Here is a 72089-nt window from a genome sequence, read left to right as displayed (position 1 = left end):
CTCACCAGTATGACTGGCATTTTGAAAACTGGCTCTGGAGGATGCATAGAGAGTCTTTGCTGACCGGATGTGGCTCATGGATGTTACTTTGGACAAACTGATAAAGAGGAAGATGCACTTTTGCCAAGTTTGTGGATGATACAAAAATAGGCGGGAACATAAGTAATGAAGATAATGGAAAGAGTCTACAGAGGGATATCGTCAGGTTAGGTGAGTGGGTAAAACTTACCTGATGGAATCTAATGTAGGAAAATGTGAAGTTATGCACTTTGGTAGGAAAATACTTAAATGGAGAAAGACTTCAAAATCCTGCAGCACAGAGGGTTTTTGGGGTCCTCATGCATAAATTACAAAAAGCTAGCGTGCAAGTTCAGCAGGTAATTTGGAAGGCAAATGGAATATTGGCCTTTATTTCAAAGGGAATGAGTGTCAAAATAGCGAAGTCCTGCAAAAACTATACATGGCACAAGCTAGACCACACCTGGAATACTGTGAATAGTTTTTATCTCCTTCTCCATGCAAAGAAATACAAGCATTGGAGGCAGACCAAAGAAGGGTCACCAGGTTTATCCTGGGTATGAAGGGGTTTTCTTATGAGGAGATGTTGACTAGATTGAACCTGGACTCATTTCAGTTTAGAAGAATGAGAGTGACCTTATTGAGGCATGTAGGATTCTCAGGGGGCTTGACAGGGTAGATGCTGAGAGGTTGTTTCCTCTTGTGGGATAGTCTGGGACGAGAGGGCTAATCTCAGAGTAAGTGGTGACCTATTTAAGACAGAGATGAGGAGGAATTTCTTCTCTCAGAGGGTAGTGAATCTGTGGAATTCTTTGCCACCGAGAGCTGTAGAGGCTGGGTCGTTAAGAATGTTAAAGGCTGAGATAGACAGATTTTAAATCAGTGAGGGAATTACGAGTTATGGGGATAAGGCGGGAAAGTGGAGTGATGATTATATCAGATCAGCCATGATCTCATTGAATGGCAGAGCAGACTCAATGGGCCGAGTTACCTACTTCTGCTCCTACATCTTATGGTCTTAAGAAGCGATCCCCAAAATCGATTGCAACAGTGTCACTGTCTGCCTGATGTGTGCTGTGTATCCAAGTTGTCCCTTAACTTTCTTATCGACTGATCAAAGAACTTTGAGAGGTTCTGAAGGGAAGTTTATGGAAGAGAGCCAAGATTGTGATCGAGTCATGAAATGAATCCCACATCTTTCATTATTGAAGGTAATGCTAAGTTGCCAATGTTAACAGATCGAGAAGCTACCAAAATTGAGTCATTGGAATTCAATTCAAAAGATATAAATGATAGGATTCAGGCTCATAAGGCAGATTGGGTTGCCGAAGCTGATGATATATTTCAGTATGTCTCAAGACCTGGGACGTGTTCCCGAGGCTAGTGAGAGGTCCATATGGTGCCAGTATTAAAGAAGGGAAATATGTCATGTCCTCGGAATTATAATCCAGTTAGTTTTACTTCAGTTAATAGATAAGTTGTTGCAAGACATTATTAAAGATGTACTATATGACCAATTGGAAGGAGCAATAGTTAGAGAATTCAGAAGTGTTTTTTAGAAAAAGAGTTGTCTCATTAACTTACCTTTTTTGAAGAGGTGACAAAAATGGCCCATTGCCCATAATTTTGCATTTTGATTTCCAGAAGGCTTTGATAACTGACCATGTGGAGAGCTATTAAGTAAACTTTCATTTTGTGAGTTTAGTGAATAGTGAATGCTTTTATGTTTGGAATCGGAGGCTAGTAATTAATAGAAGCAGCTCTGCATGGGTTTGAATAGTGCATGGAGTCCCATAGGGGATTCCTGTTGGATTTAATGCTCCACGTCATCTTTAACCGTGATTTAGATTAAATCATCAAGGGAATAGTAGTAGCTAGACTCTTTGAGGACATGTGCACCCGGAGGGTCGTGTGACCCGATCGTCCAATGGGAAATGAACAAGGTGATCTCGATACAGAGAGCAGGCTTTTGCAGCCTGTCTTTTGGAAGTAATCCCAATGCTGAGAAAGAAGGCATTAATTATAGTGCTCTGTATATAGTTGGTATTGATAATAAACCTGGCATTATTAGTCAGCTAACTGATGGTCGGCAATTAACGCATTTACTATATTGGCGATGAGGAAAAAAAACAGCGACTCAAGATTCAAATGAAGAAAGAATTTTTAAAGAAAGTTCAGTTGCAAAAGTTGCAGAAAAAGTCCAATTGAGTTTTTTTTTGTTTGTTTGCACTGAGTGCTGAATTTGGTGCATTTGAGTGCTATAGTGAGGGTTTGGTGACTGAGGGAGTATAAGGGTTCATTTTTATCTAAAGTCTAGCCTTTTTTTTATTTAGTTAATTAACTTAAAAGTTGCTGTTTGGTTTAGAAGAAGGTGAATTTTCAATCAGCTTTAAACAAAGGTTCTACTTGTAGATACTTGCAGCTGGAGCTTGTTAATTAGTGAATTGGATTAGGCCAGTTTTCAGAGGCTAGTTTCATAGTATAAAAGTGATCCACCGACAGTGCAGACTTTGTTTGCACTGAGTGCTGAATTTGGTGCATTTGAGTGCTGTAGTGAGAGTTTGGTGACTGAGGGAGTGCTGAATTTGGTGCATTTGAGTGCTGTAGTGAGAGTTTGGTGACTGAGGGAGTTAGGTGAGGAGGGAGTAAGGTGCTCCTTTCATTTTGTTTCCTACATTTCCGCAAAGAGCGAGAAGGGAGCCAGGAGTTTACAGAGAGTGCAACTGACTGGGAGCAGAGTCGGAGGGCGGAGGTCCAGTTGGTCCACAGGGCAGCTATATTCTGTAAGGTAAGAGGGGATGGAGGCTAGGCCAGTTGCATGCTCCTCCTGTAGGATGTGGTTGGTGAGGGATACCACCAGTGTCCCTGCTGACTATACCTGCGGGAAGTTGTTGCTAATTTTTGGTTGGTTCAATTGGCTCTGTTTTATAACCTTTGCTCTAGAGTCGCCAGGAATCTTTATGATACCGCCACGAAGTTCAAGTTCAAGTAATGATCAATAACTCAATACACCAATTAGTAAGATTCAAATCAAAGCACATTTCTTATACACAGTAAATCACTACTCATGCATAAACTCTACATTCTAAGCTATTTCTATCACTAACAGGCCAATACTTAGCTTCGGACTGGCCCACCAGGTCAGGGGAACAAATGGCCTTTTGTTCGGGTTCTGAGTCTGCGGGATTCAAAAGCTGGTATGGACTGGTATCTAGGAGCACCTATCTCGTAGCGAGCATTGACTTGAAACTTACATTCTTTGGAGGCAGCTGGACAGGTCACTCTCAAGGGTTGCTTCGCATTGCTGAGTGACCCTGTCAAGAAGGACGATTTGAACGTGAGGGCTTTACTTTATAGTCCCCAGGGGCTTCCCGCCCTTCGGGGCGGACCCCGTACCTGGTTTCACATGATTGGACTTCGCTCCAATCGCTTGGTTCGATTTCTCCACTGCTGGAGCGGTTCCCTGATCGTTGGGCGGTCTTTAGGTGTCCGTTAACCTCTTTTGTGTTGGCTCCTGCTGGCGCCGAGGAGTCTGGCTTGGCCTTGTTTACCTTAAATGTTTCGATTGTTCCCGGGGATCGTTCATTAGTATGTAGATGGCTGCTACATTATTATGCCGATGGTTGCTGGTATCGATGCTGGTTGGGCTTTTGCAGAGTCTAATACACAGTAAACTTGCACCTGCTAGTTTCTGCCTGTGTTGGCTGAATTTCCCTTCAGACTTTGCTGTTCTCCATATTACGTCGGGAATTGGCCAACCCAGGTGGCTACAAAGTGCACCCAACTCCTGCTCCTCGGAGACCGTATTAGGGAACTGGAGCTGGAGCTGGATGAACTTCGGATCATCCGGGAGGCAGAGGGGGTTATAGAGAAGAGTTACAGGGAGGTAACCACACCCAAGGTACAGGGCAAGAGTAGCTGGGTTACAGTCAGGGGAAAGAAAACAAACAGGCAGACAGTGCAGGGATCCCTCGTGGCCATTCCCCTTCAAAACAAGTATACCGTTTTGGATGTTGTTGGGGGGGAATGACCTACCGGGGAAGGCACTAGCGGCCAGGTCTCTGGCACTGAGTCTGGCTCTGGGGCTCAGAAGGGAAGGGAGGAGAATGGAAAAGCAATAGTAATAGGAGATTCAATGGTTAGGGGAATAGATAGGAGATTCTGTGGTCGCAAGCGAGACTCCCGGAAAGTATGTTGCCTCCCGGGTGCCAGGGCCAAGGATGTCTCGGATCGTGTCTTCAGGATCCTTAAGGAGGAGGGGGAGCAGCCAGAAGTCGTGGTGCACATTGGTACCAACGACGTAGGTAGGAAAAGGGGTGTGGAGGTAATAAACAAGTTTAGGGAGTTAGGCTGGAAGTTAAAAGCCAGGGCAGAGAGAGTTGTCATCTCTGGTTTGTTGCCGGTGCCACGTGACAGCGAGGTAAGGGATAGGGAGAGAGTGCAGTTGAACACGTGGCTGCAGGAATGGTGTAAGAGGGAGGGCTTCAGGTATTCGGATAATTGGGGCGCATTCTGGGGAAGGTGGGACCTGTACAAGCAGGACGGGTTGCATCTGAACCAGAGGGGCACCGATATCCTGGGAGGGAGGTTTTCTAGTACTCTTCGGGAGGGTTTAAACTAATTTGGCAGGGAATGAGAACCAGATTTGTAGTCCAGCAACTAAGTTAGCCGGTATTCAGGACGCCAAAGCGTGTAGTGAGGCAGTGGGGAAGGGGACACTGACAAAGGAGAGTACTTGCAGGCACGGCGATGAGTTGAAGTGTGTATACTTCAACGCAAGAAGCATCAGGATTAACGTGGGTGAACTTCAGGCATGGATCGGTACTTGGGACTACGATGTGGTGGCCATCACGGAAACTTGGATAGAATAGTGGCAGAAATGGTAGTTGGAGGTCCCTGGTTATAGATGTTTCAATAAGATTCGGGAGGGTGGTAAAATAGGTGGGGGGGGTGGCATTGTTAATTAGAGATAGTATAACAGCTGCAGAAAGGCAGTTCGAGGAGTATCTACCTACTGAGGTAGTATGGGTTGAAGTCAGAAATAGGAAAGGAGCAGTCACCTTGTTGGAACTTTTCTATAGGCCCCCCAATAGTAGCAGAGATGTGGAGGAACAGATTGGGAAACCGATTTTGGAAAGGTGCAGAAGTCACAGGGTAGTAGTCATGGGTGACTTCAACTTCCCAAACATTGAGTGGAAACTCTTCAGATCAAATAGTTTGGATGGGGTGGCGTTTGTGCAGTGTGTCCAGGAAGCTTTTCTAACACAGTATGTAGATTGTCCGACCAGAGGGGAGGCCATATTGGATTTGGTACTTGGTAATGAACCAGGGCAAGTGATAGATTTGTTAGTGGGGGAGCATTTTGGAGATAGTGACCACAGTTCTGTGACTTTCACTTTAGTAATGGAGAGGGATAGGTGCGTGCAACAGGGCAAGGTTTACAATAGGGGAAGGGTAAATACGATGTTGTCAGACAAGAATTGAAGTGCATAAGTTGGGAACATAGGCTGTCAGGGAAGGACACAAGTGAAATGTAGAACTTGTTCAAGGAACAGGTACTACGTGTCCTTGATATGTATGTCCCTGTCAGGCAGGGAAGAGATGGTCGAGTGAGGGAACCATGGTTGACAAGAGAGGTTGAATGTCTTGTTAAGAGGAAGAACGAGACTTATGTAAGGCTGAGGAAACAAGGTTCAGACAGGGCGCTGGAGGGATACAAGATAGCCAGGAGGGAACTGCAGAAAGGGATTAGGAGAGCTAAGAGAGGGCATGAAAAATCTTTGGCGGGTAGGATCAAGGAAACTCCCAAGGCCTTTTACACATATGTGAGAAATATGAGAATGACTAGAGCGAGGGTAGGTCCAATCAAGGATAGTAGCGGGAGATTGTGTATTGAGTCTGAAGAGATAGGAGAGGTCTTGAACGAGTACTTTTCTTCAGTATTTACAAATGAGAGGGGCCATATTGTTGGAGAGGACAGTGTGAAACAGACTGGTAAGCTTGAGGAAATACTTGTTAGGAAGGAAGATGTGTTGGGAATTTTGAAAAACTTGAGGATAGACAAGTCCCCCGGGCCTGACGGGATATATCCAAGGATTCTATGGGAAGCAAGAGATGAAATTGCAGAGCTGTTGGCAATGATCATTTCGTCCTCACTGTCAACAGGGGTGGTACCAGGGGATTGGAGAGTGGCGAATGTCGTGCCCCTGTTCAAAAAAGGGAATAGGGATAACCCTGGGAATTAAGGCCAGTTAGTCTTACTTCGGTGGTAGGCAAAGTAATGGAAAGGGTACTGAGGGATAGGATTTCTGAGCACCTGGAAAGACACTGCTTGATTAGGGATAGTCAGCACGGATTTGTGAGGGGTAGGTCTTTCCTACAAGTCTTATTGAATTCTTTGAGGAGGTGACCAAGCATGTGGATGAAGGTAAAGCAGTGGATGTAGTGTACATGGGTTTTAGTAAGGCATTTGATAAGGTTCCCCATGGTAGGCTTATGCAGAAAGTAAGGAGGCATGGGATAGTGGGAAATTTGGCCAGTTGGATAACGAACTGGCTAACCGGTAGAAGTCAGAGAGTGGTGGTGGATGCCAACTATTCAGCCTGGATCCCAGCTACCAGTGGCCAACCGCAGGGATCAGTTCTGGGTCCTCTGCTGTTTGTGATTTTCATTAATGACTTGGATGAAGGAGTTGAAGGGTGGGTCAGTAAATTTGCAGACGATACGAAGATTGGTGGAGTTGTGGATAGTGAGGAGGGCTGTTGTCAGCTGCAAAGAGACATAGATAGGATGCAGAGCTGGGCTGAGAAATGGCAGATGGAGCTTAACCCTGAAAAGTGTGAGGTTGTCCATTTTGGAAGGACAAATATGAATGCGGAATACAGGGTTAACGGTAGGGTTCTTGGCAATGTGGAGGAGCAGAGAGATCTTGGGGTCTATGTTCATACATCTTTGAAAGTTGCCACTCAAGTGGATAGAGCTGTGAAGAAGGCCTATGGTGTGCTAGCGTTCATCAACAGAGGGATTGAATTTAAGAGCCGTGAGGTGATGATGCAGCTGTACAAAACCTTGGTAAGGCCACATTTGGAGTACTGTGTACAGTTCTGGTCACCTCATTTTAGGAAGGATGTGGAAGCTTTGGAAAAGGTGCAAAGGAGATTTACCAGGATGTTGCCTGGAATGGAGAGTAGATCCTACAAGGAAAGGTTGAGGGTGCTAGGCCTAGAGTCCAAAGATGTGCAGGTTAGGTGGATTGGCCATGATAAATTGCCCTTAGTGTCCAAAATTGCCCTTAGTGTTGGGTGGGGTTACTGGGTTATGGGGATTGGGTGGAGGTGTTGACCTTGGGTAGGGTGCTCTTTCCAAGAGCCGGTGCAGACTCGATGGGCCGAGTGGCCTCCTTCTGCTCTGTAAATTCTATGATAATCTATGATTAATCTAGGACAAAGGTTCGGCACAACATCATGGACCGAAGGGCCTGTTCTGTGCTATATTATTCTATGTTCTATGTTCTATGAGTCCAACCCACAAAAGTGCAAAGTTATGCCTCTCTTCGAAAAATTGAAAGATTTTGAAGACTAGATACAGAATGAATAACGGTTGGAATACTTTTTCTGTGTGAGCTAGAGGGGGAGGATAAGAAGAAAGTTATATTGCTGACTGCATGTGGGGCCCAGACATATAACTTGATCCAAAGTTTAATGTCCCTGGATGCTCCTGACACAAAAAAAACATTAGCAGAGCTCTTTGAGCAGTGGAGAGGAGAGCAGCTGATCAGTAAAGAATCAATGAGCAGTTCGGGAAGGTAAGACAGTTTAAATTCTGACCAGACATCTGAGGCTTTCAAATTCAGCAACGGAGAGGAGAGCAGCTGGTCAGTAATCAAACAGAGAGCAGCTCGGGAAGGTAAGGCAGTTCTCTTTCTCTCTCTTTCTCTCTCACACTCTCTCACTCACTCTCACTCTCACTCTCACTGTCTCTCACTCTCACTGTCACTGTCACTCTCACTCTTACTCTCTCTCACTCTCTCTCACTCTCACTCACTCTCACTCTCTCACTCTTTCTCACTCATCTGATACTTTCTCACTCTCTCTCTCACTCTCACACTCTCTCTCACTCTTTTTCACTCTCTCACTCTCTCTCTTTCTCACTCTCACACTCTCACTCTCACTCTCTCACTATTTTTCTCTCTCATCTCACTCTTTTTCACTCTTCTTTCTCACTCTCTTTCACACTCACTCACTCACTCTCTCTCACTCTCTCTCACTCTATCTCTTTCTCTCACTCTCTCACTTGTCATGACTTAGGCCAGGCCTTTGAGATTCACCAATTAGAATACGAGTTCCCTGATCCGTGGCCCAATCAGGAAACCCCTTTCTGTGTATATAACAGGGAGTGTCAGATCCTCTGCACTCCCAGTGTAGACAGCAAGGTGCATGCACCTGGTTGTTCGGCTGTTGGGTTTGTAAATAAAAGGAATTCTGGTGACGGGACTTCTGCCTCCGTGGACGTATTACAGTGGCGACGGGGAGAACGGGGGTGGGGGGGGGGGGGGGGGTGGGGGCGGTGGGGTGGGGGGGGTGTGGGGGGTGGGGTGGGGGGTGGGGTGGGGGGGTGGGGGGGTGGTGGGGGGGGGTGGGGTGGGGGGTGGGGTGGGGTGGGGGGGTGGGGTGGGGGTGGGGGGGTGGTGGTGGGGGTGGGGTGGGGGGTGTGTGGGGGGTGGGGGGGTGGGGGTGTGTGTGGGGGGTGGGGGTGGGCGGGGTGGGGGGTGGGGGGGGTGGGGGGGGGGTAGGGGGGGGTTACAGAGGTTGTTGTAGGGGAAACTAGAAAACCAAATTTAAGGAGGAGGTAAGAATGCAGGTTAGCAATGTGGTGGATGGTTACTAAAAAAAGTGAGGGACAGAACAGGTGAATGTTTTTATGCACCAAGGAATTACGGAAGAGGAGGGAAATCCAACATTAAAATAAATATAAAAGCTTTGTATCTAAAAGCAAGAAGCATTTGTAACAAACTTAATGAGCTAACGACGCAAATAGAAACAAAAGTTTATGACTTGGTGGGGATTACTGAAATGTGGTTACAGGAAGGCCAGGTCTGGGAATTGAATATCCAAGGGTACAAAGTATTTCGGAAAGATAGGGTGAAACGAAAAGGAGGTGGCTTAGCCCTGTTGGTGAGGAAAGGGATCAGTGCTGTAATGGGAAATGACATAAGCACCGGAGATCAAGATGTCAAATCAGCCTGGACAGAAATAAGGAATAACGAAGGGAAGATAGAAGTCCTTGGTAGGAGTAATCTACATGTCTCCAAACATTAGTTGTACAGTGGGGCACAGTATAAACCAGGAAAAACTGGGGGCTTGCAAGAAAGGTACGGCAATAGTAATGGGTGATTTTAATATGCACATAGACTGTAGGAATTAAATTGGCAAAGGTAGCCTGGAGGTAGAGTTCATTGAATGTATTAGAGATTATTTCCTGGAACAGTATGCTGGGAACCAACCAGGGAGGAGGCTACTCTTGATTTGGTATTCTATAATGAGGAGGGATTAATTAATGACTTCATCGTTAAGGATCCAGATGACCATAGTATGGTAGAATTCAAGATTCAGTTTGGGGCGAGAAAGTAGAGTCCCACACTAGCGTTCTAGAATTAAACAAAGGAAATTACATTGGCACGAGGACAGATGTGGCCATCAATTATCAAGGACGTAATATCAGGACATTTGGAAAGCCAAAGCGTTATCCATCAGAGGCAGCATGGTGTTATGAAAAATAAATCATGTTTGACTAATTTGCTAGAGTTCTTCGAAGATGTAACAAGCACAGTGGATAATGGGGATCCTGTAGATGTAGTATATCTGGACTTCTGGAAGGCGTTGGCTAAGAGAGGGTAATTCAGAAGGTGAGATCTCATGGGATTTGGCGTAACTTATTAGCTTGGATAGAAGACTGGCTGACAGATAGGAGACTGAGAGTCGGGATAAATGGATCTTTTTCTCGATGGCCAGATGTAACTAGTGGGGTGCCACAGGATTCGGTCCTTGGGCCCCAGCTATTTACAATCTATATTAATGACTTGGATACATGGTGTCCTCGTGCATGAGTCACAAAAAAATAGCATACAGGTGCAGCAGTTAATAAGGAAAGCAAATGGAATGTTGGCATTTATAGCAAATGGAATTGAGTATAAAGGTAAGGAAGTGTTGTTTCAATTGTAAAGTCATTGGTAAGACTGCACCCGGAGTATTGTGTACAGATTTGTCCCCTTATTTGAGGAAAGATGTAGCGGCATTGAAGGCAGTTCAGAGGCGGTTCACTAGATTAATTCCAGAGACGAGGGGTTTGTCGTAAGAAGAGGAATTGAACAGTTTAGGCTTATACTCTCTAGAGTTTAGACGAATGAGGGGAGATCAAATCGAGGTGTACAAGATGCTAAAATGTGTGGATAAAGTAAACGTGGAGCAGATGCTTCCTCTTGTGGGGCATTCTAAAACGAGAGGTCATAATCTTAGAATAAGAGGTAGCAAATTTAAAACAGGTTTGAGGTGAAACTACTTCTCCCAAAGAGTTGTGAATCTGTGGAATTTGCTACCCCAGAGTGTGGTGGATGCAGGGACAGTGAATAAATTTAAGGAGGAGTTTGATAGATTTTTAATTGAGAATGGGTTGAAGAATTATGGAGAATGGGCAGGACAGTGGAGTTGAGGCCAGGATGGGACCAGCCATGATCACATTGAGGGTGTTAGGCTCGGGAGGCTAAATTGCCTACTCCCACTCCTAGGTCATGTGTTCTAGGGAGGAGAAGGCCTGGCTGATTTTGCAATCCATCTCTTGCTCTGTAGCATTGTAGGTAAAAGATGAGGAACAGACTTGATTGGCCGAATGGCCTAATTCTGCTCCTATATCTTATGAACTTATGCACTTTTGAGCTGGTAAAGGGACATAACCATGTTAAGCCACGGTAATATTATAAAATACAAATTTCACTGCACAGGAGAGCCCCACAGGAGACCATTGCAGCATTCATAGCAATGCTAAGACCAATCGCGGAGCATTGCAATTTTGGGTCAGTGTTGAATGACATGTTAAGGGGACCTATTGGTATGTGATGTAAACAGTGCAGCTATGCAGAGAAAATTGTTAGCTGAATTTGAGTTAACTTTTAAAAAAGTGCTGGAAAGAGCATCAGCAATAGAGAGTGCAGTGAAGAGCGCGCAGGAGTTGCAAAGTGCAGACAGTGATAGGTCCACTAGTTAGGATGGGATCTGCAAGCAACAGTGGTGCAGGAGTGAAAGCAATGGTTTAAGTAGAGAGAAGACAGAAGAGCCGCAGGGTATAGAAGATTTAATTAACAGCCTAGGAACAATACAGAATATTACAAAGTGCTACTGGTGCTGGGGAAATCACTCCCTATAAAAGTATAGACTTAGTGAAGAAGAATGCCTCATGTGAGGAATAAAAGGACATTTGAGGCACAAGACATAAAGCAGGGCCGGCCCAGGACCAGCAGAGTAAATAATCCTTCCCCAGTGCATAGTATGGAGTATGGCTGAGAAAGGAGATATTGGTTATAGTGCTCTGTATATATTTAATATTGATAATAAACCTGTCATTATTAGCTTGCTAACTGGTGGTCACCAATTACTGCATTCACTGCAGGGACACTTGTCAAATTTTCTCATCTCACTAGGATGTCTGTCGTGGTTAGGAATGTAGATTAAATAAAGAGGGTTCTGACTGATTGGAATTCTTTAGGAAGCTGGGCATCTGTGTGACAGATGCCCCTCAGTGTAAAATTAATACATTATGAAACATTTTGGTCAGGGTAATTCCAAACATGTCGACAATATGCTGCGTTATTTGTTGATAATTGTTGAATAAGTTGAGGACCTGAGAGCCATAGCTGACTAAACATTGAAGGTCAAAGTCAATGTTGTGAGACCATAAGCAAGCAGAAGAGGATGATTGGATGTTTCAGTATAAAACTAGGAATACAATACTTACCTGATATAATAAGAGAATTTGCATTTATCTAATGCCTTTCATGACTCAGGACATCCAACAGTTTTTTTTTACAGTCAATGAGTTACCGCTTTGAAGTTTTCTTTCTGTGGCAACCATTTGCACTTGGCAAAGTCCCAGTAACAGCAAGGAGATAACTAAGCAGATCATTTAGTTTTGTTGATGTTGACTGAGGGACAATGATGGCCAGAGTACTGTGAAAATTCCTTTCCTCTTCATCAAGTTTGCATTCCATGCAGTGAATGATAAAGTTAAGCATTTTCTCTGCTTAAGGTACAGACCTGCCTAATTTTTATCTCTTTTGCTCCCTCGAATCATAGAATCATAGAATTTACAGTGCAGAAGGAGGCCATTCGGCCCATCGAGTCTGCACCGGCTCTTGGAAAGAGCACCCTACTTAAGGCCACACCTCCACCCTATCCCTGTAACCCAGCAACCCCATCTAACCTAAGAGCAATTTAGCATGGCCAATCCACTTAACCTGCACATCTTTGGACTGTGGGAGGAAACCGGAGCACCCGGAGGAAACCCACGCAGACACAGGGCGAACGTGCAGACTCCGCACAGAAGTGACCCAAGCGGGAATCGAACCTGGGACCCTGGCGCTATGAAGCCATAGTGCTAACCACTATGCTACCATGCTGCCCATGATTCAGTGAGCTACAACTTTCTTCAACTGTGCCCACTTGAACGGTTAACATCCTGCTCTGCGACGAAATGCACAGAACCTTCCTAACCCTCGCAGCCCCCTCCATGGCAATATTGATGTACTTGGGGTGTTACCAACAGAAATGCAAATTCATTATTTTTATCTTCAAAACACTTTGATTCTAGGAGCTGCATGAATAACTAATGTGCACGATTTTCCCAAAAGATTTCTAAGTTCATTTGTGGCAGGTTTTTCAGGGAGTTTCCAGTCGTCTCTGCCGGTGAGCTCCCCACCGTGATTCAATGACACAAAGTCACTCTTTTGGACCCCGGGGAGTTTCTCACCTGTTTAGCCCACACTCACAATTGTTTTTTATACTGGGGAGCTGAACTCTCCATTTTGAAAGGGTGCCCTGATCTCTAAGTGAGCTTAGACCCCCCACCCATGGGCAGTGTCACCATTCCACACACACATGAGCACTGCCTCACACACCCCTAGTGAGGACACCCCGCTATGGAATACCTGGGGGCCCCCCTTTAAGTCCCCCAAGCCCTCTGCAGCACCCCCTCCCTTCCAGGACCCCCACCCGTTACTCCCCAACCTCTTGGAGGCCCCTACTTAACTGCCCTGCACACCCCCACACTTCAAACCCCTCCTCCATCCTTCTTTCATGGGCAAGCCCCCCCAGGCCCTGACTCTTGACAGTGCCACCCTGGCACCTGGACATACTTCCACTGCCACCCTGGCACCTGGGCAGTACTCCATCCATCTTGACAGTGCTCCATCCAGCTTGGCAGTGCCAGAATGGCAATGCCAAGGTTCCCACATTCCAGGCACTATCCCTGACTACCCTGGTGTCTCCAATAGCTTATGAGACCCTCCGGGTGCCGTCCTACCTGGTCCATGATCTTGTGGACCAACACTTATCGGTGCCTGGCTGCTGCCTCGCTGAGGAGGCCGGAGAAGCGAGAGAGTCAGGTGTAACCCGGGTGAGTAGGTCTTATGTAGGTTTTACTTCTGGGAGCGCCATTTGGGCACGACCCTTTTGGGCAGAATTCCGAATCCAACACATGAATCCCATGAGGTGTGGGGCTGCCGGGGAGCCTGCAAGAGGACTCTCCTGGGATTCTCTGGCCGCATTGTGCTCTCACTCGAGTGCAATGCGACCAGCAAATTGCACTCTATGTGCGTGATCTTCCGGAAAAATGTCCAAGTGTTGTAGTGAGTGGGAATTGCCATGAGTTTTCCGGCGCTCGCCCCAATGAAATCGGCAGTGCAATTCAACTTTAATTGGTCCATATGAGAAGGCCTGGCGGGCTTCTCACTGGAAATGAAGGCTTGCCAGCCAATTCGCCAGGACCGTGCTCGCCAGCCCCCCACTAACAAGGTTGAGCAGCACGTAAACTGCACTTGCTCAACCAACCCCAGCCAGTTCGCAATAATAGCATCGAGGAGACCGGCCCCAAGATTCGGGATGCCGACCTGGGGAGACTCCTGTATGCAGTCGAGACCAGGAGGGATGACCTGTTCATAGAATCATAGAAGTTTACAGCATGGAAACAGGCCCTTCGGCCCAACCAGTCCATGCCGCCCAGTTTTTAAGCTAGTCCCAGTTGCCCGCACTTGGCCCATAACCCTCTATACCCATCTTACCCATGTAACTATCTAAGTGCTTTTTAAAAGACACAATTGTACCCGCCTCTACTACTACCTCTGGATAGTTCCTACGTGGGTCCCGGAGGGTGAGCCACAAGGCAGCCAGCGCTGCCTGGGACGAGGTGGCGGCAGCCATTAGTTCCAACAGTGTGACCAGGAGGACTGGCCAGCAGTGCAGGAAGACGGTCAACGACCTACACCAGGCAGCATGAGTGAGTAGACACCAATGCCCCACCCACCTTCAAGGGAGCACCCCCCCCACAACTCTTCAAGTGACCCCAGCCCTCCCTCCCCCTTCTCCCCCCAACCCCGTCTTCACAGCTCTTCTTCCACCACTGAACCACGCGTGTGGCTGACGATAAGTCTTCAGGAAAAGCTCTCCCAAAATCGGCGGGAGAGTGCCCAGACTGGTGAAGGGGTGCCGGACTTGACAACCCTCACCTACTTTGAGGAGCGGGCCCTGGAGGTGACCGCTGTGGCCGAGGACATGGCAGTCACCAACCCGGAGGCTGGCGTTTGCCGCAGAGGTGAGGAACCACCGGGCTCCACCCTATAACGTAAGTACTGATCACCTTACTGACTGACTGACCCATTCCTCCCACTGACCACATGTCCATTCTCCTGCAGGTCTTCCAGCTGACAGCACCGGCTCATCCCGGGTGGCCCCGTCTCCTGCCTCCGCGGAGAACAGCTCGGAGGAGAGCTCCGAGCATGCCACTATCGTAGTCGCGGCACAGCTGTCATTCCCACCCTCCACCAGCGCAGATGCACACACCTCGGTCGGACATGTTAGTGGTCAGGCTCCTGGGGCACATTCTGGTGAGCACCACACTGCTGCTGATATACATCTGGTGGAGGCAGGAACCCCCAGGCAAGACAGCAGTCGGAGGTCTGCTGGATCCCTGGACCCAGCTGGGTCCCAGCCTGATGCTGAGCCTCTGGAACAGGGTTATCCGGAGCTGATTGAGATGATAGGGAGCAACCGGGATGTTCAGAGGAGATGTCAGCATCACTCCAGCAGATCCATAGCCGCTTGGAGGAGTCCCAGAGACTACGGGCGCAGGAGATGGCGCCGCCAATGAGTGGCACCGAGGCCAATACTGCTAGACCGCCATGGGGAGCCCGGTGAACGACGTCGGCACCATGAGTGAACGTGTCCAAGGCGTTGTGCCGTCGGTGACAAGCATGGCTGAGGGTCTCAGCAGAAAGTCTGACTCAATGGGGCATGTCGCCCAGTACCAGGCTGACCTTGATGAGGTTCTGCGGGACATGTCCCGCTCGCAGATGGGCATGGCTGAGGCGCTGTGGAACTTGTCTCAGTTACTGAGGAGCATCGACGAGGGTGTCGACACAATGGTTCGGACCATGGGGAGCCGCAAGGGCTGGCAACGCCAGACGATGCAGGGGCAGCCGGGGCTCAAACCAGCAGCCCCTCCGTCCCAAGGTGAAACCTGGGACTCTGTGGGCACTAATCTGGAGGAGGGGGCGCTATGTGACAAGCCGGACCCATTCCATGGAGTGGCGACCGTGGCCACCAACTCCCCTGAGTTCCAACCCTCCGATGAGGCTGGGTCTCGCAGCCAACACATGGGACAGAGTGACACGGCTGTGCATGTGCCGCCGACAAGTGAGCCGGGGCCCTCCTGTCCCAGAGCCCACAGAGGACGCCCGCCAGGGGCATCGAGGGCCATGGGACGAAGTAAGCAGCTGGCTGCCTCCACCTCAGAGGTGCATCTTGAGGAAACACTAAGACGTGGTGGTAGAGATAGGAGGGCTAGGCACAGTGAGGATTACTGAGAGCACTGGAGTAGGGGTGGGGGTGTTAGGTAGGGATGGGGTTGGGGGCTGGGGGTTTGGGGGCAGCACTATCGGGAATGTGGTATTGTACAGCACATTAAAGAACTTTTTGCACAACCATTATGATGCCTCTGTCACTTTCCTCTGCAATGTGGGCTGACCCCCGGACCCTTTGTCCATCTCACCACACTCATATCTCACCACGCTCATCTGTCCCATCCCCTGGGTGTTTGGATGTTGACTGCTGCGTATGTGATGTTGCCTCCCGCAGTGTCCAGGCAACAACGACTCCCACATGCTACCTGGCCCGCCCACCCACTGGAATCTCCTTGGCATCTGTCAAGTGCTCACTTAACCACGATTTCCAATTCCCTATTAGCAATAGCCTTCAGTCGTGCAGCCAGAGTCCTCAGCAGTCAGTGGGGGTGATGGGTGATCGGTGGGGTAGATGGGACGGGACAAGGGTTGCCCTCGGAATGGGGTTGGGATCCAGGGATTGGCATGGTGGTGCTGTGAGCGATTTCTCCCCAGTTGCCCCTCCAGCTCCTCCTCCCTCCACCCTCCCATGGTGGCCCATCCTTGCGGAGGTTCCCCACCCCTGCGGACGGTCCCCCATCACCTGCTGAGCACAGGGGCAGCAAGCCCAGCACACCCAGGCTCTTTGCCTGTGAGCAAAGATGGCTACTCACCCCCTCGACTCCCTACGGAAGCCCTTCTGCCAGGTTCACGTGTTTCAAAAGGAGTACTAATCTACGCCAGCTTGACCACTTGCTAGGGAGTGAATGACGAGAGGCTGTTGGATATGGGGCCCCTCTCGTTGGTTGTATGGAAATGTGGCTTAGGCGGTGATTATTGGTTTCTCGCCTCGCCTATGGCGTGATCCTGATTTTGTCTACCGGAGCGGGCCGGCTGTATCACAAACTGGCACCCGGCATGGATCTCGTATTTGGCGCCTCCTACCAAGCGATCTTCCGGCCTCTTTAAACTTGCGCTCAGGCGTAACGAGGCCGGAAGATCATGCCCTATATCTCTAATGGTGTTCACAACCCTCTCTCCCAGCTCCCTGATTCCACCAAGGAACTCTCTTGTTTACAAAGGTGTTGAGGCATGATCAATTGAACAAAGACTAGAGTTGGATACAACTGAGGTTTTATTACTCTAAGATGTGTGGCCTCCCATAGCAGCTGGCGAAATGGTTGCTGAAGGGAGGACATGCATATTTATACTCCGCCTACTGGGCGGAGCCAGAAAGCAGGGACTACCGGCGAACCTGTAGTACAGGTCCTACTTTACATCACCTAACACAGGTGCAACAGTGGTTTACCACAGGTGTTTTTATCTTCTTGGCTCTGGAAACTACATGGATACCTCAAAATTCCTTATTGACATAACTGTAGACCTCCTGTCCCTAACTAAAGCTCGAAGATGTTCAGTGTTTAAGTTTTCCTCCTGCTAAAACTAACTTTAGCAAATGAACGTAGGCTACTCTGTAATTACCTCTGTACTCTGTGAATTGCACTTAACTCCGAATTGCTTGTCAGTTTCTTGGATCGGGGCAGGATTCTCTGCCCCGACCTGCCGGCGGGATTCTCCGTTACGCCGGCCGGTCAATGGGGTTTCCCATTGTGGGGCAGCCCCACGCCATCGGGAAACCCCCGGGCGCCGGCAGAACGGAGACTCCCGCCGGCGGAGAATGACGCCCCAGATGTTTCCATTTATCTTACATTTAAAACTTTAATTACTAAAATTAAAACTTATCCCTCTAAAATACATGAATCATCAAATTGGATAGCTACAGCACTTACATTTTCTGAGGGGTAGGTTTGGGGCGTATAACCTTCTGACTTCGAGTTTTGAGCATTTTCTTTTTGCATCCAGTCATTGACCTTTGCAATATATTACTAAAAGCAGGTGATAAGAATGGAAGCAAAAAACAAATCCCTTGCAGGATATGTGTATGTCACTGACAAGACCAGCATCCGTTGCCCGTGCCTAGCTAATCTTGAGAAGGTGATGGTGAGCCCCATTCTGGGAGGTCGATTCATTCAGTTGGCTGATTTGTGATTCAGTGATGCCAACAGCATGGGTTCAATTCCCACACCGCCCTTCTCAAACTTGTCCCTCATCTGAGTTGTGGTGACCCTCAGGTCAAATTACCAGCAGTCTGCTCACAGGCAGAGCAGCCTACAGTACTCTAGGGCTATGGTGACTTATCATTTTCTGGAACTACAGAAATCCCCATGGTGAAGATACACTTGCAGTGCTGTGTGATGGGAAGTTACAGGATTCTTACCTCGAGATGTGACTACACAATCCTGAATTCAAGTGCTGACATCTAAACCACATAGTTGTTTTTGACCACATCTAAACCACATAGTGTCTCTTTGACCTAGCATTGCACAGGTCAAAGAGACACAGCCTGAATGAGTGAGACACATCCAGAGTGGGGAATTTGAAACTTGGTAATTTGGTGCAGTGAGATAATTCGGTGCAGAGTGGGAGAAGGTTCTTTTTCCCCACTGTTTTGTTCTCTCTCTTTCTTCGGGCATAGTTTCGGGAGCCGTTTGGATGAGGAGGAGCATACTCTGTGTGAGTATAAAAACCTAACGGTAACTTCCTGTTTTCCACTTTTTTTTTCAAAAGTAACGTCAGAGGGAAGCTGTGATCTGATTGGTTGATAGCAAATCTGCCCCAAATTTAAAAAAAAACACAGCTAAACTCGTAAACTTAAATTAAACTAATTAATTAATTAGAGATGGCTGGTCAGGTGATGTGCTTGAGCTGCTTGATGTGGGAGCTGGCAGATCCCATTGCGAGCTGCAGTGACCACACCTGCAGAAAGTGTTGGCTGCTCGAAGAGCTCCGGCTCAGAGTTGATGAGCTGGAGTCTGAGCTTCAAACACTGAGGCACATCCGGGCGGGGGAGACTTACCTGGACACTATGTTTCAGGAGGCAGTCACACCGGTCAGAGTAAGTAGTTTAAATCCTGCCAGTGGCCAGGGACAGCACGGTGTGACTGCAAGTCAGGCAGGTAAAGGGAACCAACAGTCAGGAACTCAGGAGCCTCAGCCCTTGACCCTGTCCAACAGGTACGAGGCACTTGCTCCCTGTGTGGATGGCGAACAGGGCTGCAGGAAGGATGAGTCAGCTGACCAAGGCACCATGGTTCAGCAGGCCATTCAAGGGGAGGAAGTAAATAGGCAAGTTGTAGTTGTAGGGGATTCTATTATCAGGGGGATATATAGTATCCTTTGTGAGCAGGATAAAGAGTCCCGCATGGTATGTTGCCTGCCCGGTGCTAGGGTGCGGGACATCTCTGACCGGCTTGAAAGGATACTGGAGAGGGAGGGGGAGGATCCAGTTGTTGTGGTCCATGTCGGTACCAACAACATAGGCAAGTCTAGGAAAGAGGACCTGTTTAGAGATTATAAAGAGCTAGGATTCAAATTAAAAAACAGGTCCTCAAGGGTCATAATCTCTGGATTACTGCCCGAGCCACGTGCAAATTGGCATAGGGAGGCAAGAATAAGGGAAGTTAACACATGGCTGAAAGAGTGGTGTGGGAAAGAGGGGTTCCTTTTCATGGGACACTGGCATCAATTTTGGGACAGTGGGGACCTACACCGTTGGGATGGTCTCCACCTGAACCAAGCTGGGACCAGTGTTCTGGCGAAAAGAGTAAATAGGGTGGTCAATAGGACTTTAAACGAGAGATTGGGGGGAAGGGAAAGTCAGGGAACCAAGAGGTGAAGTAATCAGTGGGAAGCGTAGCTGCTTAGGAATACAAAAAAGCACGAAAAGACAGAACTCAGGAGAGGTTACGATAGTCCCCATCTCACAAAATATGACACAGTGTATGGAAAGGCTCAGTAAACCAAGGTCCACCACACTAAGAAAACAAAAAGGGATGGTCAATAGAGAATTAAAGGTGCTATATTTAAATGCACGCAGTGTACGGAACAAGGTAGATGAGCTTGTGGCCCAGATTGTGACTGGCAGTTATGATGTGGTAGGCATCACAGAGACGTGGTTGCAGGGGGTTCAGGACTGGCATTTAAACATCCAGGGATTCACAACCTATCAAAAAGACAGAGAGATGGGCAGAGGGGACGGAGTTGCCTTGTTAATTAGGAATGAAATTAAATCAATAGCACTAAACGACATAGGGTCAGATGATGTGGAGTCTGTGTGGGTAGAGCTGAGGAACCACAAAGGCAAAAAAAACGTAATGAGAGTTATGTACAGACCTCTTCACAGTGGTCAGGACCAGGGGCACAAAATGCACCACGAAATAGAAAGGGCATGTCAGAAAGGCAAGGTCACAGTGATCATGGGGGACTTCAATATGCAGGTGGACTGGGTAAATAATGTTGCCAGTGGACCCAAAGAAAGGGAATTCATTGAATGTTTACAGGAGGGCTTTTTGGAACAGCTTGTGATGGAGCCCACGAGGGAACAGGCCATTCTGGACTTAGTGTTATGTAATGAGCCACACTTGATAAAAGATCTTAAAGTAAGGGAACACTTAGGAGGCAGTGATCATAATATGGTAGAATTCAATCTCCAATTTGAAAGAAAGAAGGTAGAATCAGATGTAAAAGTGTTACAGTTAAATAAAGGTAACTACAGGGGCATGAGGGAGGAACTGACGAAAATTGACTGGGAGCAGAGCCTAGTGGGAAAGACAGTAGAACAGCAATGGCAGGAGTTTCTGGGAGTAATTGAGGACACAGTACAGAGGTTCATCCCAAAGAAAAGAAAGGTTATCAGAGGGGGGATTAGGCAGCCATGGCTGACAAAGGAAGTCAGGGAATGCATCAAAGCAAAAGAGAAAGCCTATAATGTGGCAAAGAGTAGTGGGAAGTCAAAAGATTGGGAAGGCTACAAAAACAAACAGAGGATAACAAAGAGAGAAATAAGGAAAGAGAGGATCAAATATGAAGGTAGGCTAGCCAGTAACATTAGGAATGATAGTAAAAGTTTCTTTAAATACATTAAAAACAAACGGGAGGCAAAAGTAGACATTGGGCCGCTCAAAAATGACGCTGGTAATCTAGTGATGGGAGACAAGGAAATAGCTGAGGAATTAAATAAGTACTTTGCATCAGTCTTCGCAGTAGAAACATGAGTAATATCCCAACAAGTCAGGAGAGTCAGGGGGCAGAGTTGAATATGGTAGCCATCACAAAGGAGAAAATACTAGAGAAACTAAGAGGTCTAAAAACTGATAAACCTCCGGGCCCAGATGGGCTACATCCTAGAGGTCTAAAGGAGATAGCTGAAGAAATAGTAGAGGCGTTAGTTATGATCTTTCAAAAGTCACTGGAGTCAGAGAAAGTCCAAGAGGATTGGAAAATCGCTGTTGTAACCCCCCTGTTCAAGAAGGGAACAAGAAAAAAGATGGAAAATTATAGGCCAATTAGCCTAACCACGGTTGTTGGCAAGATTCTAGAATCCATCGTTAAGGATGAGATTTCTAAATTCTTGGAAGTGCAGGGTCGGATTAGGACAAGTCAGCATGGATTTAGTAAGGGGAGGTCGTGCCTGAAAAACCTGTTAGAGTTCTTTGAAGAGATAACAAATAGGTTAGACCAAGGAGAGCCAATGGATGTTATCTACCTTGACTTCCAAAAGGCCTTTGATAAGGTGCCTCACGGGAGACTGCTGAGTAAAATAAGGGCCCATGGTATTCGAAGCAAGGTACTAACATGGATTGGCAGAAGGCAGAGAGTTGGGATAAAAGGTTATTTTTCAGAATGGCAACCGGTACGAGTGGTGTCCCGTAGGGTTCAGTGTTGGGGCCACAGCTGTTCTCTTTATATATTAATGATCTAGATGACGGGACTGGGGGCATTCTGGCTAAGTTTGCTGATGATACAAAGATAGGTGGAGGGGCAGCTAGTATTGAGGAGGTGGGGAGGCTGCAGAAAGATTTAGACAGTTTAGGAGAGTGGTCCAAGAAATGGCTGATGAAATTCAACGTGGGCAAGTGCGAGGTCTTGCACTGTGGAAAAAAGAATAGAGGCATGGACTATTTTCTAAACGGTGACAAAATTCACAATGCTGAAGTGCAAACGGACTTGGGAGTCCTAGTCCAGGATTCTCTAAAGGTTAACTTGCAGGTTGAGTCCGTAATTAAGAAAGCAAATGCAATGTTGTCATTTATCTCAAGAGGCTTGGAATATATAAGCAGGAATGTACCTTTGAAGCTTTATAAAGCACTAGTTAGGCCCCATTTAGAATACTGTGAGCAATTTTGGGCCCCACACCTCAGGAAGGACATACTGGCACTGGAGCGGGTCCAGCGGAGATTCACACGGATGACCCCAGGAATGGTAGGCCTAACATACGATGAACGTCTGAGGATCCTGGGATTATATTCATTGGAGTTTAGGAGGTTGAGGGGAGATCTAATAGAAACTTACAAGATAATGAATGGCTTAGATAGGGTGGACGTAAGGGAGTTGTTTCCATTAGCAGGGGAGACTAGGACCCGGGGGCATAGCCTTAGAATAAAAGGGAGTCACTTTAGAACAGAGATGAGGAGAAATTTCTTCAGCCAGAGAGTGGTGGGTCTGTGGAATTCATTGCCACAGAGGGCGGTGGAGGCCAGGACGTTGAGTGTCTTTAAGGCAGAAGTTGATAACTTCTTGATTTCTTGAGGAATTAAGGGCTATGGAGAGAGAGCGGGTAAATGGAGTTGAAATCAGCCATGATTGAATGGTGGAGTGGACTCGATGGGCCAAATGGCCTTACTTCCGCTCCTATGTCTTATGGTCTTATGGTCTTATAGTTCAGGGATTGACGGGATATGGGGAGTGGGCGGGAAATAGTACTGAAGCCCAAGATCAGCCATGATCTTACTGAATAGCAGCGGAACAGACTTGATTAGCCATATGGTCCACACGTGCTCCTGTTCTTTGTGTTCTTGTGCTACCAGGTGAGGTCAGGGGAGCAAGCCTGTGAACGTATTTGGTCTCTATAATTCAGTATCACACATTGTCCTCAGGTCAGCGATAACTCATCCTGTGACATTTTAGGAGACTTCAATTCAAAAGTACTTTGTCAACCCAAAGTACTTTGTGGTATCTCACAATTGTAACATGTCATAAACAGATGCAAGATCATTTTTTTTTAGTTGCGAATCAGACCCTCCCAATTTGCCTTCCACATATGCAGCTCGGGTAACAAACCTCTGTCCGCACCGATTTGTTTGATTGAATTATCATTGCACAAAGCCATCCTGGTGTCCCAGATCTTTCTCCAGAGAATACGTGTCTTTTCCCATTCTCAATTAACAATCTATTAATTAAGTTTAAAGACTTTAAGGCTTTGAAACACAAAGGGGTTAATTGTCCCTTTTCTTTTTTAGAACAATGAGGGGGAATCTTATCGAATCATAGAATATTCTGAAGGGAATAGAGAGTATAGAAGCAGGGAGGTTGTTCCCACTGGCGGGTGAAGCTAGGACTAGTGGGCATAGCCTCAAAATAAGGGGGATCAGATTTAAGAATGAGTTGTGGAGGAACTTCTTCGCCCAAAGAAGCGGGAATCTGCAGAATTCCCTGACTGGTGAATCGGTTGAGGCTATCTCGTTGAATGTTTTTAAGGCAAAGATAGATAGATTTTTGAACAGTAAAGGAATTAAGGGTTAAGGTGAGCAGGCAGGTAAGTGGAGCTGCGTCCACAAAAAGATCAGCAATGATCTTATTGAATGGTGTGGTAAACCACTGTTGCATTTCTATTAGGTGATGTTTTTTAGGACCGTGCTACAGGTTTGTTAGTAGTCCCTGCCTGCTGGCTCCGCCCATTAGGCGGAGTATAAATATGTGGGTCCTCCATGCTGCAGCCATTTCGCCAGCTGCTGTGAGAGGCCACACATCTTAGAGCAATAAAGCCTCAGTTGTACCTAACTCAAGTCTTTGTGCAATTGATCGTGCATCAATTTATTGCTCTAAGATTTTCAAAATATGGACCTCCGTATCAAACCGGATCGCCTGCAGCTGGATCCGCATTCAAGCAACGCCAAAAAGGACTTTCAACACTGGCTAGCTGGTTAGCTTGCTTCGAGGCGTACATAAACTCGGCGAACACCCCTGTCTCGAAGGCTCAGAAGATACAGATCCTGTACTCAAGGTTGAGGTCCAGCATCTTTCCGCTAATCCAGGATGCGCCAAACTACGCCGAAGCCATGACGCTTCTCAAGGAGAATTACGCTCAGAAGACGAACACGCTCTTCGCCAGGCATGTACTCGCCACTCGCTCTCAACTCCCTGGTGAGTCCATAGAAGACTTCTGGCGGGCCCTATTCCCACTCGTCCGGGACTGTGACTGTCAGGCTGTTATGGCCACTGAACATTCAAACCTCTTTATGCGGGACGCGTTTGTTACGGGTATTGGGTCGGACCTCATACGCCAGCGACTGTTAGAGGGGATCACGCTCGACCTAGCGGAGACTAGGAAAATAGCGCTCCCCATGACTGTCGCTCGCGCAACGTTCAGGCTTACACCCCCAGCCGTGCGGCCCACCCCTCCTACGCATCGTGGACCCCACAGTAGGCCACCCCAGCGGGGGCCTTACCCAGCCAATACGCCTGCGCCACGCACCAGCCAACGAACCCCATTGGTCCCCGATTTTATTTTTGCAGCCAGCAGAAACACCCCCGCCAATGCTGCCCCGCCTGCGCTGCCCTTAGTAAGGCTTGCAGCAAGAAGGGGCACTTAGTCGCGGTGTGCCAGGCCCATGCGGTTGCCGCTATCGCCCCCACCCCCCTCGTTTTACGGACAATGGGCGCCGCCATTTTCACCTCTCCGGATCACGCGCGGCCAGTGGGCACTGCCATCTTCTCCCCCTCAGCCCACGCGCGGCCAGTGGGCGCTGCCATCTTCTTTCCCTCAGACCAAGCGTGGCCAGTGGGTGCCGCCATCTCCCCCCCCCCTCCGAGCAACACCTGGCCCATGGGGGGGCGCCATTTTGAACTCCTCTCTATCTTCAGCCGACATTTTGTCCTCCTCGAGATCTTCAGGCGCCACCATCTTGTCTCCCCCACAGCACATGGGCACCGCCAGCGATCCAGGACCAGGGCCCCCCAGGCTCCCCGTCATCCTACACCAGCGACGACTGACTACGACTTGCCTCAGTGACCATCGACCAGTCTCGTCCGCACAACGTGGCCACCGCGTCGACCAGCGTGAAAGTCAACGGACACGTGACCTCTTGCCTGCTGGACTCCGGGAGCACCGAGAGCTTCATCCACCCGGATACGGTAAGGCGCTGCTCCCTCATGGTACACCCCGCCAATCAAAGAATGTCCCTGGCCTCCGGATCCCATTCCGTGCCGATCCGGGGGTTACTGTATGGCCACACTCACGGTCCTGGGCATAGAATTCAGCGGCTTCCGCCTCTACGTCCTCCCTAACCTCTGCACTGCCCTACTGCTAGGCCTGGACTTCCAGTGCAACCTCCAGAGCCTAACCCTCAAATTCGGCGGGCCCCTACCACCCCTCACTGTGTGCGGTCTCGCGACCCTAAAGGTTGATCCGCCTTCCCTCTTCGCAAATGTAACCTCGGATTGCAAACTCGTCGCCACCAAAAGCAGACGGTACAGCACCCAGGACAGGATCTTCATCAGATCCGAGGTCCAGCGGCTGCTTCGGGAAGGCATCATCGAGGCCAGCAACAGCCCCTGGAGAGCCCAAATGGTAGTTGTTAAAACTGGGGAGAAACACAGAATGGTCGTGGACTACAGCCAGACCATCAATCGGTACACGCAGCTCGACGCGTACCCCCTGCCACGCATATTTGATATGGTCAATCAGATTGCGCAGTACCGGGTCTTCTCAACTGCAGACCTCAAATCCGCCTACCACCAGCTCCCCATTCGTAAATCAGACTGTCCATACACTGCCTTTGAGGCAGACGGCCGCCTCTATCACTTCCTCAGAGTTCCCTTCGGCATCACCAACTGGGTCTCGGTCTTACAAAGGGAGATGGACCGAATAGTCGACCGGTACGGTTTGCGGGCCACCTTTCCGTACCTAGACAACGTCACCATCTGCAGCCATGATCAGCAGGACCACGATGCCAACCTTGCCAAATTTCTCCACAATGCCACTCTCCTAAATCTCACCTACAACAAGGAGAAGTGCGTGTTTAGCACGACCCACTTAGCCATCCTCAGCTATGTGGTCCAGAACGGACTTCTGGTGCCCGATCCTGACCACATGCGCCCCTTCATGGAGCTCCCCCTCCCCCACTGCCCCAAGTCCCTCAAACGCTGCCTGGGGTTCTTTTCGTACTACGTTCAGTCGGTCCCAAACTATGCGGACAAGGCCCGCCCACTCATACAGTCAACCCATTTTCCCCTGATGGCCGAGGCATAGCAGGCCTTCGCCCGTATCAGAGCCTATATCGCCAAGGCCGGGATGCACGCAGTAGACGAGACACTGCCCTTTCAAGTAGAGAACGACGCATCAGACATCGCCCTAGTTGCCACCCTCAATCAGGCAGGCAGACCCGTGGCATTCTTCTCCCGCATCCTTCATGCCTCAGAAATTTGTCACTCATCAGTCGAGAAAGAGGCCCAAGCTATCGTTGAAGCTGTGCGGCATTGGAGGCATTACCTGGCCAACGGTCGGTAGCCTTCATGTTCAATAACACACAGCGGGGCAAGATCAAGAATGATAAGATCATGAGGTGGAGGATCGAGCTCTCCACCTACAATTACGAGATTTTGTATCGCCTCGGTAAGCTCAACGAGCCCCCAGACGCCCTAGCCTGAGGTACATGTGCCAGCGCACAAGTAGACCGACTCAGGGCCCTGCACGACAGCCTTTGTCACCCGGGAGGCACACGGATGTACCATTTCATAAAGGCCCGCAATCTGCCCTACTCCGTTGAGAAAGTACGGACAATCACCAGCGACTGCCAGGTCTGTGCGGAGTGTAATCCGCACTTCTACCGGACGGACCGTGCGCGCCTGGTGAAGGCCTCCCGCCCTTTTGAACGCCTCAGTGTGGATTTCAAAGGGCCCCTCCCTCCACCATCCATAACACGTATTTTCTCAGTGTGGTCAAATGAGTACTCCAGATTCCCCTTCGCCATCCCATGCCCCGATATGACGTCTGCCACCGTCATCAAAGCCCTCAACACAATCTTCGCTCTGTTCGGTTTCCCCGCTTACATCCACAGTGACAGGGGACCCTCCTTTATGAGTGATGAGCTACGTCAGTTCCTGCTCAGCAGAGATATCGCCTCCAGCAGAACGACAAGCTACATCCCCCGGGGAAACGGACAGGTAGAGAGGGAGAACGGGACGGTATGGAGGGCCGTCCAACTGGCCCTACGGCCCAGGAACCTCCCAGCCTCCCGCTGGCAGGAGGTCCTCCCTGATGCACTACACTCCATTCGGTTACTGCTGTGCACTGCCACTAACAACACCCCCTATGAACGTCTTTTTGCCTTCCCGAGGAAGTCCACATCCGGGGTGTCGCTCCCGACTTGGCTCGCAGCTCCAGGACCCGTCCTGCTCCGTAGACACGTCCGACTCCACAAGGCAGACCTGTTGGTGGAAAGGGTGCAATTGCTCCATGTAAACCCCCAGTATGCCTACGTGGCGTACCCCGACGGCCACCAGGATACTGTCTCCCTCAGGGACCTGGCACCAGCAGGTTCCACACACACACACTCCCAGCCCGGCACCACCCTCCCCTCCCCCGGCGCTCCCAGCAGCAACCCCCCCGGGGCCATCCGTTCTCCCCCTGCCCACGCCCGAGGATGAAGAGGATTTCGGCACGCTCCCAGAGTCACCGAACATCGGACCAGCATCGACATCGCCGCCACCACTACCTCGCTCCCAGCGGCACATCAAGGCCCCGGACCGGTTAAACCTCTAACTGGTCCACTGGACTTCAAAAGACATTTTCTTTCTCCCTCTGTCAAGGATTGTAAATGTAAAAAGAAAACCATTTGTTGTACATAGTTCTCCACCCCCCCCCCCCCCCCCCCCCGCCCCCCCCCCCCGCCGGACTCAACTTTAACAGGGGATGAATGTGGTAAACCACTGTTGCACCTCTATTAGGTGATGTATGGTAGGTCCTGTACTACAGGTGCGTTAGTAGTCCCTGCCTGCTGGCTCCGCCCAGTAGGCGGAGTATAAATATGTGTGTCCTCCATGCTGCAGCCATTTCACCAGCTGCTGTGGGAGGCCACACATCTTAGAGCAATAAATCCTCAGTTGTACCCAACTCAAGTCTTTGTGCAATTGATCGTGCATCAAGGGGCCAGGTGGCCTTCTCCTGCTCCTAGTTCTTCTGCAACTTTATTTAAATAGATGGAAATTCAGCTGGTTTCTTTCATGGATGTGTCTAACCATTGTGACTTCCCACAATGTGACTTTAGTAGCAGCTCTTCAATGGCAGAGATCTGACATTTTCAAATGTTAATGGAACAGACCTGGGAGTTTGAGCGGAAGAACCTCTTCCGACTCTTTCCCCGGGCACGTTCCCCAGCCCACATCCTGGGGTCAGGAGCATGACAATATTTTGGGCAGGCACTGGCAGCACTTTGTGATTGAAAGAATGGATTTCACTTGTTCCTTGATGTAATGTAAGGAAACAACATGCTGTGAGAATTGATCATTTTAACAACCAAGTGGCATTTCTTGAATTTTGGTTCCCATAACGCATGGCCAAAGACAATCTTTTGAAATTTCCCAAGACTCTTAATAATGATTGATGCCTGACGTGGTGAGGTTATGATGTGAGTATGAGTTAAAAAGTAATGCACGTTGTCCTCATTTGTGTATATTCCGGAGAATGATGGCCCAACAGGTCTATGCCAGTGTTTATGCTCCATGTGTACTTCCTCCCACTCCACTTCATCTAAGCTTACCAGCCCATATCCTTTCATTCATTTCTCCATCATCTCTGTTTTTGTCTCATTCTCGATAGCCCTACATTTAAAAAAATATATATATTTTATTAAAGTTTTTCGATCAAAAAGAATTTTCCATTTTTACAACTTTGTAACAAAATGTACATTGACCGTTATTTAAACAATATATTAAACTACCAACAAGTGCAGAAAAAGAACAAGAAAAGAGAAATAATAATACTGAAAAAATAAATATAATCAACTAGGATGGAAAGAAAAAAAAAACCCCAAACACCGAATAGACCCTCCCCCTCTCCCCCCCCCCCCCCTTCCCCCCCTCCCCCTTGGGTTGCTGCTGCTGTCTTTCCTGTTTTCCCTTATCGCTCTGCGAGATAGTCAAGGAACGGTTGCCACCGCCTGGTGAACCCTTGAGCCGAACCTCTTAGTGCGTATTTTATTCACTCCAATTTTATAAACCCTGCCATGTCGTTTATCCAGGCCTCCACGCCCGGGGGTTTAGCTTCTTTCCACATAAGTAGAATCCTTCGCCGGGCTACTAGGGACGCAAAGGCCAAAACGTCGGCCTCTCTCGCCTCCTGCTCTCCCTGCTCTTCTGCAACCCCAAATATAGCTAACCCTCAGCTCGGTTCGACCCGGACCCCCACCACCTTTGAGATCACTCTTGCCACACCCACCCAGAACCCATGCAATACCGGACATGACCAAAACATGTGAGTGTGGTTCGCCGGGCTTCCCGCGCACCTCCCGCACCTATCCTCCACTCCAAAAAATCTACTCAGCCTTGCTCCCGTCATATGCGCCCTGTGTAGAACCTTGAATTGGATCAGGCTAAGCCTGGCACACGAGGACGAGGAATTTACCCTACTTAGGGCATCTGCCCACAGCCCCTCCTCAATCTCTTCCCCCAGCTCCTCCTCCCATTTACCCTTCAGCTCCTCTACCATCGTCTCCCCCTCGTCTCTCATTTCCCTGTATATATCTGACACTTTACCTTCACCGACCCATGCCCCCAAAATCACTCTGTCTTGGATCCCTTGCGCCGGGAGCTGCGGAAATTCCCTTAGCTGTTGCCTCGCAAATGCCCTCACTTGCATATATCGGAAGGCATTCCCAGGTGGCAACCCGTATTTTTCTACCAATGCTCCCAAACTCGCGAACGTCCCGTCCAAGAACAAGTCCTTCAACTTCCCAATTCCTGCTCGCTGCCAAGATTGGAATCCCCCATCTATCCTCCCCGGGATGAACCTGTGATTGTTCCTTATCCGGGACCACACCGAGGCACCCGTCACTCCCCTATGTCGTCTCCACTGCCCCCAAATCTTCAAAGTCGCCCCCACTACTGGGTTTGTGGTGTATTTCTTCGGGGGGAACAGTAACAGCGCCGTTGCCAGTGCTTTTAAACTTGTTCCCTTACAGGACGCCATCTCCAGCCTTTTCCACGCCGCCCCTTCTTCTTCCCTCATCCATTTACATATCATGGACACGTTGGCCGACCAATAATAGTCACTCAGACTCGGCAGTGCCAGTCCCCCTCTGTCCCTACTGCGCTGCAGGAACCCCCTCTTTACCCTCGGGGTCTTTCCAGCCCACACAAAGCTCATAATACTCCTGTCCACTTTCTTGAAAAAGGCCTTTGTAATCAGTATGGGGAGGCACTGAAACACAAAAAGAAACCTCGGGAGGACCACCATTTTAACCGCCTGTACTCTGCCCGCCAATGACAGGGGCACCATGCCCCACCTCTTAAAGTCCTCCTCCATCTGCTCTACCAGTCGCGTCAAGTTAAGTTTATGCAAGGTTCCCCAGTTCCTGGTCACCTGGATCCCTAGATATCGAAAGTCCCTTGCTACTCCTCAGCGGCAGATCGTCTATCCCCCTGCCCTGTCCCCCGGGGTGCATCACAAAAAGTTCACTCTTTCCCATATTCAATTTATATCCCGAGAACTCTCCAAACTCCCTGAGGGTCTGCATTATCTCTAGCATCCCCTCCACTGGATCCGCCACATATATCAGCAAATCATCCGCATATCATGACACCCGAAGTTCCTCTCCTCCTCTGAGCACCCCCCCTCCACTTCTTAGAGCCCCTCAGCGTTATGGCCAATGGCTCGATTGGCAACGCAAACAGTAACAGGGACAGGGGGCACCCCTGTCTTGTGCCCCTATGTAATCGGAAATAGTCGGATCGTTGCCTGTTTGTAACCACGCTTGCCACCGGGGCCCCGTACAGGAGCTGAACCCATCTGATGTACCCCTCTCCAAATCCAAATCTCTTCAGTACCTCCCACAGGTAGTCCCACTCCACTCTATCAAATGCCTTCTCTGCATCCATCGCCAGATAGCTCTACATTTTAATCACTCTCTGGGTAAAGAAGTTTCTCCTGAATTTGATGAACAGGAAAAGACTCCTCCACATAAGGTCTAGAGTCTTTAAAAGGGGAATTTTTCTTGGGACACGAGGACAGGTGCCATCCCATGCTTGCCCGAAACCCCCACCCCAATCCCCACTCTGAGATCAGCGTCCTGACTGCCATCGTCCAAGCTGTACCTGTCAACTAGCTCAACTTGGGAGCTGGACAATTCCCTGCGCTCTCTTGGTGAGCAGCAGCAGAACAGATTATGCACACTCATTTTGAAGCTGCAATCCAAAAATGGTCTCCATCTCCTGACAACTGTTTCAGGTGACTGCTCTGTGTAGCATTTACTCCTATATTGGGAACACATTGCTAACAACCCCATCAAAACTCTGGCTCGATTAGTCACCTGCAAATAGGGTTGCACTCAGCGATTTAAAGGCGGAGTACCACTTACGCGTTTATCAATCAAGCCTGCTTGGAAAACACAACGGAGCATTTTGAATGCTGATGCTCAATGGTTCACCCCTCACCCACAGCAGGGAACTGTTAAATGCCCCACTAGCCTCTTTTGTGATTAATTACCAGATCAAGCAATCTGATCCCCTTTATCACAGAAGAATCTTACGTTGTATGTAGCTGGGGTTCTTCTGAGGAAAGACGAACCTGAACTGATAATCATTCACATTTCACAATATAAAATTCAGCCTGTGAAAGAAGAAATTGCAGATTATAATGTTGTTTTGTGCAGCAAGAGAAAGATTAACCTCTGTCCCACATTTGTAATATGTTTATTATACAAATAACGAGCATTTTAACTTACTCTAAGAAATGCCTTTGTGGAAATGTTAGCAACCACAAACAACGTGAGAACATTCTATAAATGGACAAAAAAAGTCTAGCTGTACCAGATGTGCTATGAGGCTTAACACAAGGGAATAAATTACATTTCAAACATGTTGACCATTTCACAAATAACATATGATAAAAGGGAGCATAACTATCTTCTCAGGAAATATTTGTTCAAGAATTAAATGGTAACCACATTGAGGGAAAAAATAAAATGAAATGATTCGGATACAAATGTACCCAACACTGGTAGTTGTTTTATTGGCAGCCATAGAACCATAGAAATCCTACAGTGTAGAAGGAGGCTATTCGAGTCTGCACTGACCCCCTGAAAGAGCACCATACCTAGGGCCACTTCCCCGCCCTATCCCCGGAACCTAATCTGTTCATCCCTGGACACTAAAGGGCAATTTTATCACAATAATAATCCCTTATTGTCACAAGTAGGCTTCAATGAAGTTACTGTGAAAAGCCCCTAGTCGCCACATTCCGGCACCTGCTCGGGGAGGCTGGTACGGGAATTGAACCTGCGCTGCTGGCATTGTTCTGCATTACAAGCCAGCTGTAACCAGCCCCTAAATTGCCAATTCACCTAACCTGCACATCTTTGGACTGTGGGAGGAAACCGGAGCACCTGGAAGAAACCCACGCAGACACGGGAAGAACGTACAAACTCCACACTGGCATCACCCAAGGCCGCAATTGAACCTGGGTTCCTGGCGCTGTGAGGCAGCAGTGCTAAAGACTTACCCGAGTGACTAGTCTAGGCTAATGTGCCACTGAAGCATGGAGGGAGTGCCCTGCATAGTTGGAGATGCCACCCTTTGGATATGTTAAAGCGAGACTCTGTCTGCTCTTTCAGATGGCTGTATCATGTGGCACTCTTTGAAGAGGAACATGGGTATCTTTCAAGTGGCCTGGGTGGTGTTTAGCCCCAGGGAACAGCAAAAAGCAGGAAATACTGGAATACTCAAAGTGTTGGGCTGCAACTGTGGAGCAAGGAACAGAGTTAACGTTTCAGGTCTACAACGTGTCATCAGAACGGCGAAAAGTCAAAAATGTTATAAAAGCAGAAAGTGCTAAAAATAGGCAGCAGGTCAAGCAGCATCTGTTGAGAGAAAAACAGAGTAAACGGGCTGAATTTCCCTGGCACTTTGGGGATAGGCTGGAAGGTGGGATGTCTGGCAAAATAGTGGAAGAAGGCGTGAGGATGGAACCCCAATGTCTTCCTGTGGGCTATTGCCAGTCGTAGGAAGGATAAAAGTTTGGTTGCCTGCCGATATACTAACTGACTGAGGTACTTCAGTGGCCAATTCAGGGATATTCATCTCAGCAGGCATTTTGGATGAGGATAAATGGGAGGAGGCTCAATTTGAGCATAAACGCCAGCATGGAGCAATTGGACTGAATGGCCTTTTCTGTGCCTTACATCCAATGTAATCCTCTGTAAAATATTGTTCCACAATGGATGTATCTGTAAGTGATAGCTAGTATATTATCGTTGTGTAACATCTGGGTCCACTCCATTTAGCGCGCATGCTATTAGCATTTCTGAGGGTATCAGATGTGACCAAATCCACCGATGAGAGAGAAATGTCATCTGTAGTCAGCAATTTTCTTTGGTTTGTTTTTGGATATCTGATTTCCTAAGCATCCTGTTCATCCGCAGATAAGTTATCCCCTCAGCACTCACAAAAAAAAACCTTTACCAGATAGATGCTATCCTTAAGACTGAAAAGCAACTTTTCTTAGGTGTGAAAATGCAAAAGAGAAACCGCATTGTGGACTTTCCTTCAAGCGCAGTAATAGATATTGCAATCTAGCTCGTACTGTAGTTTGTACAGAAATACAAATTTACACCAATGTCATATTTAATGGTTTAGAAAGAATCATTTAGTCAACTTGATAAACCATCTCAGACTGTAGTGAATATAGCTATCTTGCTTATTCAATTTTTACTTGATCAATTCCTGTATTTTAAAAATGTTTTAAATTGTTTATCTGTGGATATTTGAAGGCAAAGATTGTTACCAGGAAGAATAATGACTTGGTGTTGTAGGGGACCTGTTCTACAAATGTGTAAAGAGTAGGTTAGTTGAGGTGATGAGTAAATTTGGTGCTGAAAACACAACAACATCATAACTTTTCCATTCTCCCTGGAAACGAAAAGTATGTTGAAGCTCCTCTTATTGAGCAATTTGTTAATTGCAGCAATTCTTTGCATCCACGTTGGACCCTCAACTAAAACAGTCCATTTTGCATAATTTGTCCTCCGACAAGTCATTTTGTAACATGGAAACAGAAAAGCAGCACTCTAAATGTCATTTTCGTTGCTGCCTCTGAACTACTGACATCATAAATTCAGCCATAATCAGATAAATTGCTTTCAGAGTGTTACATATTCTGCTTCATAAAGACAAGAACGATGTGCATGGAATACATCTTTTAAAAACTGTTGGATAAGATTCGACAAACCTGATCCCTTTTAGATAATCCATGGTCTCTTTTTTAATATCCTTGTGGCTGTTATTGATTTTTGCTGAATCATGTGCCTCAGACGCTGTTAGTTGTGACATTTGCTCAGATTTCCCTCTATCACTGTAGAGAGATTAAAATGACACCTTTAAGGATACTTTGAAACAGATTTTGTTTTCCAAACCTTGAGTCATAGAGTCAGATGTTTACAGCATGGAAACAGGCCCATATCCCTCGATACCCACCCTGCCCATGTAACTGTCTAACTGCTTTTTAAAGAATAAAATTGCACCCGCCTGGTTTAGTATAAGTTTTGCAGCAGAAAATACTTTGTTGGCACTCCTTGATAACAAAGTAAAGAAGTTTAAACTATTTTGACAACTTTTTTTGCAGCTCAGCTGTCGAAATTAAGGGAGGTGTTTGGGAAAACAGCTGTGGAAATTCATCCCCATTACCACATATACTTTCAGTGATGGAATAGATTTCTCAGAACGTTATCAGCGATTATAGTCATGAAACGTAAGAAGCTAGAGCTCTCACTCCAGAGCTAAGAAGATTTAAAGAGTTTTGCTAAGTTAAATACAGCAGATTATTTCTACTAATTGGTGACATACGGCAATTGTGGGGGGCAAATTGCTCCACACCAACCTCCTCCTCAGGAAGAAAAGTTGCTTGAAAACCAAACAACTTTAACAGAAGTTTGCACAGCACCAATATCAAGCTGTAGGTGGCTTTAACAAATTTAAGCAAACAGATAGGATGGCAGCCTTTGCAGCCCCAACAGCTCTAGAAGAGAGTGGTGGATGCTCCTGGGACTGCAAGAGCTCTCACAAAAAAGATTAATGGTACCCGGACCCCAGGTAAGTTGGGCCTCTTTGGGCAGGGCAAGATTGAGCATCCTAAAGAGGGGTGCGGGAAAGGAAGGGGTGGGGTGGGTTTTGGGGGCCTGGTGCAGAGGCACATTGTGGAAGCAACATCTGAAGGAGGATCCCCCAATATAAAACATAAGGTGAAAAGCGTTGCTAACATATCTCTATTTTCAGAAATATTCAAGAACGGTCATCGTTGATATGTTCTATGCAACATTGCACAAAGAACAAACAGTGCAGAAGGAGGCCATTCAGCCCATCGAGTCTGCACTGACCCACTTAAGCCCTCACTTCCACCCTATCCCCGTAACCCAATAACCCCTCCTAACCTTTTTGGGCAATTTATCATGGCTAATCCATCTAACCTGCACGTCTTTGGACTGTGGGAGGAAACCGGAGCACCCGGAGGAAACCCACGCAGACACGGGGAGAACGTGCAGACTCCACATAGACAGTGACCCACAGTGCTATCCACTTGTACTACCATGCTGCCCTCAGTGGCAAAGCTTAGATCTGTAGCAGAAGAAAGCGAAAAGCTCAGATCCTCCTTGAGGAAGAAGAGAAGGAGGGTGGAGGTAAGGAAAATGAACTCCCAGCTGCTTGCATTGCTTGGAATGCCTTTATTAAAGTCCACTTATGTTCCACCAAAAGATTAATGTGGCAAGAAAATGCAATGACCAATCTTCATAACCTTATCCCATTCACCTGCCACTGACACACAAAGCAAGGCTCCATCAACAGACCACCATCTACCCCTTGACTATCCCCCAGGGTCTCCATTAGTTCATGCCTTTCTATCCATCACAAACAAGTTAAAAGACCACTTAGCAACAAGAAAAGACATGATGGTAAAGCGATGAAAATGAGAAGCATTCATTTCAACATGTTTTCCCAGTCAATGATCTGCATACTGTTTGTGCAACCACATTGCCTTATTTCTCTTTTTTCTGCTATTCCTAGAGGTACAGCCCCTATGACTTCAGCTGAGGTAGAAGCAGACTCTGACTTCTGAGATGTTGTTCACCAATGGGCTTTGAAACCCACGAGGGCATTAATAAAGACTTCTACACTCATGCCTGTGCCGGTGCTTACACTTAGCCATCAGGAGATGAGACAGCAAGTAGGGCACTGCGTAGAAACATACATAGAAAATAGAAGCAGGAGGAGGCCATTCAGCCCTTTGAGTCTGCTGCACCATTCATTATTGTAATGAATAAAAGCAAAGTACTGCGGATGTTGGAGTCTGAAACCAAAAAGAAAATGTTAGAACATCTCAGCAGGTCTGGCAGCATCTATAGCGAGAGAAAAGAGCTAACGTTTCGAGTCCAGATGACCCTTTGTCAAAGGTCCAGTCATTATTGTAATGACTTAGGCCAGGCCTTTGAGATTGGCCAATTAGAATACAAGTTCCCTGATTAGTGGCACAATCATGGAACCCCTTTCTCTGTATATAACAGGGAGTGTCAGATTCTCTGCACTCCCACTGTAGACAGCAAGCTGAATGCGCCTGGTTGTTCGGCTGTTAAGGTTATTCCAGGTTAAGCAGCGTTTCACTTGCATCTCTTCCAATTTGGTCTATTGCATTCGCTGCTTCCAATGTTGTCTCCTCTATATTGGAGAGACCAAACGCAGACTGGGTGATCGCTTTGCTGAGCATCTCCAGTCTGTGCGCATTCAGGATCAAAGAACAAAAGAACAAAGAAATGTACAGCACAGGAACAGGCCCTTCGGCCCTCCAAGCCCGTGCCGACCATACTGCCCGACTAAACGACAATCTTCTACACTTCCTGGGTCCGTATCCTTCTATTCCCATCCTATTCATATATTTGTCAAGATGCCCCTTAAATGTCCCTATCGTCTCTGCTTCCACTACCTCCTCCGGTAGTGAGTTCCAGGCACCCACTACCCTCTGCGTAAAAAACTTGCCTCGTACATCTACTCTAAACTTTGCCCCTCTCACCTTAAACCTATGCCCCCTATTAATTGACCCCTCTACCCTGGGGAAAAGCCTCTGACTATCCACTCTGTCTATGCCCCTCATAATTTTGTATACCTCTATCAGGTCGCCCCTCAACCGCCTTCGTTCCAGTGAGAACAAACCGAGTTTATTCAATCGCTCCTCATAGCTTATGCCCTCCATACCAGGCAACATTCTGGTAAATCTCTTCTGCACCCTCTCTAAAGCCTCCACATCCTTCTGGTAGTGTGGCGACCAGAATTGAACACTATACTCCAAGTGTGGCCTAACTAAAGTTCTATACAGCTGCAACATGACTTGCCAATTCTTATACTCAATGCCCCGGCCAATGAAGGCAAGCATGCCGTATGCCTTCTTGACTACCTTCTCCACCTGTGTTGCCCCTTTCAATGACCTGTGTACCTGTACTCCTAGATCTCTTTGACTTTCAATACTCTTGAGGGTTCTACCATTCACTGTATATTCCCTACCTGCATTAGCCCTTCCAAAATGCATTACCTCACATTTACAAAGAACAAAGAAGAACAAAGAAATGTACAGCACAGGAACAGGCCCTTCGGCCCTCCAAGCCCGTGCCGACCATACTGCCCGACTAAACTACAATCTTCTACACAAAACTACATTTGCCCGGATTAAACTCCATCTGCCATCTCTCCGCCCAAGTCTCCAGACAATCTAAATCCTGCTGTATCCTCAGACAGTCCTCATCGCTATCCGCAATTCCACCAACCTTTGTGTCGTCTGCAAACTTACTAATCAGACCAGTTACATTTTCCTCCAAATCATTTATATATACTACAAAGAGCAAAGGTCCCAGCACTGATCCCTGTGGAACACCACTGGTCACAGCCCTCCAATGAGAAAAGCATCCCTCCATTGCTACCCTCTGCCTTCTATGGCCTAGCCAGTTCTGTATCCACCTTGCCAGTTCACCCCTGATCCCGTGTGACTTCACCTTTTGTACTAGTCTACCATGAGGGACCTTGTCAAAGGCCTTACTGAAGTCCATATAGACAACATCTACTGCCCTACCTGCATCAATCATCTTAGTGACCTCCTCGAAAAACTCTATCAAGTTAGTGAGACACGACCTTCCCTTCACAAAACCGTGCTGCCTCTCACTAATACGTCCATTTGCTTCCAAATGGGAGTAGATCCTGTCTCGAAGAATTCTCTCCAGTAATTTCCCTACCACTGAAGTAAGGCTCACCGGCCTGTAGTTCCCGGGATTATCCTTGCTACCCTTCTTAAACAGAGGAACAACATTGGCTATTCTCCAGTCCTCCGGGACATCCCCTGAAGACAGCGAGGATCCAAAGATTTCTGTCAAGGCCTCAGCAATTTCCTCTCCAGCCTCCTTCAGTATTCTGGGGTAGATCCCATCCGGCCCTGGGGGCTTATCTACCTTAATATTTTTTAAGACACCCAACACCTCGTCTTTTTGGATCACAATGTGACCCAGGCTATCTACACCCCCTTCTCCAGACTCAACATCTACCAATTCCTTCTCTTTGGTGAATACTGATGCAAAGTATTCATTTAGTACCTCGCCCATTTCCTCTGGCTCCACACATAGATTCCCTTGCCTATCCTTCAGTGGGCCAACCCTTTCCCTGGCTACCCTCTTGCTTTTTATGTACGTGTAAAAAGCCTTGGGATTTTCCTTAACCCTATTTGCCAATGACTTTTCATGACCCCTTCTAGCCCTCCTGACTCCTTGCTTAAGTTCCTTCCTACTTTCCTTATATGCCACACAGGCTTCGTCTGTTCCCAGCCTTTTAGCCCTGACAAATGCCTCCTTTTTCTTTTTGACGAGGCCTACAATATCACTCGTCATCCAAGGTTCCCGAAAATTGCCGTATTTATCTTTCTTCCTCACAGGAACATGCCTGTCCTGTATTCCTTTCAACTGACACTTGAAAGCCTCCCACATGTCAGATGTTGATTTGCCCTCAAACATCCGCCCCCAATCTATGTTCTTCAGTTCCCGCCTAATATTGTTATAATTAGCCTTCCCCCAATTTAGCACATTAATCCTCGGACCACTCTTATCCTTGTCCACCAGTACTTTAAAACTTACTGAATTGTGGTCACTGTTACCGAAATGCTCCCCTACTGAAACATCTACCACCTGGCCGGGCTCATTCCCCAATACCAGGTCCAGTACCGCCCCTTCCCTAGTTGGACTGTTTACATATTGTTTTAAGAAGCCCTCCTGGATGCTTCTTACAAACTCCGCCCCGTCTAAGCCCCTGGCACTAAGTGAGTCCCAGTCAATATTGGGGAAGTTGAAGTCTCCCATCACCACAACCCTGTTGTTTTTACTCTTTTCCAAAATCTGTCTACCTATCTGCTCCTCCATCTCCCGCTGGCTGTTGGGAGGCCTGTAGTATACCCCCAACATTGTGACTGCACCCTTCTTATTCCTGATTTCTACCCATATAGCCTCACTGCCCTCTGAGGTGTCCTCTCGCAGTATAGCTGTGATATTCTCCCGAACAAGTAGCGCAACTCCGCCTCCCCTTTTACATCCCCCTCTATCCCGCCTGAAACATCTAAGGTCCTGACCTTCCCGTTGCTTGCCATTTTAACAAAAGACCCTGCTCCCATGCCCACATGCTTGTCCTTGGCCTGTTGCAATGTTCCAGTGAAGCTCAACGCAAACTGGACGAACAACATCTCATCTTCCGGTTAGGCACGTGACAGCCTTCTGGTCTCAACATCGAATTCAACAACTTCAGATGATTAGTTCCACCCTACCTCGACCCATTTGTTTTCATCCCATTTCATTTTAACTGTCTTTTACCATTTCTTTTTTCTTAATATATATTAACCCTCCCCCCCCCCCCACCTTATCCACCTTTCCTTACCCTTTCTCCACTTTGCTTCCCCCTTCCCCTCCCCCCACATCTACATTTGTCAGAGTTTACCCTATGATGTCAGTGTCTCTGCTGTTTGGCCTTTCACATATTTTGTCCTCTCTGGGGACTGCCATTAGTACTCTTTCCCCTTGGTTTCTGTGGCCATTAGCACCCGGTTACTCTGGGTTTCTGTGGCTATGACTCATCTTTCATTCTCACTCCACAGTATAAATATTTCCCACTTTCTCTGTCTGTTAGCTTTGACAAAGAGTCATCGGACTCGAAACATTAGCTCTTTTCTCTCCCTACAGATGCTGCCAGAACTGCTGCGACTTTCCAGCATTTTCTTTTTGGCCTCAACTACTATCTGTGGTAGCGAATTCCACAGATTCACCATTTTCTGGGTGAAGAAATTTCTCCTCACCTCAGTACTAAATGTTTACCCCTTATCCTTAAACTATGACCTCTGGTCCTGGTCTCCCCACCATCAGTAACATTCTTTCTGAATCTATCCGGTCGAACACAGTTAGAATTTTATCAGTTTCTATGAGATCCTGTCTCACACTTCAAAATTTCTAATGAATATAATCCAAACCAATTTTTCTCTCCTCATATGACAGTCCTGCCATCTCAGGAATCAGCCTGACAAACCTTTGTTACACTCCCTCAATAGTAAAAAAATCCTTCCTCAGATAAGGACACCAAAACTGCACACAATACTCCAGGTGTGGCCTCATCAATGCCCGGTACAATTGAAATAAAACATCCCTATTCCTATACTCAAATACTCTTGCTATGAGGGCCAACTTACCATTTGCCTTCTTTACTGCCTGCTGTACCTGTGCATTTACTTTCAGCGACTGAGCATGAGGAAACAAAGGTCTCGCTGTGTATCCACTTCTCTCAATTTATACCCATTCAAATATTAATCTGCCTCCCTATTTTTGCTGCCGAAGCGGATCACCTCACATTTATCCACATTATTCTGCATCTGCTATGTATATGACCACTCACTCAGCCTGTCCAGATTGTTGCCAATCGGCACCGGAGTAATGTCACCAATTAATAATGATGCTCTTTAGAGTCGCCAGGTATCAAATTATACCACCACAAGGCTTTACCGGATATCGATCAAAGGACCACACAACCAGTTAGTCAGTTCAAGTTCAAAGATGGTTTATTTATACACAAGGATTACTTCGACATGCAACACAAAACACTACAAGTTAAACTACACCTAACAACTAAAATAACCTATACTTAATTTCAGGGCAACCGGCTCTATGCAGACGGACAAGGCCTTTGTCTGGATCTTGCGTGGCTGGGTGGAAGAAGTGGCTCTGTTTCTGCTGGGCTCATCCGTCTGGTAGCGATTGTTGGTCTTGAACTTGTCTGCCTGGTCGTTATGCTGCACTTGGGTTGGCATAGGCTGGATCCAAGAGAGACCGAGCACATGGCTGTGTCTCTTCTTATCCCTCTGGGATTTTGTGCTCTTTGGGGCGGTCCTTAACTTGGAGCCAATAATTCGACAGGCTTCGATCATTTCCTTCAATTTTGGCCAAGAAAGGGGCGGGTGCCTTGATGGCTGGGCGTGCTCTTAGTGGTCATTGACCTTGGCTGTTTGGGCTCCCTGAGTAAAGATAGTGGCGCCAATCAGCCTGTGGTTGTATTGGTTTCTTGAGTGCAGTCCTATTGTTCTGGGGAAATGGGCCATTAGAATGCAAACGAGTGGGGGTTTCGATCGCGTATAGCTAGGTTGCAAATACACACACAAGCTCTGAGTCTGCCTGAGTCCTGGATTGGCTATAATTCCCATGGTCCTTTGCAGGTGGCCATCTGAGATGGCTACAAAATTGAGGTGAAGCATCTCTGCGTCCTCCTCGCAGCTTACCCTCCCATCCAACTTTGTATCATCTGCAAATTTGGAGATAATACATTTAGTTCCCTTGAACAAATCATTAATATATAATGTGAACAGTTGGGGCCCTAGCACAGATCCCTGTTTACCCCACTAATCACTGTCTGCCAATCAGAAAAAGACCCATTTATTCAAACTTTTTGCTTCCTATCTGCTAATCAGCTTTCTATGCATCTCAGGACATTACCTGCAATCCCATGTGCTTTAACTTTACATCGTAATCTGCTATGTGAGACCTTGTCGAAAGCCTTCTGAAAGTCTAAATGAACCACATCCACCGGTTCTCCCTGGTCAACTCTACTAGTTACACCTTCAAAGAATTCAAGTAGATTTGTCAAGCATGATTTCCCTTTTGTAAATCCATGATGACTTTGTCTCATTATTCCACTGCTTTCCAAATGTCGTGCTATTAAATCCTTGATAATGGACTCTAGCAACTTCCCTACTACCGATGTTAAGCTCACTGGTCTATTGTTCCCTGTTTTCTCTCTAACTCTATTGATTGAGGGGGATGGGGGGAATGTGAGAAGTGGAACCATTTTGAGTGGAGTCTCCATTTCTATGTCCCCTTTCTTTCATCATAATTTCTCTCATGGCTCAGTAGCATTTCACAACTGCCATTGTGCTAGCAAACACTTTGATGTAGAGTTTGTAAAGTCTAGACTCAGGCACAGAGCTTTATAAACAATGTTGGGTAGAAAAATCTGGCTTATCTGCTGGATGGTGTCAGGGATATACTGGGGGTAAAATTAATCTTGTGCAGCAATACAATACGATATCAGGGGGCAGGCGGGATGCAGATTTGAAGTTACTATCAGATCAGCCATGATCTTATTAAATGGCGGAACAGGCTTGCGGGGTCTAATGGCCTACTCCTGCTCCTTGTTCATTTGTTCATAACAGGCGATAATGAATCAGCAGCTTATTTTACAATGCTCCATTGAAGTTGCCACAAGATCAATTTGGACATTGAGCAAAACGTGGCACCGATTTATTACTGCCTGTTTTTTACGAATACCAAAGAAGAATTTTTGCCCCTTTTTGGTCCTCAACTCACATCATTTCAGTGTGCGAAAGATTTAAATCCTGCGCAGCCTGTTGTATGAACCATTTACCCAGAATTTCCTGTTTATCTTGGAAAGGTTTTATGAATGCAACATTCTCATGCTTATTGCATATAGCAATGTCCAAAATCATTCAAATCTTTTTCTTGCGATATTGCTAGAAAACTATGACAGAGAGATGGAAGGATCCTCAATCCCAATTCACTGCTTAAGCTATCAATTACTGCTCCCCTGTTTCGTCATTCTGCTAAATGAATTAACCACAAGTTTACAGCTGTATACGGATATAGAGCAAATTTGGAAAATTTCTTAGCCCCCCTACAGAGAGTCAGTGGGTGAACACTCTGAGGGATATTGTGCAATTTGAGGCCGCTATACAATCCTGTCAAGCCGGGCCAAGTTAAATTAATCAAAATCTAGATTTCTTTTCCACACTATTGCAATAATTTTAAGTCCAGGTATTTCAGAACATTGTCATTAATGACTGGAGAAAGAGGCTTAAGAAATGCTCATCGAGCAAGAGGGATAATGCTTAGAATATTGCTCTGTTCCTCAGCTTCTACTACACTGATATTGTATCATGAATTCCTCGCTTCCTTATTAGCTACAGCCCTTCTCCTTTAGATGCCATGCCCTCAGAGGTTATTGCTGATCATGAACTTCCATTTCATTGATTCATGATTATGCTTGGCATGAGTGCTTGAAGGTTGAGGAAGGTTGAAGAAGATCAGGTGGCGTCCTTGTCCCACCGCGGGTACAAGACATCAGTGGTTTGTCATTGTCTTCTGCAGCATGACTGACCAGGAAATTCATATCACGCATCTTTGAAGGATTTGAAGTTGTTATTCAGCCTATTTGGCTGCACTAAGAATGCACCTTCTGTGGCTATCAAATCCTGAAGTGGGACTTAAACCCAGAGCTTCTGGTCCAGGGGTATGGGAGCTATCACTACACCACAAGACTGTAAAGAAATGTTAAACTCCAAGCCCTGTAAAATTGTAATTGCCATATCTTTTCAGACAATGAAGGTTTTCAGTGATTTTTCTGTTACTTGAACAATTAATGTCGAAAAGTGTTTAAAATCGTAGTGTGATTTTTACCCAATACTTTAGGTTCCAAAGAGATGGGTATGATAGGTTCTTAAGCTGCAACTTTGGTTCAATCCACATTTAGCGCAAGTTGCTGCTTTTATAAAGGAGTTGGCGTCAGCTCTATAAATAGCTGTCTGGAGGCTCACTAACCAGCTGATTACCATTTAAAATACCCCCTCATACTCACTAAAGAGGCTGCTTGATACTTTGGCAACTAACATGTCAATGAATGCCCTTTCCCAGTTGGAGTGTATTGAAATTTGCATCATTCTTTTTGTCCACATGTGGCTACCATGCACAGATGTACCAGCAGAGGGAGTCTGCTATAAAGAGCTAATATAGGATCCGTGTTTAACAGCTCTTGCAGTTCTAATTCTAAATGTCTCTGGCTGAATATAATATAGCACGGTAGCACAGTGGTTAGCACAATTGCTTCACAGCTCTAGAGTCTCATGTTTGATTCCTGGCTTCGGTCACTGTGCGGAGTCTGCACTTTCTCCCTGTGGCTGTGTGGGTTTCCTCCGGTTGCTCCGGTTTCCTCCCACAGTCCAAAGATGTGCGGGTTAGGTGGATTGGCCATGCTAAATTGCCCCTAGTGTCCAAAGAGGTTAAGTGGGGTTACTGGGTTACGGGGATAGGATGGAGGTGTGTGTGCTCTTTCCAAGGGTCGGTGCAGATTCGATGGGCTGAATGGCCTCCTTCTGCACTCTAAAATCTATGTTTCTGTCTCAAGAACTCTATGCTAATATGGCATTGATGTCAATTTCAAGTTCCACTTAAACAGATACTCATCATTTCATGTTCATTCCTGCTGGACCTGCGAAGTGAACCTCCAAAACACATCCAGAGACTTTCAGGGACACTGAAAACTTCAGAATCACACGAGCAACACGTTTTCCAGTCTAACTGAGGAATTCACCGAAAAAGATCAAATGCATTGGTACACAACTTTATTGGACGCTTCATTGAAGTCAGCAGCAGAGGGGAGTGCTCAGGCATCAGCACCTTGGTAGCTGTCTGTTCCCTTTAGTCTACAGGAAGAATGGGGGAGGACATGAGGCCAAGTAAAACAGAACAAGCTATTGCATGAGAGAGGGGCATGAGTGCTTGAAGGTTGAGGAAGATCAGGTGGCGTCCTTGTCCCACCGCGGGTACAAGACATCCCTCCTCCTCTGGACTTCCTCCATCAGGACCTCCAGCGCTACGTCAGAATACCTGTGTGTGAAACTTTCGCAAATTCTTTCAGTGTCAGGCTCTGACTGAAAACCAGTGTGTAGCTCTCCGGTTGCACAACTGAGTTTTTAGTTCAGATTTTCAGACAGCCTGAGAGAAAACAAATGAGTGGGTCAGGATTGTGCGGTCAGTCTGGTGGGCGGGGTCTGATAGAGTCAGCACCACAAAGATCGGGGTGCCGTCTTGAAACGGCGCTGAGATCAACACATAAAATAAACAGCTCCCAGCACTCTCCCCTTGGCCCCATGGACATGGAGACCCCTACTCACAAACATGCTGTCTACCTACCTCCCACCACCACAGTGCAACCAATGGGGCACTCCCCCCCTCCCCCAACAGAGACCTCAGGGCTCTCCCCATGCCTTTGCAGGCATTGGGGTGCCCCCCCCCATCACCAATGTGATCTTGGGGAAATTCTCTGCCCTCAAACCTAGCAGTGTAGTCTCAGAGGCAATTTCCCCCCACTCCCCAATCTCTTCGCTCTTTCCCACCCTCACAGGCATCAGTTCTCCTCAACACACAAATGGGGAACAACGCCCATGCCTCCCATTTTGAGGCATAGCCTCAAAATAAGGGGAAGTAGATTTAGGATGGAGTTTAGGAGGAACTTCTTCACCCAAAGGGTTGTGAATCTATGGAATTCCTTGCCCAGTGAAGCAGTACAGACTCCCTCATTAAATGTTTTTAAGATAAAGAGAGATAGTTTTTTGAAGAATAAAGGGATTAAGGGTTATGGTGTTCGGGCCGGAAAGTGGAACTGAGTCCACAAAAAAATCAGCCATGATCTCATTGAATGGTGGAGCGGGCTCGAGGGGCCAGATGGCCTACTCCTGCTCCTAGTTCTTATGTTCTTATGTGGTTGGCCAGAGGGACACCCCAGGCACTGACTACTGGCACAGCTTGGCACTGCCTCTTGTCTCTGCCAGCCTCACAGAACTAACCAATGTAAGCCTAGCAATGCCAACTGTGCCTGGGACAGTGCCAGCGCACTGCCTGGGCATGTCCCTTTTCCACTGGGAGGCTCTACTTGGCATCCCAAGTGGATCCCCTCGACTATTTCCCATCTTCACAAACCTGTTGTGAACATGTTGGCGAGGTTTCAATATTCTGTGAGGGGGCAGAATGTGGAGGGGAGGACCTTTTGAACAGATGCAAATTTATTTAAATGTATTTGAATGGGATTTCTGCCCAGTCACCAGCGAGGGGCATGGGAAATCAGGAAATTTGATCTTGCTGATAGCGAATCTGGGCACAAAATTACCCCTTGTGTTTAGATAGCAGGTGAGTGCTGGACCTACAGGTTTCTGGTTTAACATCTCCAGGCAAGTTCAAATTATAGTATTAGAATCAATTTGGATCAAAGCCGCATTCTAAATCCAGACTTTCAAACAGGCTAGTCATGTTAGCACATTTAATACCTGTTTTCACATGTCAGCCAAGATAACAACCATGTGTATATTGTTAATTTTTGATATTTTAAGTGTTGATTAATGAATTTTAAGTTCATTTTAATGTACATGGTTACCTCAATCTGGATATCCTGAGTCCTGTTGAGCACACTAATTTTCATTATTGTCGTGAAATGGTAGGATGTTCTAAAAATCAATGTTTTTTTTGCACAAGTAAAATCAAACTGCAGTGTATTTTGTAAACCATGTCTGGGCAGCAACTAAGAGAACAGAAAGTAAAAGAAAGAATAGGGAACAGGGTTTTCTTTGCAATTGCTACAATTAGCTATCAGAGGCCGTGGGCCATGACGTAGGCTTGCCTCAGCTGAGATGTAAAAGAAGCAACAGCAAGAGAGAGAGAGAGGCAGCCAACCTCAGGAAGTCGCTCAGCTAGAGATGCGGTGTTAAAGACAAAAGCCATTTGTGCAATAGATCGTTTTCTTCGCTGAACTGAAAATCATTCCAAATCCTGGTCATTTAGACTATAAGGTGTGATAGTCATTGGCTGCATTTAACCAATAGATTTATGGTTGTTGTTTGGGAATCTGAGGGACTTTAGTAGAGTTTAGGGAAAGAGTTGGGCCCATTAGGAACCAACGTAGCAATCTTTGTGTGGAGCCAGTAGACGTAGGTGAGATTGGAAATGAGTATTTTACATCTGTCTTCACTATGGAGAAGGCAAATGTAGATATCAAAATCTGGGACGGGGTACTGTGATGTACTTGAACAAATTAACATTGAGAGGGAGGAGGTATTAACAGTTATGGCGGACTAAAAAATGGATAAATCACAAGGCCCAATTGAGATGTATCTCAAAGTGCTGTGGGTTCAAATCTTTTCTAATAGCTAATCTGCCACCATTATTGAAGAAGTATGGTAGGAATAAGCCAGTAAATTATAGACTGGTGAGTCTAACATCAGTGGTAGGGAAACTATTGGAAAAAACTCTGAGGGACAGAATTAATCTTGTGGGAGGCAAGGATTAATCAAGGATAGTCAGCATGTCTTTTTCAAAAGGAGACCATGGACGGGATTCTCCGTCCCGTTGTACCAGTGTTCTGGTGCGGCACACTCCCGCCGTAAGCGGGATTCTCTGTCCTGCCAGCCGGCCAATGGGGGTTCCCATTGTGTACAGCCCCACGCCACCAGGAAATCCCCAGGTGGGTGGCACAACGGAGAATTCCGCCAGCGGAGAATCCAGCCCCATGTCTTACAAATTTGATTGAATTTTTTGAGGCGGTAACTGGATGTGTAAATGAGGGTGGTGCAGTTGATGTAGTCCACATGGACTTCAGTACGGTTTTTGACAAGGTCTCGCATGGGAGGCTGGCCAAGAAGGTAAGGGTCATGGGATCCAGGGCAATTCTGTAAATTGAATTCAAAATTGGATTAGCGATAGGAGGCAGAGGGTGATGGTCAAGGGTTGTTTTTGTGACCGGAAGCCTGTGTCTAGTGGTGTTCCGCAGTGATCGATGCTGTATCCTTTGCTGTTTGTCGTATGCATTGATGGTCTGGATGTGAATGTCGGAGGTATGATCAGTAACTTTGCAGATGACACAAAAATTGGTGGTGTGATAAATAGTGAGGAGGAAGCCTTAGGACAATATAGATGGGCTGGATGGATGGGCAGAACAGTGGCAAATTGAAATTAACCTGAAAAGTATGAAGTAATGCATTTTGGCTGGACTAACAAAGCAAGGGAACATACAATGAATGGTAGAACCCTAGGAAGTACAGAAGATCATAGGGACCTTGGTGTGCATGTCCATTGATCCTTGCAGACCTCAAGGCAGGTAGATAAGGTGGTTAAGAAGGCATATGGGATACTTGTCTTTATTAGTCGAGGCATAGAATATAATATGATGAAGCTGTATAAAATGCTGGCTAGGCCACAGCTGAATATTGTGTGCAGTTCTAGTTGCCACTCTATAGGAAGGAAGTGATTGCACCAGACAGGGTGCAGAGGAGATTGCCTGGGCTGGAGTGTTTCGGCTATGAAGAGAGGCTGATTAGGCCGAGATTCTTTTCCTTGGAGCAGAGAAGGCTGAATGGGGGCTTGACTGAGGTGTTTAACATTATGAGGGGATAGATAGGGTCAATAAGACCCTAAGAACTTTACCCCTTGGCAGAGGGGTCAATAACCAGGGGGCATAGATTTAAATTAAGGGGATGTGGGGAAAAACATTTTCATCCAAAGGGTGGTTGGGTGGCAGGGTAGCACAGTGGTTAGCACTGTTGTTTCACAGCATCAGGGACCCGGTTCAATTCCTGGCTTGGTCACTGTCTGTGTGGAGTCTGCACGTTCTCCTCCTGGCTGCATGGGTTTTGTCTGGGTGCTCCGGTTTACTCCTACTCGTCCTGAAAGACGTGTTGTTAGGTGAATTGGACATTCTGGATTCTCCCTCTGTGTACCCGAACAAGCGCCGGAGTGTGGCGAGTGGGGGATTTTCACAGAGGCTTCACTGCAGTGTTAATGTAAGCCTACTTGTGACACTAATAAATATTATTATTGGAATCTGGAACTCACTGCCTAAAAGTGAGGAAAAGGTGGGAATCCTCCCAACATTTAAGAAATATTTAGATGAGCACTTGAAATGCCATAGCGTACAAGGCTACAGGCCAAGTAGTGGAAAATGGGATTAGGGTAAGTAGGTGCTTGCTGGCCAGCGCATTCACGATGGGCCAAAGGGCCTCTTTCTGTGCTGTTAAAACTCTATGAGTCTCTGTGAATACAGGGGAAACAGATATTTTTGTGTTTCCAGTACTTAAGGGATGAAGTATTACTATGCCAAAGTATAATATTGTGCTTTGTAGTATTTCAATATCCTTCTTATACTTTAATAAATACCTTTATTGTTGTTTAATGCAAGAGAGGTTTGAGTTCTCACTACTCTTGTCTACGCCTGTCATTAATATGCAAAAGAAAATACACCACGCAAAACAATGTATCAGGCTGGAACATTCTCGCACAAAACATCAGTGGTGTTTCGTAACATTACATCACATTAATTTTTAAAGATGAAAAACATTAATAAGTGTACTATACAGTTGGAATATTTGGCATTTGTTTGCATTTGTTACTTCCCTCTTCCTTGATCTGTGCATCACACTTACTTAGGACCATGGAGGCAGTGTGATGGCACAATGGTTAGCACTGCTGCCTCACAGCACCGAGGACGCGTTGGTTGTCTGATGAATTCCTGCCTTTGGAGGTGGTGTGGGGGGGGAGGGGGGGGAGTTTCCCTGGAGGAAGTGGATGGGGAAGAATGTCAACAGCCCATTTCAAAGAGATGGGCAGCTAATTACTCCATCAGGGTTCAGTGAGGGACCATTTTCTGATGGAGACGGGATCTCCCTGTCACTGAGTGGCATCCCACTCCTCACCATGTGTGGAGGCTGACAGCTCTCGAGAAACAGTCAGTCAGCCAAGAAGCCATAAGAGCCAGAACCTCCACGCTCCAACAAAGATGCCATCGAGACAAAAGACCACTGCTGCTAAAATCTCTCCCATGGAGGCTATCCAGCTGCACACCGAATTACTGTGTGTTTGTTCAATGCAATGCGTTGGTGCACTGCTGCACTTGCCGACTTGCCTGAGCAGTGCACCATCCCGTGGTGAGGCTGGTGGCCAGACATTGCTATGTTTTATGAATGGGTTTCCTATTTTCCTGGTCTGCCTCTATCCTTAATCAGACAGCGACAATTCTTACTTGCCTTGCCGTACAACGGCTACATCTGGGTTCCCGATGAGAATTGAGGTTTGCAGCCTGACCAAGACACTTCAATCCTTTCCACCTCCTCCACCAAGGCCAGCAGAGCAGTGTGCGCAAATCTTGCAAGCCATTCACTTCCATACTTTAATGTTGTTCAGGACAGATCATCTTCTTGCATGACTCACAGCACCCGTGCCAGCCATAACGCACCTACTTTTTAACAGCTGCAGGCTAGCTCTAAGTGGATCCTCACTCGTCCGACGCCAGGAAAGACTTTACTCACTGGCTAGCATGTTTCGAGGCTTACATCAATGCGGCAGACCCCACGCCAACGGAGGCTCAGATGTTAAACGTCCTGTACTCCAGACTGAGCTCCAGCGTGTTCCCGTTGATCCAAGACGCCACGACTTACACTATGTCCTTCTTAATCTCTGCGCTGCACTCCTGTTGGGCCTGGAAGTCCAGTGCAACCTCCAGAGACTCACCCTCAAATTCGGCGGGCCCTTACCCCCCCTTACCGTTTGTGGCCTCGCGACCCTCAAGGTCGATCCCCCCTCCCTTTTTGCAAATCTAACTGCGGATTGCAAGCCCGTTGCCACTAGAAGCAGACGGTACAGCACCCAGGACAAGACCTTCATCAGGTCCGAAGTCCAGCGGCTGCTTAAGGAGGGTATTATCGAGGCCAGCAACAGCCCCTGGAGAGCCCAAGTGGTGGTGGTTAAAACCGGGGAGAAACACAGGATGGTCGTGGACGACAGCCAGACCATCAATCGGTACACACAGCTCGACGCGTACCCCCTCCCACGCATATCTGATATGGTCAATCAGATTGCGCAGTACCGGGTCTTCTCAACAATTGATCTGAAATCCGCCTACCACCAGCTCCCCATCTGGAAGTCGGACCGGCAATACACTGCCTTTGAGGCGGACGGTCGCCTCTACCACTTCCTTAGGGTCCCTTTCGGTGTCACTAATGGGGTCTCGGTCTTCCAAAGAGAGATGGACCGAATGGTCGACCAGTACGGTTTGCGGGCCACCTTTCCGTACTTAGATAATGTCGCCATCTGCGGCCATGACCAGCAGGACCACGATGCCAACCTCGATAAATTCCTCCGCACTGCCACCCTTCTCAACCTGACCTACAACAAAGAGAAGTGTGTGTTCAGCACGACCCGGTTAGCCATTCTCGGCTATGTAGTCCAAAATGGTCTTCTCGGGCCCGACCCCGAGCGCATGCGCCCCCTCATGGAACTTCCCCTCCCCCACTGCCCCAAGGCCCTCAAACGCTGCCTGGGGTTCTTTTCCTACTACGCTCAGTGGGTCCCAAACTATGCGGACAAGCCCCGCCCACTCATCCAGTCCACCCAATTCCCCCTTGGGGCCGAGGTACAACATGCTTTCGCCCGCATCAGAGCAGACATCGCCAAGGCCGGGATGCGCGCAGTGGACGAGCCACTGCCTTTCCAAGTAGAAAGCGACGCTTCAGACGTCACCCTTGCCGCCACTCTAAACCAGGCAGGCAGACCCGTGGCATTCTTTTCCCGCACCCTTCATGCCTCTGAAATTCGACACTCATCCGTCGAGAAGGAGGCTCAAGCTATCGTTGAAGCTGTGCGGCATTGGAGGCCTTACCTGGCCTGGAAGAGATTCACTCTCCTTACGGACCAACGGTCGGTCGCCTTCATGTTCAATAACACACAGCAGGGCAAGATCAAAAATGATAAAATCTTGCGGTGGAGAATCGAGCTCTCCACCTATAATTCCGAGATCTTGTATCGCCCCGGTAAACTCAACGAGCCACCAGACGCCCTCTCCCGAGGTACACGTGCCAATGCACAAGTGGACCAACTCCGGGTCCTACACGACAGCCTTTGTCACCCGGGGGTCACCCGATTGTACCATCTGGTCAAAGCTTGCAATCTGCCCTAACCCGTCGAGGAAGTAAGGACAGTCACCAGGGACTGCCAGGTCTGTGCGGAGTGCAAGCCGCACTTCTACCGGCCAGACCGTGCACGCCTGGTGAAGGCTGCCCACCCCTTTGGACGCCTCAGCATGGATTTCAAAGGGACCCTCCCCTCCACTGACCGTAACACATATATTCTCAGTGTGCTCGATGAGTACTCCAGATTCCCCTTCGCCATCCCATGCCCTGATATGACGTCTGCCACCATCATCAAGGCCCTCAGCACCATCTTCGCTCTGTTCGGTTTCCCCGCCTACATCCACAGTGACAGGGGATCCTCATTCATGAGCGATGAACTGCGTCAGTTCCTGCTCAGTAGGGGTATAGCCTCCAGCAGGACGACCAGTTACAACCCCCGGGGAAACGGGCAAATAGAACGGGAGAATGGGACGGTTTGGAGGGCCGTCCAGCTGGCCCTACGGTCCAGGAACCTCCCAGCCTCTCACTGGCAGGAGGTCCTCCCGGATGCTCTGCACTCCATCCGGTCACTAGTGTGCACCGCCACTAATAACACACCCTATGAACGTGTTTTTACCATCCCGAGGAAGTCCACATCCGGTGTGTCGCTCCCGACTTGGCTCGCTGCTCCAGGACCGGTCCTTCTCCGTAGGCACGTCCGACTCCACAAGGCGGACCCCTTGGTGGATAGGGTTCACCTGCTCCATGCCAACCCTCAATATGCCTACGTTGAGTTTCCCGACGGCCGCCAAGATACTGTCTCACTCAGGGACCTGACACCGTCAGGTTCCACCCCAACATCCCCCCCCCCCCCCCACGAATGCGCCCCACCCCCACCTCCCACCGCGCCGCCAATATTGACCCCACCAGACCACCGCCCTCCCCTCCCCTTTTCTGAACAAGAAGACTTCTGCACACTCCCGGAGTTCCCCGATGACTGGCCAGCATCAGCACCACCACCACCGCCATCGACGCCACCTCCACCACCGCCAACACCGACTTCGCCACCACCGTTACGCCAATCCCAATGAAGCACCAAAGCACCGGACCGGCTGAACCTTTGACTGACTCCGGACCGTCAACATGGACTTTTCTTTCTCTACCACTGTACATAATTCCACTAATTGTATATAACTTCACGTTACCCCCACCGGACTCATTTTTAGCAGGGGGTGAATGTGGTGAACCACTGTAATAGGAGATGTAAGGTAGGACCTGCACTCCAGGTTCGCCAGTAGCTCCTGCCGGCTGGCTCCACCCAGGGAGAACTGTATAAATATGCATGACCTCCAGTGCCCTGCCATTTCACCAGCTGCAGCAGGAGGCCTCGCATCTGACTGTAATGTAGCCACAGTTGTACCCAACTTTAGTCTTTGTGCAATTGATCGTGCATCAAGACGACAACCCTGTCCTGGGCCTCAGCCAGCACTGCACAGAATGCCTCAGGCCTTGGAATTGCTAATCCTTTGCCACAACCCTACACCCAATGCCACCGCCGCGTACGGCACCTATGCCGTGTTGGCCTCGGTGGCACGCATGGTCGGCACCACCTCCTTCTCCTGCTACTGCACATGGTTGGACTCTTCTCCCAAGATGTGCAGGTTCGGTGGATTGGCCATGATAAATTGCCCTTAGTGTCCAAAATTGCCCTTAGTGTAGGGTGGGGTTGCTGGGTTATGGGGATAGGGTGGAAGTGTTGACCTTGGGTAGGGTGCTCTTTCCAAGAGCCGGTGCAGACTCGATGGGCCGAATGGCCTCCTTCTGCACTGTAAATTCTATGATAATCTATGAACTCCTGCAAGTACTGGATGCTCGCCGACCACTCCGCATATAGTCCCTGGCTCTGTGACTGCATCTCCACAATTGATGGGACCGTCCGTACCAGAAGCCCGAAACCCGCCTGGGCGGGAGCTAGTTTCTGGGGCTGGCCTGCCCTCTGACCGTCAGCTCCCTCAGAGGTTCTTACCGCCACCTGATATACTGGAGCAGCTGTGTGGTGTACACCAGATCGTGTCCCAGGAGCCTCTTCACTAAAGTGTCCAACCGAGATGAGTGTCTCTGTGATGGTGGAGGGTGTTGGAGACAGCTGTGACAGGAAATCCGTGTCATCCTCGGACTCGAGCTCCGGGGTTCCTGATCCTCGGGTCGAGGGCTGCCGTCCGGGCTGCTCTCCTCTTCACTGCTCGGCTCACGGGTGGGCTCTGGCTGTGGCACTGGCTGGGGACGGGGGACACCGGATGGACCCGCCCTATCACCAACAGATCCGGCAAGGACGGAGTATTTATACTGCACAGGTTCCTGCTGTTAAAGGGGAGGCCCCGTCCTGTTACTGGGGAAGTTTGTACTCGGCAGAGGTTAGGGGAACCGCATCGTCCACACCCCGTGCCCGCTATGGGGGTTGCAGCAGGAACAATTAACAAATATTAAAAAAAATAATGGGCTAGATTCTCTGGTCTCCCCGTGGCATGTTTCTCGGCAGCGGGAAGTGGGACCGGAAGATCCTGCTGGCATGAACAGCCGGAAGATCTCACGCATATCTTGTTTTCATGGATCCAGGCCCTTTGTCTGTCCACACACCCAGTCTTATGAAGGTCAGTGTGCCTCTATTTACTTGCTGTACTAACCTCTGCTGATACATTGGGTTCTCATGAAGAGTTTCCATCTCTCACTCTGCCTCGGCTATTTGTTTTGTAAGAACCTTTTCTGAGGAATTATGAGAGGAAGATTGTTGAATTTGTGACTGTCTCATTATGTTGGAGTCACTGTTACCAATATTTGCTGTCTGAAGTTGAATGGGTGACATTTGGACACTCCAAAGCATGAGGCTTGCAGGCAGTCTGATGAGCCAGCCAGACGGTCAACTCCCTCAAATAACATTGTTGGAGTGGATGAAAATGAGGGCATTGTGACTGCCGCCAGGGTATTGCATATTAGTGAACATTATTTTCTTTTAAACTGAACACTCACATGAAAAGAATGAAATTGCTTCAGTTCAAGTACATGAAGGGGCCCTGATGGCAGTTTGTGTGACAGCAATGATTACCTGCATTTCTTCAGAACCTGCCAGCTGATGAAGGGGCTCTGCACTCTCCCACAAAGTTGCCTCCTTTCCATAAGGAATGAGATGAAAGTGCTCACCTTGGGAAAGAAGACTTGTGTCATTTGTTTGACACATTCGTGGGCTGAAGCCTGACTTAAGCAGCAATTATCACAGGTCTTGACTTTGTCTGATTTATTCACATAATTATGTAAAGCTGCCCCAAGCCTCACATTGACAGGTTGACATAAATTTATCCTGACCATCAGCCTTAAGTAACTGGCATAAATCAATGATGCGTCATTTGCATCCTTGTATTTTTCACCAGCAGGTGCAGGTAAACTTGAGTGGTGAACATGGAACTTAATCGTGGGATATATAAGGAACTCCCTGATGATTTATTCCAAATGACATATTAAACTTAGGCCCAATCAGGTGGCCCTGGCAACAGCAGAGGAATGGCTTTATATTGATCTATTTTTTTTCATTTAAGGGATGTGAGTTTTGCTGTCTCGACCAGTATTTATTGTCCATCTCCAATTGCACTTGAGAAGGTGATGGTGAGTTACCTTCTTGAACCGCTGTAGTCCCTGTGGCAGAAGTACATCCACTGTGCTGTTAGGAAGAGAGTTCCAGGATTTTGACCCAGTGACAATGAAGGAACCAAGTCAGGGTGGTGGAGTGACTTGGGGGTAACCTCCAGGTGGTGGGGTTCCAATGTATTTGCGGCTCTTGTCTTTCTAGGTGGTAGTGGCGTGAATTTGGAAGGTGCTGCCTAAGGAACCTTGGTGAGTTCATGCAGTGCAACTTGTGGATGATACACATGGTTGCCACTGTGTGTCATTGGTGGAGGGAATGAATGTTTGTGAAAGGATTAGCAATCAAGTGGGCCACTTTTTCCTGTTGTCCATCTTTTTGTGTTGTTGGAGCTGTATTCATGAAAATGAAAATCGCTTATTGTCACAAGTAGGCTTCAAATGAAATTACTGTGAAAAGCCCCTAGTCGCCACATTCCGGCGCCTGTTCTGGACAAGGGGCTGTTCAGCACAGGGTTAAATCGCTGACTTTGAAGGCAGGCCAGCAGCACGGTTCAATTCCCGTACCAGCCTCCCCGAACAGGCGCTGGAATGTGGCGACTAGGGGCTTTTCACAGTAACTTCATTTGAAGCCTACTTGTGACAATAAGCGATGTTCATTTCATTTCATTTCAAGTGGGGAGTATTCCATTACACTCCACACTTGTGCCTTGTAGGTTGTTACTCTCTGCAGGATTCCAAATCTTTGACCTGTTCTGGTAGCCACAGTATTTATATGGCTAGTCCAGTTAAGTTTCTGGTCAACAGTAACCTCCAGAATGTTGATATTGGGGGAATTCAGCAGTGGTAATGCAATTGAATGCCAAGGGCCGATGGTTAGATTCTCTCCTGTTGGAGATTGTCATTGCCTGATACTTGTGTGGCATGAATGTTATATGCCACTTATCAGCCCAAACCTGGATATTGTCCAGGTCTAGCTGCATATGTACATGAACTGCTTGAATGTCTGAGGAGTTGCAAAGGGTGCAAACGTTCCCACTTCTGGGACGTCATTCTCCGCCGGCGGGAGTCTCCGTTCTGCCGGCACCGGGGGGTTTCCCGACGGCGTGGGGCTGCCCCACAATGGGAAACCCCATTGACCGGCCGGTGTTACGGAGACTCCCGCCGGCCGGTCGGCGCAGAAATGTGGCGGGGCGGGGAGGAGAATTTCGCCCCTGATCTTAGGAAGACCATTGATGAAACAGCTGAAGGTGGTTGAGCCTAGAACACTATCCTGAGGAACTAATGTAGTGATGTTCTGGAGCTGAGATGATTGGATTACAGCCACAATCATCTTCCTTTGTGCCAGGTATGACTTCAACCAGTAGAGATGGGAAGTGAAGTAGTTGTTTCTGATACGAGGGTCCTGAATCTTAATAACGGAAACTACGATGGTATGAGGCACAGGTTGGCTATGATAGATTGGGAAATATTACTTGCACACAACATACAAATTGGCTGTAAAAGTTTCTATAGGTACTGGAAGAGAAAGAGATTGGTGAAGAGTCAAATGTAGATCCCTTACAGTCAGAAACAGGGGAAGGTATTATAGGGGACAAAGAAATGGCTGAACAACTACATAGATACTTTGGTTCTGTCTTCACAAATGAGGACACAAATCAGATAACAGAAATGTTGGGGAACGCAGGGTTTAGGGAAAGGAGGAATGGAAGGAGTTCAATGTTAGTCGAGAAATGGTGTTGGGGAAATTGATGGGATTGAAGGCAGTATATCCCCACTGCCTGATAATCTACATCCCAGGGTACTGAAGGAGGTGGTTCTAGAAATAATGGATGCATTGGTGGTCACCTTCCGGGATTCTACAGACTCTGGAACAGTCCTTGCAGATTGGAGGATAGCTAATGTCACTCCAATATTTAAAAAGGGAGGTAGAGAGAAAACAGGGAATTATAGACCAGTAAGCTTGACGTCAGTAGTAGGGAAAATTTTAGAAACCATTATCAAAGATTTTATAGCAGAGCACTTGGAAAATAGTGGCAAGGTTGGACAGAGTCAGCATGGATTTATGAAGGGGAAATCATGCTTGACAAATCTACTGGAATTCTTCGAAGATGTAACTAGTAGAGTTGAGGAGGGGAAGCCAGTGGATGTGATATATTTGAACTTTCAGAAGGCTTTTGACGAAGTCCAGCATAAGAGATTAGCTTGTAAAATTAAAGCGCATGGGGTTCGGGGTAGTGAATTGAGATGGATATAAAACTGTTGGGAGACAGGAAACAAAGAGTAGGAATTAACGGGAATTTTTCAAATTGGCACGCAGTGACTAATGGGGTACTTCAGGGATCGGCGTAAGAACCCCAGCTATTCACAATATATATCAATGATTTAGATAAGGGAACAAAATTTAATATCTCCAAATTTGCACATGACACCAAGTTGTGTGGGGGGGTGAGCAGTGAGGAGGATGTAGAGATCCTTCAGTGTGATTTGGACAAGTTGAGTGAGTGGGCAAATGAATGGCAGGTGCAGTATAATTTGGATAAATGCGAGGTTATCCCTTTGGTAGCAAAAGCGAGAAGGCAGATTATTATCTGAATGGACATAAATTAGGAGAGGGGAATGTGCAATGAGACCTGGGTGTCCTCGTACACCAGTCACTGAAGGTAAGCATGCAGGTACAACAGGCGGTAAAGAAGACAAATAGATTGGGGAAGATTCTCCGATATGGCGGCCAAGTGTTCGCGCCGTCGTGAACGCCGTTGCGTTTCATGACGGCGTGAACAGGGCCTGGGCACGTCCTATTCTGGCCCCCACAGGGGGCCAGCAGGCCATTTGAGCAGTTCACGCCGCTCCAGCCTCTGTACGCGGTGCCAAATGGGCGCGGGCCAACCCGCGCATGAGCAATTGGGCCAGCTCAATCCTGCGAATGCGCAGTTGGACCGGGCCATCCTGCGCATGCGTGGGGAACTTCTTACGCGCGCCGGCCCCGACGCAATATGGCGTGGTTGTTCAGGGGCCGGCTGCGGCAGAATGTAGGCCCGCGGGGTGGGGGTGGGGGGGGGGGGAGAGGCTGGGCCGCCGATCGGTGGGTCCCGATCGTGGGCCAGACTCCTTCGGAGGCCACCCCCGGTGAAAGAGCCCCCCTCCCGCCCCCACAGGCCGCCCCCCCCCCCCGAGCATTCCCGCAGAGTTCCTGCTGGCAGCGACCAGGGGTGGACGGCGCCGGCGGGGCCCTGTCGTGTCGGAGCGGCAGCTCAGCCCATCCGGGCTGGAGAATCGGCGCTCGCCATTTGCGGCGATTCTCCGAGCAGCCCGGCGCGATTCGTGTGGCGCTGAATTATTTAAATAATTGGTGGAAGGATTAAAGTGGAGATGAGGCACAATTTTTCATCCACGTGTGGTAGGAACTCACTGCCTGAAAGGGTGGCAGAGGCAAAAAACCCCAAGCTGGATTCTCTGTTCCCCCAGCTGTGTGTTTCTTGGTGGCGCGCCGATCGCTGGCGGCAGGATTCCATCTTCCCAACACTTGTCAATGGGATTGCCTATTTAAACCATCCCACAACACCAGGAAACCCGCAGGTGGAGGAATGCTGCCGGCGGGAAAAGAGAATCCCAACGACTGGAGAATTTCGGCCCTCATCTCATTTAAAAGGCATGTGGATATGCACCTGCAGTGCTGTAATCTGCAGGGCTATGTGCCGAATGCTGTAAACTGGGATTAGACTTATTTTTTCAGCTGGCGCAGTCAGGATGGACCAAGCAGCCGCCTTCTGTTCTATAAACCTTACATGATTCAAACTGAGGTTGGTGATCTGAACCAAGACTTTTTTATTATTTGTGACGATTGGAAGATTTTAGGAAATTGGATGATAAATGTAGCGGACAATTTAAGGGTTGGTGTGGTTTGAGTGGGGGAAGTCCCTGTAGAGTTCATGATTTTCACCTACCTGCAGAGATATATTGAAGAGGTGAGGTCAGTGCTGGGTGGAGCACAGAGAGACAAAGGGCCATTTTGTGAGAAGCTGTGGACAGAGGCAGTTTGGAGAAAACTGTTAGAGAGACAGGGTTTTGGAGAAAGACTTTTGGAAATGAAGTCTGATCTCTGACCTGACTTGTTTATCTTGGGACCACAAGTAAAGGCAGAGAGGCAGCGAGTTTGGGGAAGCTTTGAGAAAGAGAGAAAAGCTGTGTTTCCGTCTACCTGACTCTGAGTCCACAATTCTTTTCCAAGTAAGATAGTTTACAAAGTGAGAATATTTTAAAGGCAGAGCAGCATTGCCTGGAGACAAGATAAGTCTGAAACAAATCAAGTGAAGCAACCATTTGAAGACCTGCAGATAGAGTAAGAAAGGGTTCTCATAAGAGTCAGAATCTGCTTTGTAGTACACATATCACTTTTAGACCTTGTGGTGTTGGGTGCTCTGAGGTACAGATGAACCAACACGGTTGCGATTGGTACAACGCAGTTTTATTCCAACTAGTTATTTACAGATCTGTCTTGGTACTCAGCAAGTGGTGACGTGTGAGTGTCTTGTTAATGAGGTCCTGGCCTTGTCCTGTCTCCAGATGGACTGGCCACCAGGTGTTGTGTTTCTTGTCTTATACTGTGTCTGCTCTTGTCTGTGATTGGCTGTCGTGTTATGTGTGCTAATTGGTCTGTTGGTCTGTCTATCATGATGTGTGTGTTGTGATGTGTGTTTGAATATCATGACAGACCTTGCATGTTTAAGATGGATTTAGAGCTGTGTGTATATTTTCTTGGCGTTTTAATGGAAAATTGAATAGTAGCTTTAAGGTGTCTGTGTAAGCGGCACTTTTCGGGCTTGAAGTTAAACGTTTAATATTGTTGTTAGAATAAAGTTTTGTTTTAAAATAACCAAGCCCTATTTCTTCATGCCATCACTCCTGGAGCGAATCATTCTTTCCACACAGTCTTAAAAAAATAATTAAAATAAAATATTGGGTTTTCAGTCCAGTATCCTAGCCACTGTTTGGGTCTGGTCGGGGATATTAATATAATGCTTTCAGCTACCATCAAATATTGAATCAAGTGAGGGTTTCTTTTTGCCTAAAGATAGGAGTTTCTAGGGCTCTGGGGAAGTTTGAAGCAGGGTGGGGGACAGGATGGGTGGAGAACGCAGAAGGAGGTACTTACTCATGATGAGGTTATCATGAGTGTGGGGTACATCCGATGAACGAACTTGTTGTTTCCTGCCCATCAATCTAGTAAGGATCTATGTTATGAAAGACTACTTGTCTTTCCTCTACTTTTGGCCCATTGTGATGCTGCTGTTTCATGTTCATATCCCAGATCATCTACCTCAGATCAGCTTCACCTCTCCTTCTCTCTTGGATATTTCCATCTGAAGGTCATTTTGCAGAACAAAATTGTTGGGTGGGGGGGGGGGGGGGTGGATCCGTGCATAGAAGACTGCTACAATTAATAATATATTTCGACGAGCCTATTTCAGTGAGTTATTAATTGCATACTTCATGGAAGCACTCCTCGAATGCATTAGTAATCGGGTGCAGTGCAGGCAAGTGGTAAAAGATACATTTGCCACAAGTAGCCATCCTGCGATTTGCTCCTGATTTTGAAAGGGAGAAGAAAGACTGAGTTGATGTAGAATATAGCAATTCCCTGAATATTTTGCACTAATCGGAAGGAAACAGTTGCAGCATTTGCACACCAGTTTAAATCATAAAGTCCATTTCAGTTGATAAAATGTGGCGATTGATGGTTGAGGCTTGTATCTCATGTAAATAATCACTAGTCCAAGGTACTCTTAGGAAACTTGCAATATTATTAAAGTTTGTCGCTTGCTTTCCCATTTGACTGGCAGCATTATCCAGTGAGAGGATGTATACTGCCTGGCATATCAGTTTCCTGCACCTTGTAAAATGCACTGCAAATTGATTAACCTGTTAGAAGTCACTCGTAGCTGTCTGTATTGAGGAATTTAGTGTGGCCTATCTTGCACATCTTTTGGGTTGTGGGCGTGAGACCCACACAGCAGACACAGGAGAATGTGCAAACTCCACATGGACAGTGACCCAGGGCCGGGATCGAACCCAGGTCCTCGGCTCCGTGAGGTAGCAGTGCTAACCTCTGCATCACCGTGCCGCCCATAGTACTGAGCATTAATATAACAAAATAACATTGCTGTAGATTTTCCTCTACTATGAGTGCTGTCCTTGCTCTTAATACTGTCTAAAGGTTGTTGTTGCTAGCGTAGTTTCACACCCAAAATATACTGACCTCTATTTTGAGGATTTGTGGGGAAGTGGTGGAAGGATTCCTAAGCTGATTATCAGCCCAATGAACTACGTTGAATACTCCTTCTGTGGCCAACAAGCTCTGACATTGGATTTGATCCCGCAGCTTCTGGTCCAGTGGTAGGGGTGCTACCACTGCGCCACAATTCCTTCCATTGTCTTAAGGTGGGAGAATGCAATGCCTTGCAGAGTTCCAAATATGAAGCAATAAGGAACCAAATTCTGAACTGAAAATCGCTTATTGTCACAAGTAGGCTTCAAATTAAATTACTGTGAAAAGCCCCTAGTCGCCACATTCCGGTGCCTGTTTGGGAGGCTGGTACGGGAATTGAACCGTGCTGCTGGCCTGCCTTGGTCTGCTTTAAAAGCCAGCTCTTTAGCCCTGTGTTTGAAAAGGATTCTGCAGGCAAGGTATCTAATAATAATCTTTATTGTTGTCACAAATAGGCTTACATTAACACTGCCATGAAGTTACTGTGACAATCCCCCAGTCGCCACACTCCGGCGCCTGTTCGGGTACACTGAGGGAGAATTCAGAATGTCCAATTCACCTGACATGCATGTCTTTCAGGACATTTGTGGGAGGAAACCGGAGCACCCGGAGGAAACACACGCGGACACGGAGAAAATGTGCAGACTCCGCACAGACAGTGACCCAAGCCGGAAATCGAACCCGGGTCCCTGGCACTGTGAAGCAACAATGCTAACCACTGTGGTGCCGTGCCACTATTGCAGGAGGATCTGATTCTGCTGTGTGATTTGCCTGACTTCTTTGACAGTTCCCTTATCCTCTTCTTGCATCGCGCAATGGTATTGCAGGTTTTAATGACCTTTTAAGTGAAATTGTCTAGTGGAAATGGAATATTTCAAATTAAAGTTGTAAGCTTCAGAAGGAAATCTGCAACTAACACAGCAAAGTGAAATCAAGCACCAATAGTTTTTGTATGACTTTAGCCTCTGTAACTCCCGTTTAAGAAATTACTTCCAAATGCATTATCAACTGTCTATTGTGCAATGAAAGTCGTCATAGTCTGGAAGACCATAGGTTGCTCTCTTCTTTTGAGAGCGAGCTGACTGGTGGTGATTTAACCTGGACATCACCACACCACAGGCAAGGGGAAAGGTTGAGAAGGTGAGGCCTTTATGGATAACTTCTGCCAGCACGGGAATTGAGTCAGCACTGTTGGGGGCCCTCGGCATCATGAACCAGCTGCCCAGCTGACCGAGCTAACCAACCCTCCATTATATACAGATGTTCATTATGTTGGCAGATGCTCAGGCAGAAACAATGGAACTAAAAGATGAGCGATGTTATCAGTGCTAGATTTGTTGTGTGTGTAGCTGCGCTGGTTAGAAAGTAGATACTTCTACCTTCCGCCCTCACATTTAATGGAATTTTTACCATTGAGTAAATGGGACAGATCTCAGACTGAAAGGGGAAAGAACTCAAATAGACAGAGTAATGAGAGTCAAAGAGAGACAAAAAGGAAAGAACAAAAAATAGTGCAAACAAATTTGCACAAAACTTGATGTACATGTCAAAACTCTGACTTTAACAGCAGGAGATTAAGAGAGTCAAAAGCCAAAAGCATGGGGGTAAATTTTCTGGTCCCCCCTGCTGCTGGAATGGTCGCAGATGTGACGGACAATTCAATGGACTATGTAAAGACACATTGATCTTGGGTGGGAATTTCCGGGGTTGGGGAGGGCAAGATCTCAGAATAACTAGGTCATATGTTCTGGGGAGAGATGCTCTGGCTGATTTCACAATCCAGCTCTTGGTCTGTAACATTGTAGGGAGCAAATGATGAACATATCAGCCATGATAGAATGGCGGAGCAGACTCGATGGGCTGAATGGCCAAATTCTGCTCCTACATCTTGTGAATTTTGAAGTTTTTTGGGTTTGTTCTAGATATCTGAGTAATGCCAGCAAGACTACTTTTATGTGCATTCCTCATTTCCCTGAAAAGGCTATCCAAGGCGAAGGTGGACTTCTAGTCCACGTTGTTTGTACTACTGAATAGTTGGGTGGGCTATTTCAGAGGGCATTAAGAGTGAACTGCATATGTTGGGACTGGAGTCGCATGGACACCAGACCAGGTGGGAGTGAAAGCCTCCTTTTCCTGGGTGATATTAGAGACTGGTCAAGTTTTTATATGAATGCCAAGGCAAAGGTTTTTTGGACATTTTTCAGATCCTACGATGGTATTTGAACCCTTAATTTTAGGATTGCTCGGCCAGTGTCATTAATTGACTTTAGTACCCTGATACTGGGAAGAAAGACTTAGAAATGCATTGGCAGGAGAAAAGAAATAAGTCTTGAGTCTATGTATAGTTGTCCCAGTGCTTTACTATTTAGAAGTTGTCTATTGGAGTTCTGATGATTTTCTTTCTGAAATGAAAGCTGGAAATTCTGAGCCATCACCTTCATTGCTCAGAGAGAAACAATGGAACTAACAGATGAGTGATGTTATCTGTGCTAGATAACATCACCCATGTGGTCCCACCACGAGGGTTATGATGAAGATGGAAACATGTTTCTTGGGATATGGTAGCATGGACTGCTTTGCTCCTGACACATATCATAAGACCTTTGTTTAGTATTCTTTTGAGCTGTGACGGTTGTGTCCCTTAAAAAGATTTAGATGAGCTACAAACTATAGGAGGTGATTTATATTCCAGATGTGAATAATTATGCTCCAAAAGTGAGGGATGTTTTGCAGTTAGATGGCAGGGTTATGAGTGAGGTTTCTACAATGGACAGTGTATACAATGGGCGGCACGGTAGCTCAGTGGTTAGCACCGTTGCTTCACAGTTCCATGGTCCCAGGTTCGATTCCGGCTTGGGTCACTGTCTGTATGGAGTCTGCACGTTCTCCCTGTGTCTGCGTGGGTTTCCTCTGGGTGCTCCGGTTTGCTCCCACAAGTCCCGAAAGACAGGGGGTGCGATTCTCCGCTCCCGCGCCGGTTGCGAGAATCGCCTGGCGTCCCATTTTTCCCCGCGACGCCGGTCCGACTCCCTCCAGCGATTCACCCAAGTGACGAGAACGGCCCCGTCGAGTTCTGTGCGGCGCAGGCCGGAAAATCGCCGAGGACACCCAAAATGGCGATTCTCCGCTACACCCGCTATTCTCCGGCCCGGATGGGCCGAGCGGCCTGCCCAAAACGCCGGCTTCCCGCCGGCGCCATCCACACCTGGTCGCTGCCGGCGGGAACAGCGCGGGAACGCTGGGGGACGGCCTGTGGGGGGGCGAGGGGGGTTCTTTCACCGGGGTAGGACTGAAAAGGGCTCTGGCCCGCGATCGGTGCCCACCGATCGGCGGGCTGGCCTCTCTGAAGGAGGACCTCCTTTCCTCCGCACCCCGCAAGATCCATCCGACATCTTCCTGCGGGGCGGCCTTGGGGAGGACGGCAACCACGCATGCGCGGGTTGGCACCGGCTAGCACCAGCCAACCCGCACATGCGCGGGTGACGCCAGTTACGAGGTGGATGACGCGGCGCCGCTTAAAAGCCCGGCATGCTCTGACGACACTGCTTTCGGGACACGCCCCCCGAGTTTCTCACGGCTTCGATCCTAACCCATTTTCGGGCCCTGAATCGGTCGAGATCGGGGCCGTTTCGCGCCGTCGTGAACCTCGACGGCTTTCACGATGGCGTGGGCACTTAGTCGCGGGAGCGGAAAATCGCGCCCATGCTGTTAGGTAATTTGGACATTCTGAATTCTCCCTCTTCCAAACAGATGCCGGAATGTGGCGGCTAGGGGCTTTTCACAGTAACTTCTTTGCAGTGTTAATGTAAGCGTACTTGTGACAATAAAGATTATTATTATTATTATACAGGACAGATTATTCACTATTCTTGTGCTCACTCTGTCTTCACTATCACAACACTGCCAGCTGGTTTCTTTATTTAGAACCATAGAAAGGTTACAGTGCTGAAAGAGGCCATTCAGCCCATCTTGTCTATGCGAACCAAAAGAAAAAAAATGAAATGAGCCACTCATTTTACTCCTACTTTCCAGCACCTGGTCCGTAGCCTTACAGTTTACAGCAATTCAGGTGCAGATCCAAATATTTTTATATGAGTTGAGCATTTCAGCCTCAAGCACCAACTTAGGCAGTGAATTCTGACACCCAACACTCTCTGGGTGAAAAGGGTTTTCCCCATTCCTCTCTAGTCCTTTGACCAATCCCCATAAATCTATGCCCCCGGGTAATTGGCCCCAGCTGGGGGAAACCGGCCTTTTCTGTCTATCCTGTTAAGGTCCTTAATTATTTTGTACACCTAAATCAGGTAACCCGTCAGTCTCCTCTATTCTAAGGAAAATAATGCTAGCCTACCCAATCTTTCCTCATAGATTTTACAGTGCAGAAGGAGGCCATTCGGCCCATCGAGTCTGCACCGGCTCTTGGAAAGAGCACCCTACCCAAGGTCCACACCTCCACCCTATCCCCATAACCCAGTAACCCACCCAACACTAAGGGCAATTTTGGATACTAAGGGCAATTTATCATGGCCAGTCCACCTAACCTGCACATCTTTGGACTGTGGGAGGAAACCGGAGCACCCAGAGGAAACCCACGCAGACACGGGGAGAATGTGCAGACTCTGCATCGACAGTGACCCAGTGGGGAATCAAACCTGGGACCCTGGCGCTGTGAAGCCACAGTGCTATCCACTTATACTACCCTCAGTGGCAAAGCTTAGGTCTGTAGCAGAAGAAAGCGAAAACCCACGCACACACACACACGGGGAGGATGTGCAGACTCCGCACAGACAGTGACCCAAGCCGTAATCGAACCTGGGACCCTGGAGCTGTGAAGCAATTGTGCTATCCACAATGCTACCGTGCTGCCCCAATATTTACAATTTTCAAACCCTGGCAACATTCTTGTAAACACCCTCTCTCCAGAGCAATTATGTCCTTCATATAATGCGGTGACAAGAACTACACACAAAATTCCGGCTGTGGACTACCAGTGTTTTATCCAGCTCCAGCAATACATCCCTGTCTTTGTATTCAATACCTCATCCAATAAAGGAGAGCATTCCATAGATGATATCTTTACCACCTTGTCCACCTGTCAATTACATTTAATTGCATTCAATTACACTTTGTGAGGATGCTGGTTCTACTTACATGTCAACAAATATTTAAATCCATGTGCCAGTCGGTGTTTCATAAGAAAGTCATCGGAGGCATTCCAAATTGACAATTCAATACTTAACACAGATGCAAGTTTCCTCATATTGTCTGAGGATTAACAGCCCATTACAAATCCTTTTTGATCTCCACCAGTACAATGTGCAGCAGCAATGCCATTAGCTTTACAAATAAGTTCTACTTGCTTTGTACTCCATACTTAATAGCGACATGGGCTGTGGCTCCTGCAGTGGACCGAGTCCTTTCATTTCATTGCTCACAATGTAATGTAAGAGATTTTGCACATTCCCCAAATACATGAGTGAAGAAAATAAAAGTGTTTTTTCATTTGAAAACTTCTGTTTTGAATGGAGAAATGTTGTTGCAATGCTATCTTGCAGATAAATATTTCAGCAGCGAGGGTGCATGTTTTGGTCCTTTACAGCTTTAAATATCTCTGACCCAGGTATCACTAATAACATAGTTGGTTCTGACAGTGAATGGCTGGGACATGTTAATTAGAAATGTCCTGGGTTTATTGGATGCTGAATGAACTGCTTCCAGCAAGTAGGTTGGTAAGGATGCTGTAATTGGTCCCTGAGTCCCTTGGACGTGAAAAACACTTGCTACATATGGATGTTTGTACATGTGGACTTTGGGTGACAACCAGTTTCAATTATAAACTCAAATAGCCTGCTGACATTCTCTGTCACGATGACAGACAGCCATTTGGCTGTTTCCGCAGGATTTCTGACACCCATGGAAAACATCCTCTGAAACTTAATTCAGTGGTCAACCCCTTCAGGACAGGAGAAAAAGGAAGGAGGAGGGGAACGTGGCAGAGAAAAGAAATACAAAACGTTTAACCATTCATGATTATTCAAAAATGTTCTGGACACAAAGAGAAAATAAAAAAAATAACGATGCACTACATCTTTATTGAACAGGAATATTGGGTCAGATATTGACCCTTCTGAAACAAAATGCCTTGTATAGGCTTCAATTAAGTGCTTTTGGAAAGTAACTGTGGTTGCTTCAGGGATTTGGAAGTACTGGCAAAGGTTCTGAATAATTTAAAGCTTTGTTGACATCTGACTGCCATTAGTGTCCATGATTCCACATGGTACAACGGAACCAAACCTTACCCAGGGGACTAGTTAAACAAAACTAGAGTGTGCACCTGAGGTCTAGTAGCTAAACACATGAAAAACTTCATACAGTCCCATTTACAGCATCACTTCAATCCATGGTGTCTATTTTAAAGCCTCATGGGTACTGATTACAATGTAGGTGTTGTTTTTTAAGTGGTTAATTGCTAAGTGTTAATTTATCAACTACTCCATTATTCACCAGTCTTTTTTTAAACTAAATTTATGAATGTGTGATAAGGAATAAAAGATTCTCAACTTAAATTGCACTGTCTGGAGTTCTGGTGAGTGAAGAATGTGAGAACCTCTTGCAGAACAAATGGAATAGGAGGCAAAAGTGATTTCGAGGTGGTCTCCTGTGTATAGATGTAATGAAGTGATGGCACTTTCAGAGCAAGTGTCCTTCCTCTTCTCAAGGCAGCAGAGGGTGCCATAGTCAAGCAGACTGAAGATGAGCATAGGTGTAAACCTGGTAGCAGTTCAGCGAGAGGGTGGATCCCTAACAGTTTCTTCCTCTTCCCCCCCCCCAACCTCCCTACTCCAAATGTCAGAATTTAGTGTTTTATTAAGCACATATGCATAGCAAGTCAAAGGTTTAGAAATTGATATTTGTCTCGCCTATCATTTGGCCGCCAAATAAACACAAATCATTCTTGTTTAGCTGTGGATGGCCCATGCCCAATCTACCCAGGAATTGGTCCCTTAGCTAGACTCTGCATGGAACCTAAAGCAAGCATTAAGGCCCTAACACAGGTAAATTAGGAATTTAACAGCTGGTGAAAGACTCCATTGATAAGTTGGCTGTTGATGAATGGGCAGGCATCAGGTCTGCAACCGCTCAGATTTTATCAACTTTCTCCAACAGGCATCAGGTAAGTTTGAAGAAAATCTTTCATTGAAAAATCTACTCTGCAGATCCAGAAGGAGCAGGACTGTTCCCCTGATTCCAGAGTCCTAATTGCCAACTCCTAGACCACTCCCCCACCTCCCAGGATCTACCCGAGGGCTGCTGTTGGTGAGTCAGGTGTCCTGACATTGTTGTTTTCATTGAGTGAGCTGCCTGTGGAGATGCCTCTAGAAATGGCCGCATCTGCCAAGTATGCTGGTGAGGTTGGAGGACCAATGCCCACTGGGAGTTCAGTTCGGGCCTCATTTAGCATCCATTAGTGAGGTATGGAAGCTAAACAGGCACCCCGCTGCAACATGAGCAAGAGTGGAAAATTGTCTTCTATGCAGATCGAGCTGGGGAATTGAGCTGGAAGGCAGGAGATGCAATTCAGGACAGGGTCTGGGGCCTTTGGAGAGACCAGTAGTGGTCCAGAGTATTTTGTTGTTCCACACAAAGCAGAAAGAAAACTTTCCTGCTCCATTTTCTGCAATATCGTTTTACGAGGTTTAATGGTTGAGTCACTTGCACCCTTGTAAAAGTGGGTGGTGTGCGCATTATGCCAATTTGTACTTTAAAAAATTCAAATATCCTTACAATCCATGTTGTTACGAATTTGCATTTTTAAGCAACCTCCTATTTGCTTGAAGCAGGCATGCTAATTTTCCCTTTGTTGATATATCTAAAAATTGCATCAGGTTGATGTTGGGCATAAATGCCCAGGGTACACCCTGCCAATCATCACCCTGACACCGCCTCAATGTTCCCCAATTTTATCCACATTAACCCTATGTCTACAAGAGAGGGACAGAGGCTGGATATCCTGTGACGAGTACCTCACCTCATGACTCCCCAAAACTTGTCTACCATTACAAGGCACAAGTCAGGAAAGTACTCCACTTGCCTGAATGAGTGCAGCATTAACACTCAAGACTCTTGACAACATCCAGGAGAAAACATTTTATAATTTAGAGAACCCAATTTTTTTTTTCCATTTAAGGGTCAATTTAGCCTGGCCAATCCACCTACCCTGCACATCTTTGTGGGAGCATGACCCATGCAGACATGGGAAGAATGAGCAAACTCCACAAGGATAGCGACCCAGGGCCGGGATTTAACCCAGGTCCTTGGCGCCATGAGGCAGGAGTGCTAACCACTGTGCCATTGTGCTGCCCCATCCAGGAGAAAACTTGATTGGACACAATCCAGCATTTTAAATATTCAGTCCCTTCACCAACAATGCACAGTTGCAGATCTAAGTTTAAACGAATGCTCTGGGGACATGGATTCAAATCCCACCATGGCAACTGGTGGAATGTAAAATAAAATCTGGAATTGAAGGCTAATCTCAGTGACCATGAAACCATCATTGACTGTAGTAAAAACCCATGTGCTTCACTAATATTCTTTGGGGAAAGAAATCTGCTGTCCACATCTGGTCTGGCCTAACTGACTTCAGATCCAAGTCAGGATAGTGAGTGACTTGGAGGAGAACCTGTAGGTGATGGTATTCCCATGTCTCTGTTGCTCTTGTCCTTTTAGAGGATAACAGTCATGGGTTTGGAAGTGCTGTCTAGGGTGTCTTGGTGAGTTCCTGCAGTGCATCTTGCAAATGATATAAACTGTTGCTACTGTGCGTCAGTAGTGGACAGATTGGCTGTTTATAGTTGGCCATTAGCTGCCCTCTGAAATGGCCCAGCAGGCCACTCAGTTCAAGGCAATTAGAGATGGGCAACGAATGCCAATGTTGCCCACATCACACCAAAGAATAGTAAAAAAAAGTCTGCATAACCAAGGCTTCTTCAATGGCATTTCCCAAAACTGACCACAAGGAAGGACAAGTACATGGGAATCTGAACCACCTGGAAGTTCCCCTCAGCCACAAACCATCCTGAATTGGAACTCTATCACTTTTCCTTCACTGTCTGTGGGTCAAAGTTTTGGAACTCCATACCTAACAGCACTGTGAGGATATCTAAACCACATGGACGGCAGTTCAAGAAAGTGGGCTCACCATCACCTTCTCAAGGACAAGTAGGGATGGGCAATAGAAACTGATCTCATCGGCAATGTCCACACCCGAGGAAGAAAAGAAAAACTGTCGACTTCCTGTTTTTCTGGTGAGAAATAGGCAACTGGAAGGTGCAATCACACCTGGTTTCTCCATTGCAGCTTCAGAGAACTTCATTCATCAATTGAAGATGATCTTTGGAAGGGCGAGGAAATTTTAAAATGTTTATCAGTGA

Source organism: Scyliorhinus torazame, chromosome 3 (genome assembly GCF_047496885.1).
Source record: "Scyliorhinus torazame isolate Kashiwa2021f chromosome 3, sScyTor2.1, whole genome shotgun sequence".
Taxonomy (NCBI): domain Eukaryota; kingdom Metazoa; phylum Chordata; class Chondrichthyes; order Carcharhiniformes; family Scyliorhinidae; genus Scyliorhinus; species Scyliorhinus torazame.
The sequence above is the reverse complement of the archived record's forward strand: the minus strand, read 5'-3'. Positions refer to the sequence as shown.